Source organism: Triticum urartu, chromosome 2A (genome assembly GCF_056163025.1).
Source record: "Triticum urartu cultivar PI428250 chromosome 2A, HENAU_Tu73, whole genome shotgun sequence".
NCBI lineage: Eukaryota > Viridiplantae > Streptophyta > Magnoliopsida > Poales > Poaceae > Triticum > Triticum urartu.
The window spans coordinates 45,686,458-45,757,173 of NC_141874.1; the positions used below are offsets into that span (position 1 = coordinate 45,686,458).

At 43.7% G+C, this 70,716-nt stretch overlaps 5 protein-coding genes across 6 annotated transcripts; 4 read left to right on the forward strand and 1 right to left on the reverse strand.

Annotated features, from left to right (window-relative positions):
- Nucleotides 1–7,194: 7,194 nt before the first annotated feature.
- On the forward strand, nt 7,195–10,849 carry LOC125540837 (F-box/FBD/LRR-repeat protein At1g13570-like). The gene is made up of 3 exons (XM_048704381.2): nt 7,195–8,315; nt 8,420–8,560; nt 10,289–10,849. The coding sequence occupies exons 1-3, from the start codon at nt 7,296–7,298 to the stop codon at nt 10,679–10,681; spliced, it is 1,554 nt and encodes a 517-aa protein (XP_048560338.2). The 5' UTR covers nt 7,195–7,295; the 3' UTR covers nt 10,682–10,849.
- A 2,166-nt stretch (nt 10,850–13,015) lies between these two features.
- On the forward strand, nt 13,016–15,777 carry LOC125540838 (putative FBD-associated F-box protein At3g50710). The gene is made up of 3 exons (XM_048704382.2): nt 13,016–14,103; nt 14,205–14,345; nt 15,182–15,777. The coding sequence occupies exons 1-3, from the start codon at nt 13,090–13,092 to the stop codon at nt 15,572–15,574; spliced, it is 1,548 nt and encodes a 515-aa protein (XP_048560339.2). The 5' UTR covers nt 13,016–13,089; the 3' UTR covers nt 15,575–15,777.
- A 2,785-nt stretch (nt 15,778–18,562) lies between these two features.
- Nucleotides 18,563–23,122, reverse strand: LOC125540840 (5'-3' exoribonuclease 3-like). Its single transcript, XM_087539523.1, has 14 exons — nt 22,820–23,122; nt 22,114–22,216; nt 21,624–21,700; nt 21,300–21,491; nt 21,030–21,152; nt 20,871–20,933; nt 20,519–20,665; nt 20,246–20,410; nt 20,056–20,133; nt 19,852–19,938; nt 19,415–19,684; nt 19,229–19,324; nt 18,838–18,933; nt 18,563–18,637 (listed from the first exon to the last, which is right to left on the reverse strand). Exons 1-14 carry the CDS (start codon nt 23,021–23,023, stop codon nt 18,563–18,565), a joined length of 1,776 nt encoding a protein of 591 aa, XP_087395649.1. The 5' UTR covers nt 23,024–23,122.
- Nucleotides 23,123–31,333: 8,211 nt separating this feature from the next.
- Nucleotides 31,334–36,251, forward strand: LOC125540841 (OVARIAN TUMOR DOMAIN-containing deubiquitinating enzyme 1-like). The gene is made up of 10 exons (XM_048704384.2): nt 31,334–31,572; nt 32,074–32,151; nt 32,421–32,675; nt 33,313–33,375; nt 33,454–33,537; nt 33,621–33,767; nt 34,930–34,964; nt 35,092–35,147; nt 35,219–35,313; nt 35,606–36,251. The coding sequence occupies exons 1-10, from the start codon at nt 31,408–31,410 to the stop codon at nt 35,930–35,932; spliced, it is 1,305 nt and encodes a 434-aa protein (XP_048560341.2). The 5' UTR covers nt 31,334–31,407; the 3' UTR covers nt 35,933–36,251.
- Nucleotides 36,252–60,865: 24,614 nt separating this feature from the next.
- LOC125540842 (OVARIAN TUMOR DOMAIN-containing deubiquitinating enzyme 1-like) lies at nt 60,866–65,928 on the forward strand. 2 transcript variants are annotated; one of them, XM_048704385.2, is made up of 11 exons: nt 60,866–61,102; nt 61,713–61,760; nt 61,977–62,024; nt 62,422–62,544; nt 63,318–63,377; nt 63,461–63,544; nt 63,627–63,773; nt 64,565–64,599; nt 64,725–64,780; nt 64,851–64,945; nt 65,187–65,928. In XM_048704385.2, exons 1-11 carry the CDS (start codon nt 60,905–60,907, stop codon nt 65,517–65,519), a joined length of 1,227 nt encoding a protein of 408 aa, XP_048560342.2. In that variant the 5' UTR covers nt 60,866–60,904; the 3' UTR covers nt 65,520–65,928. The 2 variants fall into 2 exon arrangements, with proteins under 2 accessions (XP_048560342.2, XP_087399126.1); XM_087543000.1 differs by lacking the exon at nt 61,713–61,760.
- Nucleotides 65,929–70,716: the final 4,788 nt, after the last annotated feature.

Genomic DNA, 70,716 nt, shown 5'->3' on the forward strand with positions numbered 1-70,716 from the left:
ACAAATAATCTACAAGCGATAAAATCTGCTGCATGAAAGAACAATTATTACATGTAATATCTAGAGGAAATTGGTAGGAATGTAAGTAAAACATGAATTAGCTCCTCAGATACATTGGTCCACAGTTGCTATTAGCTGTTTCAGAAGGAGAAGAAGAAATTATAATTATAAGGTAACAGTATTACAAAAGTGCGTCTTTTGGTGAACAAGGGAGATTTACTTTTGGCAGTTCAGGTTCATAAATTACATGAGAATGCTCAACTCTAAAAACAGTATGTCACATACATGACTAAATGCTTTCATGTGCATGATGGAACTAGCAGAAAGTGCCAACAACCAAGTAGCAGCTAGCAGTGCAGAGATAAAAAAAATACAAAAACTAAGATGGTGCGTGCGTTATTCGGCCTCTCATGATTATCGTCCATGCATAAAAGAAGAATGAAATGAGGCTGCAAACTTTCAATATTAAAAAATCGGATATACATTCTTGAACTGATGCAACTAGTATTATGCAGAGATTAAAGTCGCCCGCGAAAGTGCAGCTATTGCGGCGCAATCGCTGCCTGGGATGCTTCCCGCCACGCTATGGCCAAAATTACCTGATCTGCCGCGAGGCCCGTGATCGCGTTTAAGTTTTCATTTGGAACCAGAACATGACAGGCTCTTGGTTCCCATGTTTGTGAACTAGTGATGCTTGTTTGTAAGTTGTAGTTGGTGATGCTTGTTTCAGTTTATGTCCAAGTATATACTGCAATCCTCTGTTTTCCTGCTGAAAATACCCTGTTCTCTGCTGAAAATGACCATGTACTAGCTGCCGCTAAATGGCTAGCGTTACGGACAATCTGCTGTGAAATGGAATTGCCCGCGATTTAAAACTTTGGTATTATATTATATCATATATACCACTAAGAAACTGTAGACAGCAATGTGCACATATGTATCTGTCATCAGTGTGAAATAAGCATAGCAGGATTGCTATGTTGCTACTAGCTTGCAACAGCTCAAATGCATCCGTGTGAAATAAGCAAACGAACATTTAGAAACAAAAACGGGTAAAATAGCATAAGAAGATGAGCATGCAATACCCAAAATTATAGTTGTGTACTCTAGTCAACGTATAAAGAAGACATGATCGCTGACAATGAATGGCACCTTAACATGTGGTAAAATTGCATAATCATCACATTCACCATAAAGAGCTGTGATGCATAAATGACTTGAAAGACCTATGCATTCAATCAGAACACACGCCATTTACAAGTAATAACATGTTAAACTAAAACTTGAATTGGTGGAAATTACCATGAAATGCAGTCGCACGACATTGGGAAAGCATTTAAGGAGCATAGGAACCATCCTTGCCTCATTGGGGAGTCCAAAACGCACATTTAAGCTCAGGATCTTAACGCTTGCGACAATGGTGGCTGCACTCTCCTTTATCCCAGCCTGAAATTCAACCAATTTAAGAACAAAGATGGCACATTTAACTCATGGACCTCCCACAGTGACAACTGCACAAATGGATTTTGTTTTTTTTTTGAGAATCTCACAAAGCTTTATTACTGAATCATAATGTTCATAGGTACAAAAAGAAGATCGCCGGGTTCTCCTAGCCAAGTGTGTCGGTCAAACCCTAAAGATAAAGCATGCTTTGCGAGATTATGGGCCTCCGTATTGGAGGTTCTATACTCATGAGTAAACGAACATGAAATAAAGGTAGTTGCTCTAGCTTTGATTTCTTCAACAATGGCTCCGAAGTCTGCTGCGCTTCCTTGCCTGATTGCATCTACCACCACCTTACAATCTGAAGCCACCAGTAGTTGGTTGATATAGAGATCTTCTGAAAGAGCTAATGCCTCCCAAACAGCTAGTGCTTCTAGCACCTGGGGGTTGCGCAGTCCATTGAGAACGAGAGCTGACGCTCCCATGAACAAACCCCTTTCATCCCTGCAAACCACACCAACTGCGCCAAACGTGCCCGAGCGTGACACGGCCGCGTCCCCATTGAGCTTGTAGTGATCTGTTGGTGGCGGAATCCACGTATGAACTCGTGGTACTGCTATCCCATGTGCTTTCTCCTTCTTATTCAGAAACTCCATATCTGATAAGTAAGCTTTGATAAAGTTGTCAGTGGCAAACGGAGTGTGGTATATATCTTCATGTATAGCTTTCCGCCGTGCACTCCAAATAGCCCACATAGTAACAATCATCAACTAAAATTGCTCAGGTGGGAGAGACTCACTCATAGCAAAGAGCCATAATCGTGCGTCAGGCTCCGAAGTTGCCAGCATGTGCTCGACCATCGCGGCTTCTGAAAGTGCCCATACACATCTAGACGCATTACACTCCAGCAAAGAATGTCGCCAGCTATCCTGTCCACCACAGAGGGAGCATGCACTCGTAGTGGCCATATGACGATGGTTTAGGACATCTCCCGTAGGAAGCCCTGTTCAAGAATTCATCCGATTAACCAGTTAACTTGCCGATTAATCCCTACTCGTAGAGTCACCGAGTAGTCGATTAATTGATTAATCACCTGAGTAATTGATTAAATGGCCGATTAACTTGCCGATTAGCCTATTAATCCCCTACTCCCCAGCCAACCGAGCAGCTACCAGTTAACGATTTCCTCAACAATGGTAGGAAGTGAGTGTCGCGCCAATCGCCAAGTGAAAAAACGCAGTTTCGGTGGCACTGGCATGTTCCATACCGAGTTCCACCCCCTCTTCTCAAGTTCAGAGTTGGAAGGATCCTCCCTTTCCTCCAGCCATGCCTCCCGCCCAATCTTGTGTAGGGTTTCGTAGTAATTTCAAAAAATTTCCTACGCACACGCAAGATCATGTGATGCATAGCAACGAGAAGGGGGGAGTGTGATCTACATACCTAGTAGATCGACAACGGAAGCGTTTGGTTGATGTAGTCGTACGTCTTCACGATCCGACCAATCAAGCACCGAAACTACGGCACCTCCGAGTTCGAGCACACGTTCAGCTCGATGACGATCCCCGGACTCCGATCCAGCAAAGTGTCGGGGAAGAGTTCCGTCAGCACGACGGCGTGGTGACGATCTTGATGCACTACAGCAGCAGGGCTTCGCCTAAACTCCGCTACAGTATTATCGAGGACTATGGTGGCTGGGGGCGCCGCACACAGCTAAGGAATAGATCACGTGGATCAACTTGTGTGTCTCTGGGGTGCCCCTGCTTCCGTATATAAAGGACCAAAGGGGGGCAAGCTGGCCGGCCACATAGGGCGCGCCAGGAGAGTCCTACTCCCTCTGGGAGTAGGATTCCCCCCCCCCCCCAATCCTAGTTGGAATAGGATTCGCGGAGGGGGAAAAGAGAGAGGGGGGCCGGCCACCTCTCCTTGTCCTAATAGGACTAGGGGAGGGGGGAGGCGCGCGGCCCATCTTGGGCTGCCCCTTCTCTTTTCCACTAAAGCCCACTAAGGCCCATATAGCTCCCGGGGGGTTCCGGTAACCTCCCGGTACTCCGGTAAAATCCCGATTTCACCCGGAACACTTCCGATATCCAAACATAGGCTTCCAATATATCAATCTTTATGTATCGACCATTTCGAGACTCCTCGTCATGTCCGTGATCACATCCGGGACTCCGAACAACCTTCGGTACATCAAAATGCATAAACTCATAATATAACTGTCATCGTAACCTTAAGCGTGCGGACCCTACGGGTTCGAGAACAATGTAGACATGACCAAGACACGTCTCCGGTCAATAACCAATAGCGGGACCTGGATGCCCATATTGGCTCCTACATATTCTACGAAGATCTTTATCGGTTAGACCGCATAACAACATACGTCGTTCCCTTTGTCATCGGTATGTTACTTGCCCGAGATTTGATCGTCGGTATTCCAATACCTAGTTCAATCTCGTTGCCGGCAAGTCTCTTTACCCGTTCCGTAATACATCATCCCGCAACTAACTTATTAGTTGCAATGCTTGCAAGGCTTAAGTGATGTGCATTACCGAGAGGGCCCGGAGATACCTCTCCGACAATCGGAGTGACAAATCCTAATCTCAAAATACGCCAACCCAACATGTACCTTTGGAGACACCTGTAGTACTCCTTTATAATCACCCAGTTACGTTGTGACGTTTGGCAGCACCCAAAGTGTTCCTCCGGCAAACGGGAGTTGCATAATCTCATAGTTATAGGAACATGTATAAGTCATGAAGAAAGCAATAGCAACATACTAAACGATCGGGTGCTAAGCTAATGGAATGGGTCATGTCAATCAGATCATTCACTTAATGATGTGATCCCGTTAATCAAATAACAACTCATTGTTCATGGTCAGGAAACATAACCATCTTTGATTAACGAGCTAGTCAAGTAGAGGCATACTAGTGACACTTTGTTTGTCTATGTATTCACACATGTATTATGTTTCCGGTTAATACAATTCTAGCATGAATAATAAACATTTATCATGATATAAGGAAATAAATAATAACTTTATTATTGCCTCTAGGGCATATTTCCTTCATCTTGATCTTGACAATCATCTTGTAAGCTGAGCGAACGGAAAAACGCCCCCTTGGGTCAGCATTCCACGCCCAGAAATCGTCCACAAGCCGTGTACAGAGCGGGATTTGCAAGATGGCCTCCACGTCAATAGGAATGAACACCTGTCTGAGCAGGTCCTCTCGCCACGCAGCTCTAGTATGATCAATTAGATCTGAAACCAGTTGCGGTGGGTCAGCAACTAAAGAGGCTACCGACTTCATCATTCCGTCCCTTGGGATCCAACTATGTTGCCATATGTTCGTGGTAGTTCCATCACCAATACGCCGGATAGCTCCTTGGGTGATAATATCTCTCCCATCAAGGATAGATCGCCACACCTGAGAAGGATGTGGACCTAGTTGAGCTTCCAGGACTGAACATTGTGGGAAATATGATGCTTTAAGGATTTGTGCACTAAGAGAGGAAGGATCATTCAATAATCTCCAAACTTGCCGAGACAAAAGGGCCAAGTTGAAGATCTCTATATCCCGAAAGCCAAGTCCTCCCAAACTTTTCGGTCGGGTCATCAAATCCCAAGCTACCCAATATGGTTTCCTCTTGCCTCTTTTACTTCCCCACCAAAATTGGCGAATGAGTGACGTAATGCTTTCGCAAAGGCCTCGAGGTAATCTGAAGCAAGACATCGAAAAAACTGGTAAAGCTTGAGCCACAGATTTTATGAGAACCTCCTTTCCTGCCACTGATAAAAGTTTCTCCATCCATCCCTTTATCCTTTCCCAAACTCTGTCTCGTAGGTATTTGAAGGTGCCATTTTTGGTGTTTCCCAGCGAGCGGTGAGTGAAATGGAGGCTCGTAGCTTAGTTGGGACAAATCCAGGGCCCATGAGTTTGTGACTGTGTGACTAGTACTAATTTGTTCTTTTTAACTCTCCTGAATTAATTAATCATTACTCCATAATTTATTTATTTTTTTAGGAAACTTCAGTTCTATTCAGCTTCAATCATAGGAGTAAAACAAACATCATAAATTATAAAATTTACATCCAGATCCATAGACTACCTAGCTACGACTATAAACACCGAAGCGAAACTAAGACGTGTCATCATCATCATCCCTCTCTCACCAGAGCAGGCAAAACTTCTTATAGAAGGCAGTCGAGAAGTCATCATGCTAAGCCCCCAATGCACCAGAGCAGCAACCGATGCCGATGAAAACAAGCGTAGATTAGAAGGATCCAACCGAAAGACACATGAACGTAGACAAACGAAGACCATATCCGAGTAGATCCACCAAAGATAACCACCGATCGAACCCTGCGAGATCAGTCAGAGACACACCTCCACGTGCCCTTTAACGATGGTAGACGCACCACCGGGCAGGGCTAGATGAGGAGAACCTTATTCCATCTTTAGAGTCGTCAGACACAAACCCTAACAAAACTCAAAAAAATATCTAGAACAAAGCCGTGTGATCCTTCTTATCTTTGCTTCTCATTGTCGGCGATGGGTCATGTTCTTCTTATGTGTTGGCAGATTGGGGCCGTAGCTCGAAGACTCCATGATTATCAACTACAACAATGTTTACATGCCTCCAATGAGGGATGGGGATGGGCAATGTCAGTGGCCCACCTTCAGCCCGTTCTGGTGCTAATAGTTGTCGTTGAGTGGTCTAAAAAGACATCTATGCGGCTCTTGGAACGGTTACTTACTCATTATTATTGTGATATTATCTTATGTGATGCCTAAGTATAATTGTTCGCAAATAGGCAATGTTTTTCACGAAGAGAAAATTCAAATATAACTCTACAGAGCAAGTAAATACCCAATAACTTAACAACTTAGTAAGTAGAAAGTAACCCATAAACAAATTTTCGGCTCATAAATTGGAAATAAAATAGTAGTTCATTAATAAATAGTGATTCAGAAAAATCAGACGAGAGAATTCTAAAAGTCGGAGAAACCACTACAACTATAGCAAAATTTTCATTTACTATCAAATTTACCGGTCAGACCATTGGTTCACCGGTTAGACCGAACCGGTGATTGAAACGACACCGCCGGTTCACCGGTTAATTTTCTATCCTTTGGCAGCTAAGTTGGATGGGCAACTTGGTTGTTTGACCAAACTGACGACTTAGGCCTATTTCCTACCGCCCCACGGATCGCCCCCAGGGGACACAATTATTCTTCATCGTTTGTAATGATTCTAGCGCAAACTATCGTTTTTTAGTTTTTCTTCCGGTTTGAGCAAACAAACCGCCCGGTTCAGTCGGTTTTGGCCGGCCCGTTTTGCAAAACGGTCTGATTAGCTTACACAACCGTCAACGTTGTCGATCTCGGTTTATCCCGGTCTGGTCTTTAAAACTATGTTCGGGAGCTAGGGTGTTTCAGAACATGCCGTTAGTTTCCTCTTCCCGCCAAAAAAAAAGAAACAAGTTAATGTTTGAAAGCAGAACATTCGAAGCACAAGATCTCAAACAGGCAAAACAAGTTATTATTAAAAACGCTCTTATATCATGGAACGGAGGGAGCAGTAACTAAGACGGCTCAACAGAAGGATCAAATGAGTGGCCGATTGGTGGGTCCATACTCATGGGCCGCCCGTTAGCAACCTGTGTCGGAATTCGGCCCAACCAAAGAACCAAACCCTAGGGCCACCACACAGCCCAGCCGAGCACTATATAAGGAACAGCCGACGACGGCCGACCATTTTGCTTACACACTCCTCTTTCTACTGTAGCTCACCACTCCGTCCAAAGCCGCAGCCAGATCCACAACCTCTCGCCGGCCGGCGCCGCGGCCATGGCCGAGCAGGCACGGTTCTTCAACATGGACCCAGCGACGGCGGCCGACGCACGGCGCAAGGGCTGCGACCCGCACACGCTGGACCAAGCCGCGGAGAGCATGCTGTGCTACATCTACGCCAACCTCCCCAGCCTCCCCGTCTACGAGGGCACGCGGCTCGCCGCCCTCGCCTCCTCCGCCTCCCCCGACGGCGTCGACCGCATCAGCCGCCTCCCGCCCGAGCTCCTCAGCAACATCGTCTCCCGCCTCCCGTCCGTCAAGGACGCCGCGCGCACCGCCGTCCTCTCCTCCCACTGGCGCCGGGTCTGGCTCTCCACGCCCCTCGTGCTGGCCGACGCCCACCTCCACCCCGAAGCCTGCGGCTGGCCGCCCACGCCCGCCACCTCGCCGGCCGTCACCGCCGCCGTCTCCCGCATCCTCGACGCGCACCCGGGGCCCTTCCGCTGCGTCCACCTCGTCTGCAGCCACATGAGCGCGCACCGTGCCCGGCTCGCGCGCTGGCTCCAGCTCCTCGCCGCCAAGGGCGTCCAGGACCTCGCCCTCGTCAACCGCCCCTGGCCGCGCGACGTGCCCCTCCCGGCCACGCTCTTCGCCGTCACCACCCTCACCCGCCTCTACGTCGGCATGTGGACGTTGCCCGGCACGGCCGCCCTGCGTGGCGCCTCCTTTCCCCACCTCGGCGAGCTCGGCCTGGGCTGCGTCGAAATGGAGCAGGGCGTGGTCGACTCCCTCGTCGCCAGGAGCCCCGTCCTCGAGGTCCTCAACATCCTGGGATGCAAGGCGGTGCGTCTCCGCCTCGTCAGCCAGAGCCTGCGGTGCGTGCAGATCAGCTGGTCGAGAATGGAGGACGTCGCCGTGGTAAAGGCTCCCCTCCTCGAGCGGCTCATCCTGTTTAGACCTTGCAAAATCGCTGGTGGCATGTCCACGAGACTCAGGATTGGCGATGCCCCCAAGCTGCACGCATTTGGGTACTTGGAGCCAGGACAGGTCCTCAAGGTCCGAGATACCATCATCATGGTAAATGTCTGGTCTCCATTTTGTTCAGTTAGCAAATATGTTCAGCTGGTGGAGGTCCATGACTCAATTGTGGCATCTTCCTTTTTGAACTGGGCAAATTTCAGCCAGGAATAGCAAGCGCAAGTACCGTCGTGACAAGCGTGAAGATTCTGAGCTTGAATGTGTGTTTCGGAGTTCGCAGTGATGTCCAGATGGTGCCCACCTTCCTCAGATGCTTTCCCAACGCCAAGAGACTGCATATCATGGTAATTCCTCCAATACATGTTCTGCTCTTTACGAATATGTGGTAGTTGCGGGGAGACTGCTTCATATTATGATTGACTGCATACATCAAGTCAGTCGTTGTGAACTTGTGATAGCTCTTTACATGGTCTTTTTTGGTTTCCTGCACTGTAATTCGGAGTAAGAAATGTGTTATAAGTTAAATTCCATGCCTTGCCATTTCTTCTCAACCATCATCATCAGGTCTTCTCGACAACCTATAGACTATAATACACAGTTAGAATTATGGAGGGTTTCATGCTGATCTGTTTATGTTATTGACATTTGGTAATAATTTTTTCCTGTGGCATAATGATTATCATTGCTGTATCTTGATTTATAGTGCTTTACTTCTTTACATATATCCAGATTTTCTCGTCCTAGTGTTTCTCACTGTGTTCTTACGAGCTACTAGTATTTGTGCTAACTTTTTTATTTAGAGAAGGAGTGTTTATTTGTGCTAACTTCTTATTTGAGACTTGTTAAAGTTACACATAGTAAATTAGCACACTGATGTTGACAGTTTGCTTTTAGGGTATTGGTATACCAACATTGCACAAAATTTCTGTATGACTAAAGTCATTCATTGTGGACTGAAGTTTGCAGCCTCACATATACCTTAATTTGCTGTGTATGAATTATGCTATCAGATCTTGTTTAGCGCAGCCACATACACCATTCTCTCTCTCTCCACGACTAGGCTCTCTAGTAATTAGTAGTACATTCTGCTACTTTCCTCCATTAAAATTTAAAGTATAGAGTTGTCCGTAAGGGTCCTTGTAGTCACATCTCCTACAAATCGGTCATGGACCAGTATAATTTGCAGTACTTTAGTGTTGAGTTGTTTGCACTGCATGTGGTGTAGGTTCTGAACTTGGCAGCAAAAATGCTCTATTTGCTCACAGAAAAAAAGACATTCATAATACCATTCCCTTTTCTTGTTTTCTTACCTCCCCTTTCCATACAGCTAATGGAAAGTAAGGACCAATTTATTTCACCTTATTCTTGCTCTGCTTAATAAATTTCTGTGCACACGTCACTTTTTTTTTGTTTCATGTTGGAGCAGATGTTGTTGCTTGTAGCATTCTCTCTTGTTTACATAGATCTGTCAAGTTAGAGTTCTTTATGATCTTTTTAGTTTTTTCGACTGTGAAATGTGAGTCATGTATGTAGTTATGCATGCTAGGCGAAATAGTTTGCCCACGAATAACAGAATAAGATGATGAGCACATCATCAACATGAGTAGGCATAATTGACCAATGACCATATTCATTCTTGACTAATATAGCTAAAAAGCAAAGCATTGGCGCATTGCCATTTATTCTCAACCATCAGGCCGTTTCTACTACTCATGCAGACTAGAGTATGCAATTGTAATTATTGGGGTTGCATGTTCATTTTTTTATGTTAAAGACATTTGTTACCTTTGTTTTGTTGTGCAACAGTTGATTTGTATTGCTTTGCTTCTTGATCTGCCGGTATACCCAGGTTTATAAAAAAAAAATTCACTGTGTTCATACTAGTTAGCAGTGTGTTGTGGAGTGTGGATGATGCAAATGGCATGTAATGCTTATTTCGAACTGACCAAACTACACATAATAAACCAGCACATTTGATGCATTGTAGTATTAAATTGTCATTTCTCCAACACCATAATTAATTTGAGGCTTCCCTGATATGCTTTCCTAACTGATTCTACCATTTTTTGCAGAGTAAAAGATGCACTGAACCCACTGGCAACTACCTCACACTCCAGTTCTGGGAAGAGTCTGACCCCGAAGAAAACCTCGTCTCGCGCATCACCGTGATGAGTTTCCGTGAGTTCACGGGGGACCCCGGCGAGGTCGGCTTCCTCGAGTTCTTCTTCCGGAGCGCGCGGGCGCTGGAGACCGCGTCCGTTTCCATGGCCAACCCAAGCTTCACGCCGTTCTCGATGCAGGAGGCGTATGCCAAAGTGAAACGAAGCTCGAGGATCATTGCAAGTGAGTCCAACATGGTTGTCCTTGGGAGCACCGGCCCTGCAGGTGGTAAGATGTGGAGCTTGAAAGACGGGGCCGATTTTTCGTTCCATGACCCCTTCTCCGAAGTGGAGGTGGTCGGCTGAGCTTCAGTTTCTGTGGAAAAGTGGTGTGACTGTTTTCTGATGCAAAACTATGTGTGTTGCTAGTCGTGCCCTTTGTGACGGTCTGACAAATTTGAGGCTTGATGTAAACTAGTATGCAGCAAGACTGATGAGCTGATACTTTGCTTGACCTGTGTTGCCAGTTTCCCAGTCTACATGTTTTCATTCCTTGCAATAGCTGTTCTTTTTTCTTTTAGACAAAGTTCAAAAAAAATGCTAGGTGTTAATTATGCGTTTGGCCACCTACTTGCACTTTTCTAGCTTAGGCGCAATTAGGCATTACTACTGTAGCATGAAGAAGTAAGCTAGATGGGCTGGCCTAGCCCATTAAACCCATAGTTTTAAATAGCCGGCTATAGCTTGCTATAGCTATAGCCTTTTCAGCAGGGTGCCGCTAAATGGTCGCCTTCATAAATAGCCCGCTTTAGCCCGTTATAGCTCCACTATAGCTGATTTGAAGGTTCACCGCTATTTTCCATAGTCTGCTATTTAAAACATTAATTAAACCCCATGCCCACCTTCTTATTCCCTTACTAAAGCACCTTATGTGCACCGTGGGCAAAAAATCTAGGTATCCTCCTCACGCCGCCTCTCTCCCTTGCTGCATGATTTTGCCTCTCTCCCTTGCTACACTGATGGGGAACCAACTAGTGAAGCTTAATTTCTCGCTGGAGAAGCTTAGTCCCTTGCCGGAATCAGTCCATTTGACGTCAGAAGTGGTTGAATCCTCGTCGGCGAATACTTGCTGGAGTGATCAAATCCTCGCGTGGGAGATTGATTTCTCACCTGAGAAACATGATTCCTGGCCGGAGGACTTCGACGGCCGCTTATTTGAGCACCTAGGTCCAAAAGGAGGCGTTAGTCCAACGCCCAGAGCTTAAGCACGCCTAGGCGCGCCTTTTTGAACTATGCTTTTAGATCGACAGGAAGCCGAAAACACCCCCCCCCCCCCCCCCCCCAATCCTTGCCATTACTCCCACGGTAGGTAAGCATTGCGTTTCAGGCAGGAGAACCAACAGAACCATCCTCACACTATCTTACATTACATATAGGTGTTGAGCGTTGAGGCGTCTTGCATGGGCGTTATAGATCATGCCCAGTGACTTCTTTTCTGTTCAAGAAAAGGCCATCATGGCTAACTTTATTTTTATCGTATAAAATAGTTACATTATCCACAAGTTTGTCGAGAATAAAGCTAGGGGGGCTCATCGACCCAAATACAAGTGAATTTCAAGTCATGCCAAAATTTGGCTACATCAAAAGCCTGGCCATTCGCCTGTGGTCAGTGGATGCCCAGCCGCTCCTTTCACCTCTATATTTGGCTGCATCAAGAGCCAGACCATTCTGCACGTGCCTTAGTGTAGAGCTTGGGAAGATCGTCTAGAGACGGCAAGGAGCAGCAGCTTGCAAGCTACTCCCTTAATCCGATAATATAAGATGTTATTATAACCAATGTAGAAGTAATGTCCATCGCCACCATTGTCGTGCAAACCTCCAGAGGTTCACATTTATCTCCACGCGCAATGTGAGATGAAGACACATAAGTCGTTGATCTTCTCCACCATGAACCATGTGTAAAACAATTTGCACCTCCTCTCATGATAGTATTCAACGCTAGCCACCCCAACCTGCTTGGCAGAGAGCCATGGTTGTTAAAAATCGTATCGGTTTAGAAAAATATATTAAAATTGACAACATGGGATTTCCCCCCCTTATATATGATGTGTGGACAGTTGTGTGGTCGTCAATCTTTTTGATCTGTTAGTCAAAAAAATATATATTGAAATTGATACTGCCAAGTATATATATACCAAGAAACGAACTTTCAATATTTAGTAATTTCCTTTTTGGTAGAAACTAATGCTAGAAACATCACATTGAAGACTGTATCGGTATACTGATAAAAGAATTTAATAAAAAAACTTCAGAAAAAATGTTAACAAAATAAAGATAACTGTAATAACTAATTCAGATGCATTAAGATATCTACCCATCCATCCAAAAATACCAAGGTGAAAATGGTTCCATGCACACCCACCTTAATAGTAAATTTGGAAAAGAAAATACTAGGAAAACTTTAAAAATTATGAAAGTTTGGGTTATCAAACTTGGTATGCCATTATACCCACGTGTGAAGTTTTTCGACCACAGCTCAAAAAGAAATAAAAAAATAAGTGGCTGACCACAGCTCAAAAAGAAATTAAAAAAAATAAGTGGCTGACCAGTGGGTTCCCTACTGATGGGCCCGTTAATTTTGGCCCAACCAACATCGAAACCTCCCTCCTATAGGAGGACGAGCAGTCGCCTCCACACACACACACACAGCCGACACTCAGAAACCCCAAATCCACAAACCCTCGCCGGCGCCGGCGCCGACGCCGCCGACGGCCATGGCCGAGCGGGAGTTCGCCAACGTCGACCCAGCGACGGCGGCCGATGCGCGGCGCAAGGGATGCGACCCCCGCAAGCTCGACCAGGCCGCGGAGAACGTTCTAGCCTACATCTACGCCACCCTCCCCAGCTTCCCCGTCTACCCCGGCACGCGGCTCCCGGCCCTCGCCGCCTCCTCCGACGGCGTCGACCGCATCAGCCGCCTCCCCGACGAGCCCCTGCGCAACATCGTCGCCCGCCTCCCCGTCAAGGACGCCGCGCGCACCGCCGTGCTCTCCTCCCGCTGGCGCGCGCTCTGGCCCTCCACGCCCCTCGTCCTCGTCGACTCCTTCCTCCTCCCCAAAGGCCAGGGCTTCCGCCCCACCCCGGCCAGCTCGCCGGCCGTCACGGCCGCCGTCTCCGACATCCTCGAGGCGCACCCGGGGCCCTTCCGCTGCATCCACCTCGTCTGCACTCAGAGCGCGTACCGGAACCAGAACCAGCTCGCGCGCTGGCTCCAGCTCCTCGCCGCCAAGGCCGTCCAGGACCTCGTCCTCGTCAACCGCCCGTGGCCGCGCGACGTGCCCCTCCCGCCCACGATCTTCGCCATCACCACCCTCACCCGCCTCTACGTCGGCCTGTGGAAGCTGCCGGACACGGCCGCCCTGCGCGGCGCCTCCTTCCCCCACCTCCGCGAGCTCGGCCTCTGCTGCGTCGAAATGGAGCAGGGCGTGGTGGACTCCCTCGTCGCCAGGAGCCCCGTCCTGGAGGTCCTCAACATCCTGGGATGCATCAATGGGCTGCGCCTCCGCCTCCTCAGCCAGAGCCTACGCTGCCTGCAGATCAGCTGCTCGAAAATGGAGCACATCGCCGTGGTGAAGGCTCCGTGCCTCGAGCGGCTCATCCTTTTTGGATCTGGCAAAATCGATGGCGGCTTGTGCAGCAGACTCAAGATTGGCGATGTCCCCAAGCTGCACGCTTTTGGATACTTGGATCCAGGCCAGGTCCTGCAGATCCGAGACACCATCATCATGGTACATCTCTCATCTCCGGTCTCACCATTTGTTCAGTTAGCAAATATATATGTCCATGACTCAATTGTGTGATACTCCCTCTTGAATTGGGGGAATTTCAGCCCGGGATAGCAAGCACAAGTACCATGATGAGAAGCGTCAAGATTTTGAGCTTGAATGTGCGTTTCGGAGTTCGCAATGAGGTCAAGATGGTGCCCAACTTTCTGAGATGCTTTCCCAACGCGGAGAGACTCCATATTCTGGTATTTGTCATCAATCCATGTTCTGCTTGCATTTGTACCGATTTCTTGCTTCTTGTTGCCGGCTGTGATAGACTGGAGTATGCAATTAGAATGGTTGGGCTTGCATGTTCATCTGTTTATGTATGACATTTGTGAAGTTTTGTCGTGCCACAGTTTATAATGCCATTGTTTTGATCTCTTTTTCTTTGCTTCTTGATTTCCTGGTTTTTCCAGATTTCCTTGTTTTAGTTTTTCGCGGTCTGTTCATGCTAGCTAGTAGTATTTGTGATGTGGAATGTGGATGATGCAAATGGCATGCAATGCTTATTTCAAACTGTTTAAACTACACACATAAATGTCTTGGCACTCGTATGTATGTGGTATGGATAACACATTTGCTGCTCCTAACAAATGCTACTCATACCATGTAATGCTTATTTGGCACGAATGCTATATGGTACAGACCTACTGGAATGCACATTTGCTGTCTAAAGTTTCTTGGAGGTCTGTACATTATACCACTCATTTCAAATTGATGCTACTACACTGATGCCACAGTATGCGGCACTTATCTCTGATTAAGTGATAGATTATTAACTGGTTGTCATGGCTCATGTCTGGAAGTTTGTGTTGGAGAGTACTTCTGGCATATTTTCACCTGACCTCGACGGTAGACTGAAACACTGCTGCCTCACTTTCTAAATTTGTTATAGGCGAGAAGCTGCATATATAGACTACTTTGTGTTAGTTTTCTCTAACAACATATAATTTGAGGCTTCCCTTATTCACCGTGTCGTGAGCCCACCTTCCTTGGATGGTTTCCCAACTGTTCACTGATTTAATCTATTTTTTTGCAGAGTGAGAAATGTGATAAACCCACTGGCAACCACCTGGGCCTCAAGTTCTGGGAAGAGTCTGGTCCCATCGAGAATGTCCTCTCGCGCATCAACGTGACGAGTATCCGTGAGTTCAGAGGGGACCCAGGTGAGGTTGGCTTCCTGGAGTTCATCTTCCGGAACGCGCTGGCACTGAAGACCGTGTCTGTTTCCATGGCCAATCCAAGCTTCACACCGTTCTCGACGGAGGAGGCATACGCCAAGGTGAAATATTGCTACAGGAACAAGGCGAGCAAGTCCTGCCAGATGGCTGTCATTGGGAGCACCGGCCCTTCAGGAGGTGAAGTTTGGAGGTTCAAAGACGGGGCAGATTTTTCTTTCCATGACCCCTTCTCCCAAGTGGAGGTCAGGTGAGCTTAGTTTCTGTGGAGAAGTGGACTGGCTGTTTTCTGATGCAAACTATGAAGTAAGTATGGTGTCTGTCTCTTGCTAGCCGTGCCCAGTGCCCTTGTGATGGTCCGTCGAATTTTGACGCTTGATGAGCTGATATTTTGCTTGCCCTATATGTAACCTGTGTTACCGGTTTCCCGGTCTATCTATGTATGTTCCATGAACCATTTCATTTGTGGCGGCGACATGTTCAATTGCTTGCAGTTGCTGGGTTTCCCTGTCAGATAACTGAACTCTGAACCAAAGTGTCGCTTAAATTCAGTTAACTGTAGCGCATAGGTTTGGCTACAGTTAACTGACATCTGACGGCCGAGACGACGCGGATGCTGATCAACGGCTGGGAAGAAGACACTGCGTGTTTAATTGCTAATAGTTACTTTTTCCGCCGTGATTCACTGTTTACCTTCATCCGCCTGCGTGCACGTGAGTGGCAACAACCATTGTATCAAAAGCTAAACCCTAGCTCTTATCTGTAGACTCTACTGTAGCCAATTCCCCAATTGATAGAAGGGTCTCCATATCGGGAGCTTATCGTTATCGTTGTCCTGTGTGATCTGTGATTTGGTTGTTTGATCCGTAGCGAGATCTGACATTCACCCTCTTAGATCAGCAGAAAGCCGCCATTCTAGGTTTCTGGTGTAGTTTGTTTGAGAGCCATTTGTGGTTGTAAAAAGTCGTATCAGTTCTCAAAAAAGAGTTTAAATTGACAACATAAGATTTGTTTTTCTTTTCTTATGACGTGTGGACAGCTGTGGTCATCAATCTTTCTTATCTATTCCCCCCTCTGTTCCAAAATAATTAGAAACTTCTCTGAATTTAAAAGTTAACTTTACTGCTTTTTATTTATATATTTTTCTACCAGCCATTTCAGAATGTGAAGTGCATTTGAGTGAATAGTTGTGAAGTTGAGCTTGAGGATGATTGCTTCACTCCCCCCTAGAGTGAATATCATGAATAATCTCATAGAGGGTTAGGATCCCATCCAAAATTAAGGCGGTTTGTGCATTACTAATCACACGATGGGCCACCAGGAAAAGCCGAGTGGCAAAGCATTTTACATGGAACTTAGATAAATTATTAATTAAGGGAATAGATCTAAATAAACAAATATTATCAGCTCCCTTAACTTTAGAAATAAGGGATTAATTCAGACATTTGATGTCGACCGTGCTAATACAAAAACCTAAAATGACTTTGTAGACAAGGGGGTTTAAGGATGTTCCAAATTTTTTTGAAGAACGTAACCAAAAACCAGTCCAGGCCAGGAGCCGAATTAGATTTTGATGAGGAAACAGCCTTGTCAATTTCTTTCTCGGAAGGAGTCGAATCTCTTCTTTGTCAAAAAATGGCAATAAATTGCCTAGTATACAACACTTCCCCCTGGTAATTTTTATACCATGAGAAAGAAGCTTGAAGATCACCAGACTTTGCAAACACCGTGCCTATTCCTATGCCTGATCTAAGTCGAAGTAAGTTCTAGTAACAGCAAAACCTGGGCTAGCTAGAATCAAAGAGGAAAACCCTGGCCTGGTGGTCTCCTGCTTGAAGTCCTATCTAAGCTGCCGTAGGAGTTCTGTGACTGCTGCGGTCGTGAATTAGGTCTTGCAGGAAGCGCCCCGCCTCCAGAATAGGAACTACGAGGTTGTTGCTGCTGCTGCCACTGTTGGGTTGCTGTATACGGCGCAGGCTGGTAGCCGCCAGCATGCGACGGGGGTTGCCCGTATCGTCCAAAACCCGATGACGGAGGAGCAGGGTATGATGAATATGCGTTGCTACTATTATTCTGATGGTATCGAGATGGATGCCGGCCCGCTCCTCTTGAATCGCTGTGGCTGTCTCTTGCACATGGATGGTGCCTTCCGCGATTATCTCTTGTGTACTGATGACCTGATCCTGATGGAACTACTACAGTTTAACGAGAAAATACTATCTGCAGTCAATCAAGAATCCTGGTAGGGTTAGCTAACCTGGCAGAAGGCTTCAGTGGCTCTTTAATTTCATTTCGCTCATTATCGGGCAGATGTCTGAATTTGCTGCTGAGAGAGTAGATATAAGGCGCAACTGGGTGCAAGCTATTCACAAAAAGCATATTGTACATTGTACTGTTTCGTCTTGCTTCTTCAGGCTACACAAAATATGAGGAAAATATGGAAATCTTAGAAGTTAAAACAAGATCCTCTACTACATGTATGCCATAAAAACAAAACACACGAGACACTGTTCCATACCGTCAAAGTATGCTCGACTTTTTCAATCTCAGACAGCAACCTAGCTTCATCAATGAAGGGCAGTTTGGCTATCCCCTGTAAAGTACAAATTTTAGTTAAATTAAACATGGAAGAAGTATGATATACATAATTATGCTTACTAAGATAAATGTACCTGCCAAGAAAATCTCGTTCCATTCATATCTACTTCAAAATCTGCAGCATATGTACAAAGGTTCACCCGGATTAGAATTGGATTAAGGTTGTAGCTAGGAGAATCAGATACTATTTGTGATTATATCTTTGAAAAATAAGCATACCAATCGGATAAAAATCAATTATCGGCGAACTTGGATCAGTCATCAACTGCCGATACCGTAGAGGGAGTGCATGTGAGCTGAAATGCAATGAAACAAACTATCAAATAATCCACCACATGAAGGTACTAAGATCGAAGAAAAATATTAGCATATTCACCTTGCCGCTGGGAATACTCCCAGAAGCTGATCGAAAGGTTTGAATGGTGACCCAAGTTCAAAAGTTATATTAAGCCGGCCTAAACCTTTTAAATCGGAAGCAAAAGGGGCATAGTGATGAGGGTAAAACCTACACATAATGAGAATAAATTAGAACGAAACAGGTATTGGTGGGATGGGTAGAGGAATTAATTAAAAATAGCAGCAATCGTGCTACAAATAAAACTGTGTAGCATATAATTGGCCATTTAAAACAGGCTAAAATTAAATTACCATTGCCATGAGCAGACACCTTCATAATAGTAGTGCATTACCCAACACAGACCTTCAGTATATTTGAGAACCTGAAGGAGCATAGAGCAGATCATATAAGAAGAAAATAGAGAATTAGGGAAAAAATATTTTTAAAATAATGATCAAGTCAAAATTTCTATCATGAATTCAGTAATAATGGCAACAGGGTATGGTGTCGATAATGAATCATGAATGCAGTTTGCTTTTATTTATGAATGCAGTATATTAAAGACACTTCCACGATACTTACAACATCTCTACGTATTTCTTCAATTTTCTCAGGTGTTCTTGCACCAAACTTGTCTTCATAATACCTTTCCCTCCATCCTGGTTCTCCAAGCTTTATCTGAATATTAACAAATAATGTTATCACTTGAGTAAAATATAAAAAATAGAGATTCAGAAGGTCCAAAAAAATAGAAGTGTACTTTCAATTCCCAAAGCCCCAAATATCTTCGATAATTTAGTTTTGTGTGCAACATATTAGAAGTTCCGAAGACAAAGGATGGGGCACTAGCTCCCACAGCAGGGAATAGTCTCTGAGAACTTATATTAGGACAAACTTGAATTTACAACTGCAACCAACTGATACAGTAGCAGAAGAAGACTTGTGCACAGATGACCAAAGATACAAGACATACCTTGTCCTCCTCTGGATTTTCAGAATTAAAAAGATCTGATTTATCACGAAGTGCGACTTTAAGCATTGACTTCAGTTCTTCTTTGTTTTCACGTGCCTATAAGAGATTCAGCAAGATTCAGATGAAACCATAAAAATATCTTCAAAACAAATATAATACCTTCTCAAACAAGATCAAATTAAGTACCTGTTCTTCGACACTAATTTCAGCTTCAACAAGAGCAGCAGAAAGGCTGGAATCTGAAGATGATACACGTGCTTTCTTAGCTCGACTGCCCTTTTCCGTGCTATCTTTATGAGCTCCATTCTGTTCATATGGTGAAGCCACAGCCCCAGAGGCAAGGCGAAACCCTTGGAAACGCGCAACAGGTACAATAAGATTGCCACTGACATGGGGATCCAGATCATCGCCTCGCTTTGCTTGGGCTTTATCACGTTTTATTCTTTCAGCTTGACGCTACAAAGGACAACATCGTTGTATGTAAACTGTTAACAGCTGAGCATCAAATGTATATAAGTAAGAAATGTTACATAGGCATATTGCTCTTCACAATATACACGCCAGGTATAGCTGAAGTTAAGCAAGATTGACAAGCAAAATCAAGATAGTCATCATTTTTATACCTGGTGCAAACGTGCTCTTTTCTGAAATATTTTATCCTCGTATGAACCAACTGCTTGAATGAAGTGTTCAACTCTATTCAGATCCGGCTACAACAATCGAGATAAAATGTGTTATTAACTTATTGCTGATGTACCCATGAGGATCATTTCAAATAAAATAAATTTCAGACGAAGAAACCACATGGGTCAGATGATGTACAATACCGTGCAAGTGTCGGTTAAATAGCCACCCATATTAGGAAATTCCTTCTTGTATACAGCAATTAGCAAATTAATAGCTCCCTGCAGACAGATAACCATTGTGTCAGTGTGACAACAATCTAAGAAAGTGAACTACAAACAGAGGAACGTTTCAAACTTTGAAAGAAAAAAAAGTAACACTACAAAAACTAACCTCACGAATCTCTAGTGTCGGCATGTGTGGAAGAAAATCATTGCCAACAAAAAAGCACATGAAGATGAAATCATCAATGATGCGTTCAAGATCAATCTTGAAAGGTGGATTTGGCATTCTGAACTCGTATTCTAGGTACTCTCGTAGGGTCCATATATTCAAGAACTGTGAAAGCACGAAAGTGGAGCAGTACAAATGAGAATAAGTCTGTTGGTAATTCCACTGAATAGCGCCACACCACAAGCTGCAACTAAAGAAATTGATCATTATTACCTGGTAAGGTTTCTTTGGTACTATTTCATCACCCTTCTCATCAAACTCCCCAGCTTTCCGTTTTGCCTTTCCTTCACACTTTGCTGCTAGATGTCCAACTTGACCACACAGGAAGCATTTGTCCTGCTGTCCAGGTGTAAACACCACCTGCAAACACAAAGTGTATGCAAATAAGGTTTCATGGCATAATGTCAAACAAAATGTTCAAGGAAAAGGAGTATCAACATTAAAGCAGAGTAGAAACAGAGACAACAGTATAAAATTTAAAAGATGTATCATTTTGATTAACACAAGGCTGTGATGTGTATGTATATGGTCAAAAGGTGTAAATTCTGTATTTTGAGAAGAGAACCTCTCTCAGTATGGAGAAGTGTACTTCATGTGTTGCTAGAGCTAACATGATTAGATCTGCATCCTGCATTCATGAGATTAATTTTATGCATTAGCGAAACTAACAGATAAAATAGTCCAACAAGAAATAGAACATTAAGCATACAGAAACAGAACTTACCAGGCCATACAGGCAATGTCGGGTATTTGCATTGAGTTCATTACAGAGGTTCCTATTGCCACGAATGTAGGACATGATTTTGTGTTCCCCTTCACCAGGAACATTGGCATCAGAAAGAATAACCTTCAAAAGATTGTAAATCAGGACACATATTATTTCTACATACTTCCTAATAACAATCCATAGAGTTTGTGAACCCCAAGAAAATATGACTAAGCATATTAACAAATGTATTTAAAAGCCAGATTAGTAAAAAAAAATCATGCTTACTTTAATTTTTTTCCATCCAAGATCATAATTCAACCTGAGGTGGATGTAGTACTGCAAAGCAACTGATAGAACAGCCATGAACTCTGTCCCGGGGGTAATAACATTAGAATCACAGGTTTGTGATTGCTGTTTTGGAGGAAGCTTTCTTCCTTCCCTCTCAAACTCTTGACGCAGTTTTTCTTCTTCTTCAGCCTGGATGGACATAGGACGCAAGTGGCCAGTGAGTGCAAATCATAAATGGTTGCAACTGTCCACAAATGACAATAGATACGGCTGTACAATTATACACTGAATATGAGAAGATGATTCCATTAGAATACTGACCGCATCAGCAGCATCTTTTGCAGCTCTGAATCGTCTAGAGCGCTGCTGGTTCATCTTAGCACGAGGAGCCACACCATCTGTAAACCATTGTAGTATAATACAAAATGGAGAAACAAATTGTTTAATGTAGGTACATAGATACAATAGTAACTAGTAAGTTGTTCAAAGGAAAGCTTAACAAGTGAAGAAATATGTCGCCATTGTTCAGAGAAGAGGATGCCTATTCATTCTAAAGGAAGAGTAGTATGACTATGATGTGAGCGTATACACATATATAGTTGCATTATGGCAAGATGCTGTGCACGATAATACCTAGCGAGTAACATAGTTTAATTATACTGAGCACTCCTAATTATTTCTACCATTGATCAGTATAAATAACCATACGAACGAAATCAGTTCAAGCGACATTAGAGCATGCAGCTAGCCAAACAGAAAAAATGAGCGAGAGAATTCCCTCCATAGCCAGACAAAGAGATGAAACACGTACCAATGGCCATGTAGAGAAGCTTTCGAGGGCGAACCATGACAAAGAGCCTGTCTATGTAATCGAACATGCACTGGAAGACCTCAGCAAATGTCGTCGGCGAGGGCTGTGGCAGAAAATGCAATAGAAGTGAGAAGCACGGTCAACGCAGTGGTTGAATATCGGGTGTGGCTAGCTCTCATCTAGATGTGGGTACTAACTAAGATCCACAATTAATCCGCAGGACTGTTGGTAAATAACTGGGGAAATAAAATGTTTCCGGTAGGACTGTTGCTGATACTACATGCAGTAGCAGTGTGCAATCCACTGCAGGGTGTCCTAAGTCCTAACTAAAATAGAATTGAATCTTGTGCAGATTCACTTGTCCAGATCGAAATTAGTTTTGCAGTGTGAATAGTTTGATGAAAAACAGAAGAATCGGATTGAATCCTGGAACTGCATATCAAATTCAGTTTTGCTAAAGCACATCTAGATGTGCCATAAGTATTGCACATCTAAGTCCTGTATCATTGATCTTATGCGGAGATTCCATCAATTTTGTATACTTGAACTATAGTAACATGCTCCTGCAACCTCAAGATGATTTGGGGACGGACAGTATTGAAGCTCTCCCTCCCTTTGAATTGCAAAAAACAAGTATGATTCTACAAGTAATTAAGTAAGACCCAACTGCGGATCGAACAGCTAGCTAGCCAAATCAAGCACGTACCCTGTCCTCGGGGTGGAAGCAGGGGTGTATGATCCCGTTCATGTCGAGGTAGAGGTTGTCGAACTCGAGGCCGTTGGGGTTGGGCTTGGAGGTGTCGATGGGCACCTTCACGCCGTCGATCTCGACGGCCTCCTCCTCCACCACGTCCACCACCACCATCGGGTACTTCTCCGCCAGCCACCGGTAGAACGCCGGGACGCCCATCCTGTCTCCCTCCGCCGCCGGCGAGAGGCGGATCGAGCGAGCTCTTTCGCGGTCTGGTCTGGACCTCGTGACTCGTGACTTCCTGAGGCGGTGGGGGCGGGCCGGGCCAAATAGAGAGGGAGTCCGTCGCAAGCCACGAACCGGTTTTGTTTGCCTCGATACTAACACCTTTCGGTGTTTTTTGGGGCGGTTCAAGCACCTTGCCATAGAACCGGGGTTTTTCTCGGGTTCTTTTTGCCAGCTTTCTTTATTTTTTATATGGGGTTTTCTTTTGTTTTCTTCATTTTTTTATTTTTCCCTTCTACTTTTCCTTTTTTTCATTTTATATATCCATGAACAGTTTTTGAAATTTGTGAAAAAATGGTATATTTTGCGGAGTTTTTTCTAATTCCAAAAATTTTATATATTGCGGAAAAAATGACGGATCACCTCTATAGCCGAAAAGACAAACCGGAAGGTGCGCAGTGACACGTGGATTCCTATAGCCGAAAAGACACAGCTTCTTTGGTGTAGACTTTATTTTGTGCTCCCTCCGTTTCATAATGCAATGCATATAGGTTTTTTGAAAAATTAAAACTTACAAACTTTGACAAACTTTGTGAAGAAAAATATTTACATCTGAAATGTCAAACATATATCATTAGATTCATCATCATATGTATCCCTCCGTGTCCTGATTCACTATAGTCTCCTCGTATTCTGGGTCATATTTTGACCAAGAAAAATGTAAGTTGTACGTAGCAAAAATAGCATCATTAGAAACTACATTCATATAAGAATCCAACAAATACAAGTCATCCGGGTCTTACTGCCGCCTAGGCACCTCTCGGCTCAAGGACCGACTACTCTCCGATGTCAGCGTCTGCTTTAGTTGAATGCTCTCTTATCAATTGATGTACTGGTAAGGTATGTATTTGATTGATAAATACACAAGAATAATCTTATGCATTAATTAATTCACACTTATTTCCCATGAAAAATAGAATAAGTTCGCATTTTAGGTGAAGGAGAGCTCTGCAAATTAATGAGCGACATGACTCCTCCCTGGCATTGTATCTCTACTCTTGAAAGGGGGACAACAGTGATAGTAGTGCGCGGGGGCCAACGCAAAATCAGGCTCCAGAGCGTCGGGGCATCACTGGAGGAACTATGGATCACAGAATTCAGGGAATGATCTAACAGACAATGGTTATGGATCTTCTCCATTGGAGGAATTCATGATCAATAAGACCCTATATCTATTGAGCTCGTAGATATTGTGGAATGTGATCGAGTTCACGTTTCCTGGTTTCTTCTTCGGATTGCTACGTCTCTTGTACTAGACTTTTCTGGGTTTGATAAGGAAACACTCGGTCATTAGTTGTTGCATTTGTTGGTACAAAGAAGCGAACAGAATAATTTTTGGTTACATGATATCATTGTGTTCTGTGTAAACTGAGCAACTCTATTCAGAAATTGTGTGCTATGTAAACTGAGCAACTATATTCAGAATGATTCAAGATTATTGTAGCATGGAGGCTTGTTCCATGTGGTATCTGTCTTTTTATGATTCTTTCATTTGTTATGACTTATGACTATCCTTTCTTTTAATTCTTGTTATTTCATATTTGTTTGCAGGAATCCACATGGTGTATCTTGCCCAATACTTCCCAAATGTGACTATTCTGATCAAGCACCTTTGGTGAGTTTCTCTTTAGATTTTAGAAGGTATATATTGATGCAAAGTTAGTAAAAGATCATTCTGTCTGTAGCAAGAATTGATAGACGCTGTACTTTTTTAGATGCTCCGTATAAACTGTGTAAGATAGCAGCGGGGAGTTTACATCAATATATTGGTACAATTATTATGGCGGGTGTTCTATGTCCCTTCGCTTAGGTGCTAGGCCTTAGAATTTCAGAGAGATTCAAGGAAGATAATGGACAAGTACATTGGTATGAATAGGTCATCGACTTTGACAGAAAATGCATACAGATTATCAGTTTTCCTGCTGAGTTGTACTATTATGCTATAGAATACGCATAATTAGTTACATATCAGTGGGCTACTCATCTGGTTAGTTTTCTCAAGCCATTTTCTCTGTGTGTGTATATGTTATTTTCCTTTTTACACTAACAAGAGTTTCATACTATTTGTACATTGGTATGAATAGGTCGTCGACTTTGACATAAAATGCATACAGATTATCAGTTTTCCTGCTGAGTTGTACTATTATGGTACAGAATACGCATAATTAGTTACAGATCAGTGGGCTACTCATCTGGTTAGTTTTCTCAAGCCATTTTTTTCTGTGTGTGTATATGTTATTTTCCTTTTTACACTAACAAGAGTTTTGTGCTTCAGGTATGGTGTGGTGCCCCCCCCCCCCCCCCCCCTCATTACCAGCAATTTTTGGTAGGGAATGAAGAAGAAAAGATGGGCAGCATATATCCTAAACACGATATACATAATCTTATAATACATGGCTTCACTTAGTGAACATTAATTCTCTCCAGTGATAGGCTTTTGCATTGTTTTGCTGAACCAATGTATATTCACTTTTGCCAATTTAAATGTATACAGTTTCAATTTCAAATCTATACACTCTATTTGTTTTTCTCCACCTTTTTGCGGTGATGAAAGAATTGTATTGTTTTAGCACGACAATGATGTGTATTTCACTTATTGCAAATGTTACATCCGTAATGATTCCTTGTTTTACCACCAGAAAAGAAAAATCAAAGCATTCCAATGTAACAGTAATCTGATGCAAAAGAACAGTAGTTTAGTGTTGAACCCTTGATTAACTGTCAACGATATTTTCATAAACAAAATAATCATTTTTTTTCTTATATGGGCTAAGTTGGGCTATATACGTGGTCATTAATCAAGTTCACTTTTTGTGCAGTGTAAGCATAGACAGTAGGACAAGAAAGAGAAGAACGACAATTATCCCTTGTAGCAATGAATGGTACGTGGGCGCTGGAGGTGGAGCATACTGATGACTAGGAATATGTTCACATTTCAACTCGCCTCTGACGTCAGTGTGCATTTGCAAAGTTGAATGGACCTTTGAGAATGATTTCTATAGTTACTTGTTGTTTTGTGTCAATAGTATGTGTTAGGTTAACCCACTCTATTATATTATAAACATGAAAATTTCCATCCCTATTGCAATGCATGACGAAGATGAGATGGACGTTATCTGCTTTTAAAGAAAGTGGCTCCAGTGAGAAATGTCCCGCTACAACGGTAAACCGAGCGGGAAGGGAAGGTTCCAACAGAAAAAAGGGAAGATGCATCGAGGGATGAGGTTTTTGTGTTGGACCCGGATGTTGAAGATAACATGGTGGATAGCCCGTAGCAACGCACGGGCATTCTGCTAGTAGGACCAATAATCCAGTACAGTACTCATTTAATGACTTATACTTGATATTGTCAGGGAAGAAAAGGAGTATTTAATCGATTACAGATCAGACCATCAGTGTTTGACTCAATATGATGTGTGCCCTTACTTTTTTTTTTAACTAAACAGAAGCTAAAAATGAGATTTTGGCTGATAGTTAACTTATTTACTTTGGTAAGGCATATGTCGATTTTACTACATTCTTTGATCGGCTATAGTCAATTTGCTTTAGGACCCATGCTCTCTGTAGCCTTGATTTAATTCATGCTAGACATTGTTTCAGAAAACAAGCGATCTGTTCCATAATGCCTATCTTCTTTCTAAACCCAGAGAAACATGATGGTGATATTGTTATGCATGTATGAGTTGGACATCAGCTATTTATTTTGTACATAAAACATCCAATACCATCATTTTATTCACTCCATATTTTACACTTACTTTCTAAACATCATGTAATACAAAGTTCCCGCTGCAACACGCGGGGCATCATCTAGTTTAATTAGGAGTATGGTGCTATAGATGCTACTACTATGCTTACGTGTACTAATATTTCGCAGTCGTGCTTCTGCCAACGATTGCATGCGCTGACTTGGTTGGTTGTCCTTTGTGCCAAAGAAAGAAAAATGCATTTGTGCTAATTTGCCAATGTGTGCGTTGGTGCATATGTGTAATAAGTTGTATAGGCTTATGTGAAGTCACACAAGAGCAGAACCTTTGCTGATTATAAGTTGTTTGATGAAAGATTGTATGTTCATTTGCCTAAGGGGTTGGTGTGAAAATCATCACGACAAACCCTGAATGGCCTACTTCATAGTGCTCAGCTGGAACCCATGACCAGTTCGCCACCAACCCTGAATACCCTATTTTAATTAGGAGTATGGTGAGTCTATGAAAAAGTTTACTATTTACGTATTGTTCTGATCCAATTTGTTTTTTTGCTGAGAGCTACTTATATGTTTAATGGTCTGAAATTTGGAGCGCGCCTCACGCATCAGATTATCTTCCATGCAAAAAAAACCCAGATTTTTTTGAATTTTTCTAGTTTTTTTTTGAATTTTCTGTTCATCGTAGGTGCAGCTGAGCCTCGGCACGGAATCACCTCGTTCGCTATAGATGCTACTATTATGCTTACGTGTTCTAATATTTAGCCAATGTTTACTAAGTTGTCCTTGCGCCAAAGAAAGAAATGCATTTGTACTCAGTAAGTTGTGCTAATTTGCCAATGTGTGCTTAGGTGCATGTGTGCAATAAGTTGTATATGCTTTCTGTGCAAGTCATGAGAGCTTTGTGGCATTGGCATTGTGTAGATTCTCCTGCGTCAGGCTATGTGTACCGAGCTGGTGATCTACAAAAGGTCGACGGATCAGCGGGAGCAACAATGAAATTACATGCGGGGTGGACCATTGATGATGAGGAACCTGAAAGACAGTGCAAGATCTTGATGTTAAGATGTGGAAAGGATCAGGCAGGCAATGACAAGATTGGGTGGACGACGATAGGAACGGGCCAATCAATGATCGATGTGGTCATGTCGGTCATATAACTGCATTTCACTGATACATTGCTTTTTCGAGAAAAGTCACTTATAAGGCATCTTATATTTGATAATTATTAAAAAAAGACAATAGTTCATACAATGAAAAGACAACAAGATATGAAATGGCGAGCAAAAAAATAGACTACAAACAAAACCCGTCTTCTTACTTTGATTGCACATCACCCGTCAAAGTTTGAAACTTACACTGAATCACCGGTAAGGAAAAGGGACACTTGCAAACTCCTTCGCTAAACTAAGCTTTGAAGACTGTGACAACCGTTCACTGCTAGAAACAATGTCTAGTAAACATTAAAAGAACATCAGTTGGGGCATCATCCCACGTAATGTAGGCTTATAATGCTTCACCACCAGTCTAGATGGGGTGGAGAAACCGAACCATGCCGCAAAAAAAAATTGATAGAAAAATGTCAAAATCACCACACCAAGTGCCAGCCCACTACTTAACTTGATTGATACACCAACTACTAAGATCCACTAAGATCCGAAAACAGTCAACAAATCTAGCAACATGTACCCTCACAGCCCTACGACGCTGCCAGATCGATCATCGTCGAAGTACCAACATGGCGGCGTGAAGGAGAGAGCTTGAGTGGCGGCTAGGGTTGGGACAATTTTCCGAATACACTCTACTAAGGGCGAAAGTGGTTAGATAATTTCGATGCAACCAAATAGAGTCACCACCTCACCCTCCTCCCCCCGGTACCAGAAAAGCCCATGTATGAACAAGGGTTGATTTTACTTCCACACTTAGCTACTCTAGGTTGGGGAGTAGGGCCAGGGGGGAAGTTCTAGATACTTTTCCGTACTTTGTATCTGGCGTACTTCACCTAATTTCCTCCGCAGTCTTAGGCTTCGGTGGCATTTATCACGCGCTTCTGGGACCCGAGACTCTTGAGGAATCTTTTCCATTCTTTGGTTATATGTCTGGAAAGATAGAAATAAAATGACTACAATTTTGGGTATTCACTTAATTTTGTTAGGTCTAGGTGCTTTTCTTCTAGTATTCAAGGCTCTTTATTTTGGCGGTGTATATGATACCTGGGCCCCTGGGGGGAGATGTAAGAAAAATTACCAATTTGACCCTTAGCCCCAGTGTTATATTTGGTTATTTACTAAAATCTCCTTTTGGTGGAGAAGGGTGGATTGTTAGTGTAGATGATTTAGAAGATATAATTGGTGGGCATGTATGGTTGGGTTTTATTTGTGTATTTGGCGGAATTTGGCATATTTTAACCAAACCCTTCGCATGGGCTCGCCGTGCATTTGTATGGTCTGGAGAAGCTTACTTGTCTTATAGTTTAGCTGCTTTATCTGTCTTTGGTTTTATCGCTTGTTGCTTTGTATGGTTCAATAATACAGCTTATCCGAGTGAGTTTTATGGACCCACCGGGCCAGAAGCTTCTCAAGCTCAAGCATTTACTTTTCTAGTTAGAGACCAGCGTCTTGGAGCTAATGTGGGATCCTCTCAAGGACCCACAGGTTTAGGTAAATATCTAATGCGTTCCCCAACCGGGGAGGTTATCTTTGGAGGGGAAACAATGCGTTTTTGGGACCTTCGTGCTCCATGGTTAGAACCTCTAAGGGGCCCCAACTGTTTGGACTTGAGTAGGTTGAAAAAAAGACATACAAGCTTGGCAAGAACGACGCTCAGCCGAATATATGACCCACGCTCCTTTAGGCTCTTTAAATTCCGTGGGTGGCGTAGCTACCGAGATCAATGCAGTTAATTATCTCTCTCCTAGAAGTTGGTTATCAACTTCTCATTTTGTTCTAGGATTCTTCTTTTTTGTGGGCCATTTATGGCATGCAGGAAGAGCCCGAGCTGCCGCAGCAGGTTTTGAAAAGGGAATCGATCGTGATTTGGAACCTGTTCTTTACATGAACCCTCTTAACTAAGATTTTCTTATTTATACATGTTCTACTTTTTTTCTGTTCTGGCTTGGTTATTCCATCTAGCCGAGCCATTCATTCCTTTTTATGAAAGAAAGATAAGGGACAGAAAAAAATGAAGGAAACAAACGTATTCAATAAGCAAAAGGAGAGAGAGGGATTCGAACCCTCGATAGTTCCTAGAACTATACCGGTTTTCAAGACCGGAGCTATCAACCACTCAGCCATCTCTCTACAGCCTAATCCTTATTTTACTCCTACAAATAGAACATAGCCATATAAAAAATAAAAAGATTTGTTAGCCTCTAGAAAGATGTCAGATACAAGTTCCTTTTCGATATATCTCTGTGTACTGTATACATGGATACATGATCCACTATACCCGCTTGTGAAATAAAGAGTAAATAATCTCTTCTCACCCCATATCCAAATAAAAAGCGGTTTAATTAATAAATTTGAATTAAAGAGAAGAATCAATGGATTCATGATTAAACCCCTCCTACTTCTTGTATTTTTTTTACAATTTTGGTTTAAGTGAGGGATCAAATATGTATAGTCAACTTTATTTGATGGTAGCTTGGAGGATTAGAAATATGACTATTGCTTTCCAATTAGCTGTTTTTGCATTAATTACGACTTCCTCAATCTTAATAATTAATGTACCCTTTGTATTTGCTTCTCCTCATGGTTGGTCAAATAATAAAAATGTTGTATTTTCCGGTACATCATTATGAATTGGACTAGTCTTTTCTCGTAGCTATTCTGAATTCTCTCATTTCTTAAATTAAATTTGGTTAATATTTATTAACCCCATAAAAAAGAAATAATAAAGGCCATTTCTTCTAAAAAATTAGAATAGTGAGACGTATTAAAACGCATTTTGCGTTCCGAATTGCTAGCTCTTCTCTTTCAGTATTATGAAATTCCATTCCCATCAGAATATTCATTGACAGATAATAAAAAAAGGAAAACTCTAATATAATAGAAAATGAAATGAAACGGTCGACCCAGACATAGAAGGCCGACCCAGTCGGATATACACTATAAAATATATACCGTAGCGAGCGTAGTTCAATGGTAAAATATCTCCTTGCCGAGGAGAAAATACAGGTTCGATTCCCGCCGCTCGCCCACTTAATTTATGAAAGTACTATGATAAAAAGTTTAGTCTAGTTAACTGTTTAACTACTTATATTAAATTAAGTATTAATTTAATAAATCTAGCGACATGTACCCTCATAGCCCTACGACGCCGCCAGATCGAACATCGTCAAAGTACCGACATGGCGGCGTGAAGGAGAGAGCTTGAGTGGCGGCTAGGGTTGGGACAATTTTCCCGATACACTCTACTAAGGGCGAAAGTGGTTAGATAATTTCGTTGCAACCAAATAGAGTCACCACCTCACCCCCCGGATGCTAGTATATAAGACATCTACCACTTCGTCCCTGGCAAAAGGCCGCTACCGAATTCTGCAGGAACCGAGGGGCGAGGCCGGAAGAAGGCAGTGTTTCTCGGCGGGGCAGAAAAGGAATCTCCCGGAGCGAAAGAAATGGGGATAAAATTCAAGGTCAAGCTATACAAGGACAGGGCGGGAAGCAGCGGAGACGCCGCCGCCGCCGGCGGACCCGCGCCGTCGCCCTCCCCCGACCCCGCGGCGCTTCCCACCTCGCCGCACCCGCGTCAGCCGCCGCCGACCGCCATCTTCAGTTACACGGTGAGTTTCTTGCTTCCTCCTGCTGTCTCCCGGGTGAGCGGCGAGGCGATGGTTGCTTGGCGACCGTTTCGCCGGTATCTCGTTCGTGCAGCGCGATTCGGTGGTGCGTCCGGGTGGCCTCGGCTTCGTTCTTGGCCCGCTTTCGGGCATTTCCTGCGCCCAGTTCGTGGGGGGACGCTTTCTTGGCTGCTGCGGGATCGGGCGTCGTCGTCGTAGTTTGGTTATCAATCTCTTGGCTACGTTCTTCGAATTGGTGCGGTTGTTCGATTCTGATTCCGATCCCTCCAACCAATTCGTCGGGGCTTCTATCCAGAAATTGCGTTCCTTTGATTGCTGCGAGTTCTTGGTCCAACCGCGCGCGTGACTTGGAAACTGAAGGCTGTTGGATTTCCCTCTGTTGTCCGGGCCGGGAGTTCTGGGTCTCACCGCACTTTTTTACACCGTTCTCTGCACTTGTGCTGCAAACTTTTCTTTTCTTACAATGTCATGCCATTTTTCTAGTATGAAGGACAGGATGATGATGACGATGATTGGCCCGAAGACGATGGGACGGATTTGGATGCGGTGCAGGAGGATGAGGTGAGAATTTGTGTTCCTTTGCTGCTACTTCCTAGTTCAATTCCATGACTTGGTGACTTGAGTTATTTGTCCAGTTGTTTCTGAACACAGAAAAGGATGCCTCACAGTGCTGGAATTATAGTTGTCTAGTTGTTGAATGTTGATTGCATTAGTTGGAGTCTGAATCTGTTGCTGTAGTTGTTGCTACACTTGTTTCTTTTCGGGTAATTATGGGCCTTATCTGTGCTGGAAAGTATCCTTTACAACTCCCTGTCTGCAATTGTTTATAGGATGAATTACCAGATGATCAGAAATTCTACATTCCATTGTTCATGAGTGGTCAAAAGAAGAATCTCCCGCATGGTATTGTTCGGCATGACTCGGTGCTGCTCAACAAAAATGAATACTTTTCTCTGTGGAAAAACTGGAATCAGCTGCTGGACGGCAAGAGAACATACCTCCGGCCACCGAGGGGCCGCCGTGTTCTCAGTGTCAGTGGTGTTTTCCGGCGGCCCTTAGCTCGTCCATGGGCATTAGAATTCCAGGTGAGAAAATCATAGCTCCTCTGTTCACAACAATGCAGTGAATAAACTTTCACTAGATTTTAAAGAGTTAGATCTTGAAATATTTCCAGTGAGCTTCTTCACTGTCCCAGTTATTCCTTGTCGGAGAGTAACATTGTTATCTTGAAATTTGTCAGCTTAACATGCTAATTTTATTAGCATTCGCCTTGTTTGAGTGTTTGTTACATGTAACCTTAAAATGTTCAAACTGCAATCACTCCCCTAGAGAACTATGACTGTTAATTTTCATAGATGTTATTCTGCGCAATTACAAGTGGAAACTGGAACCTACTCTTGACATGGTCAATATGTGTCTTAACCAATAATGTGAGTTAGGGTACAGGAGAAGTTCTTATGTGACTTAAAATAAGTTTTAGTTTTGCACATTGTGATCGATGATCCTTATCTAATGTTATACATAGGTTTTCTCCATGAAGGCCTCGTGTCATTTTCCTCCTAAATAAGTGGATGATTGGTGCATGAAAACCATAATAGAATTTCTTAGGCTTACAATTTTGCGCCTTGTGCTTCAGCATTACTTATTCGAATCCATTATTAATTCAGATGAATCTACTAAATAGTTAGTCCTTTTTTGCCGTACTTACTTGTTCTATGGCAGGAACCACTCTTGGATTTGGTTGAGGATTATCCAGATAATGACACTGTCCAGGAAATGATCAAGGTAAGTTTGCATGGCACTACAGGAGCATTCTCATTATTTAATTGTTTTATGCTAATGTGCAAAACTAGTTTTGTGCAGATTCTTTGTCAGCGCTATGTGCATTTCAAACGAACTCGTGGAGATGGCAGCTGTTTCTACAGAGCTTTCTTTTTCTCCTACTTGGTAACCATCTAAGTTACTAGGTTTTTTGTGCTGTTGCTTTTTTGTTTTGCATCGAAGTTTGATATGACTATGCTTGTAAACAGGAAAATCTTGGACAAATACAAGATAGTCAAGCTGAAGTTACTCGTCTAATGGAACATGTGGCAGTGTCCAGAGAGAATTTCTGTCGTCTGAAATGGGACAAAGCATACTTCTTAAATCCTGAAGAATACTTTTCAAGTGTTGCTTCTGTATGTATTCTCATAGCTCACAGAAGCTTTTTTTTCTGATGTCGTAACCCTAATTCTTCTGGAATAAGTTTTGGCATTTACTGAAAATCAAACTATCTATGATTTATAATACTTGCCAAAATAACTTGATGTCCCTTATGTGGCCTGAATTATCCAGTGCCCTTGCTGAATCTGTTCTGAAAGTTATCTGACCCCTTCCACATCATCAGAAAATATCTTTAATGAAGAACAAGCCTCACATTGAAAAAGCCATGCTACTCTTGCTTTTTTACGGTAGTACACATCTTTGTTTACTGTTCCGAGTATGAAATATATGCAGTGAGAATGTGAGATGTATAATAGAAGATAGATTTTGCATTTGGTCATATCTATGACTGAACTAAGGCGAAATTTGGCCCAGCCTGAGCATTCTATTACTTATCGAAAGAACAGCACAAAGTTCCGGCAAATACAAAACTCCTTGGTCTTAGCGAATTCCAAAATACGCCCACTAAACAGGCAAGGACGGTTATGCAGAGTGAGAAGAGACTAAACCTATAAGCGCTCAGGGAGCTGCCATACATGTAAAATTTAAGGAAAGACTGGGAAAGTTCTCTAAATGTTTATTTTCTAGTATCTGAATTACTTAATCTTCAGGATAGTATGTATGGGATCTAAGAAGAGTATAGAGAAGAAATGTTTACAAGTTCAAGTAGTTTTGTCGCATGTAGCATAGAGGAACTGTACCTGCTGCATGAACAGTGGACATATCAGTTTTAGGCTTATTAGCTCTGATCATGGAAATTATTTAATAGCTCAGCATTTCATGCTGTAAATGCAACAACAGGCTATTTATAAAATTTTAAACATTGCGTAGATGACATGGTGGAGAGTACTGGTCTACTGGACCACACCAACTTAAGAGCTCCTTAATAATACTATGGCCTGTCATCATATTCCACTTGACTAAAAACTCCACTTTTCATTCTTGCTACAGTATGGATGCTGTTCAGCTCAAGCATTCACTGCAAAAATAGTGGAGCATTAGGAGCAGTTGGCGTGATATTTCGCTGAGATGTTTGTTTGTTGCACCTGCTGTATGCAGTATGCTAAGCGAATATGATTTTGTCGACATAATATAGCTTTGATCATATACTTAACCGGTTTTCTGCATTTATTTCAGGAGTTGAATCATTTGGTCAATTCTGTTGCAAATGGGTATGAGCTTTGAACTTGATATTTTCTATTGATTTTCTTTGACAAGACATGACATTAAGTTTCAAGATCCCTTTGCTTCTTTGTAGTTACGTTTGGGATTAAAAATAATTGCTTTTATCATTTGCAGTCTTAGTTCTGACGAGTTGCAGAAGAGAAGTCTACAGGAGATGATGCCACTCAGGGGTAAGGATACTACATGCTTGCCAAGATGTTTTGTTTGTCCACTTCTCTCTCGCTTAACACTTTTTTTCCAGTTATTTCCTTCCTAAGATTGCTGGCAGAGACTGAGATCCGTACGCGAATAGATGATTACAACCCATTTATCCCCGGAAAGATGAATGTCAATCAGGTTAGAATTTCTTACCCCTAGTACTTTTCTCGAATAGTCAACTAGTATTATCAACGTTGAGAATTTTCTCTGCATAAGCATGTAAAGTCCCGGAAACAATTATCCCTGAGTTGTAATAAGATAATCATGACCAAAATAAGTTGAGAATTTTCTCTGCATAAGCATGTAAAATCCCGGAAACAATTATCCCTGAGTTGTAATAAGATAATCATGACCAAAATAAGTTAACCAATACTGAATTTACCATTTACATACTGAGCTCACCGTTGCACATATTATGGTTTTGTAACAGTATTGCTGGAAAGAGGTGCGTCCCCTGGACGTTAAAGCATCGGCACTAGCAATGAGGGCTCTAACGTATGCACTTGGCATCCCGCTGCGACTCGAAACTCTAGGCGAAGGCTTGACGGCTGGAGGTTTGCAAGTAAAGCGCCTTGATTTCTTCCCTCGATCAGAATCAGGGAAGGGTGCTTTCCATATAGTTCGAAGCTATTGGTCGTCAACCACAACCCCTGAACCACTGGAGATTGGAAGTGGCAACCTGATATCATCTGATGGCACACCTTTGCTGACCTTGCTGTGTAGGCCTGACAACTGCGATATTTTGTATCGCAAGTAAACAAACGGTGCAAGTATTACTTGACGTACAAAATTCTTGGATGACGATACAAAAACCTAAGGGATTTTTTGTGGCATCTCATCTTAATCTACTTGTAAAGTTGAGATTACTCAATTGAGCAAAAAGCCACAAGCTGTTCTATTCGCTTGGGCATGTTTAGTGTAGTAGTTTTAACTAGGCATCAATTATATATTTAGGAATACTTGCATTGGGAAATGGGAATATATATTGCATTCTTACTGATGTGTTGCTCCTTGGCTTCTGTATTCGGAGGATGAGAATATATGAAGAATTAGTTTTTTTTTAATATATATGCTGCAAGGTGATATTGCAGATGTTCTTTTCTCCAAAATTTAAGTATATAATTAGAATGTGACTGCAGATTTGAATCTTCACACTTGCTGAGCTTTTTGGGATAAACGGTTAGGTTCTTGCATGTTTCTGCCTCATGCAGCTTCCCAAGCTTTCTTGTATTAGGGTGAAACTGTAATCTTGGCATACTATTACTGAGAAGTAGTGTCTGGACTTAAAGTAGAATAATATTCAATAAAATCATCTCCTCCAAATGTATTCTGCGGTCAAACTTATCTAGCTTTGAACACAGAATATAAAATATTTTTAGCCCGATAATGTGAAAGTATCATCATCAGTTTGACCACGTAACATTTCATAATTTCTGACTCAACACAGATACAAAAATAGTACTACCTCGGCTACAAAAACGTCTTATATTTTCGGATGGAGGTAGCCTCTCCTCTCTCCTTTAACTAGAGAAAAATATATGATGTGACATTTCTTACAACCCGCCTATGTCACAATATTATGCCGTTCAAAGTCTGTAAAAAATGTTTAAACCATCATCTATTATAATAAACAAAAAGAACAAATGGTCATAGCAACTGTCTAGCTAGCTTCACAAATTCTACCTGAAGCCACAATCACCGCCATGTCACACACGCGGCATGTTGACCAGTTTGCGTACTCCCGCAGGACTGCATAAATTTCAAGGTGGATCCAGTAAACCAAAACTTGATCATTTTTTAGAGAGATGGCAAAACCATAAACATGGGACAACGATGAGAAAATTCCATTTTTTTGTAGAGATGGCCCACACATTCATATCACCCATATTATGCTTTCGTTCTCTTTTTACATAATTAAACAGCAGATCTGAATGTGTCATGAGGCAATACAGTCCAACTCAATCTGAAATTTTAATGTGGGAGTAATCACATCACAAAACTATAGTTGGCCCACACGGGAACTCCAAGGCGGACCCGCAAACCGCCCGTATCCGTCCGGACCGCGCTGTCCGGACCACGGGAGCCATCCAACATGGACCTGTATCGGTTCGCGGCACGGTCCGGACGCGTTTTCTCCCGCAAACCGGAAACAAACAAGGGGAAGGTTTGAGGGAACCCGGACAACTCCCAATCCAGCTTCTGACCATACTGGTCCAACAAAACCTCCCACCTGCCCATTCTTTCCATCCCACTCCTTGCGCCGCTTGCCGCGCGGCATTCATATCGGCCCAGAGCATGGACCGGCCGACATTGATGCCGTGATTTGACCGGACGGGAAAGCGGCACAGACAGACGCGACCTCTTGGACCGTTGGAGATGCCCTAAGGAAAAAAATAAAACTATCAATCTAGAGGAAGGAGAGCGAGTGAGGCGTTTTGGCTTCCAGGAGCATCTGCATCTGCGCTGAATAAAAAAATCAAAATAAATACTAGAAAAATTCAAAAAAATCTAATTTTTTTGGCATGGTAGATAATTTGGTGCGTGGTGTCCAGTCCAAATTTCAAATCATTTGGACATCTGAGTAGCTCTCGGCAAAAAAGACAAATTTGGGGTCTGTTAAATAGTGTACTTTTTGACTCAATTTGTTTTTTTTCTGAGAGCTACTCAAATGTCCAAATACTCTGAAATTTGGAGCGCACCTCACGCACGAAATTATCTACCATGCACAAATTTTTTGAATTTTTTATGAATTATTTCTTGACCGGGTGCAGACGAGCCCGGGCTCAGAATTGGATATTCGAAGGAGAGCAACCTTTTTTCTCTCTCCCTGTCATCCATAATAGAGGAAAAGTGATATTATGAAATGTCGCCTGGAATGTGTTTGCACCAAATGTTTTATCTCTCCAGACTTTTGATGTGTTTTGTCTTACGATAAACATTGTAGGTTGTCGCGGCAAACTGAAAATATCAACTCATATCAGAAAGGAAAAAATGTTAAGTATATTGTGATCAGATTAATATTAACACTCAGCTCGTTGTCCCTACAAAGCATTCAACTTTGTTTTTTTTTTCAGTTTTTCATGCTTCTTCTGAACATAAGACCTTCTTCATTACACCTTTTCTTTTTATCAAGCAAGTATTTCAGCGGGTACCGACAATCCAAGGGGGCAGTGCCCCCCCCCCCCCCCCCCCCCCGCGTCCCCAAAATATCTTTTATGGATGTTCACAGTTCCGTCACGCCTAATAGTCCAATGATGTTGTTGGTAAGAGTTGTATGTTTATTGTACTAGTTGCATGTTGCTCACGGGCAGGTCACATATGACATGGGTAATAGATCGTGGCCCTCTCGGGTGACCTCATACGCACGGGGCGTCCAAGGTGGCAATTGTCACTTTGGAGGGTGAAGGGTTATTTATACTCACCTTTGTTCCTCCTCCAACCCTAACCAACACATTTGAGCTCCTCCTTCATTGGTACACCTCAAAAGCTTGATTATTCTCAATACTACCATCCAAATACCACCAAACTTTGGCCCAATTTACACTTTCACCAAACCAGTTCATGGTCTCCACTCTTGTTCATCGCCAAACTTGTTACTCTTGAAGATTTGGGGCTCCAAGGCGGTAGGAGTCAATTCCCGGGGCTCCAAGGTGGTAGGTGTAGTCTCTGCCCAGGAGAAACACACACGGACAGGAGGTAGAAGAGACACTCACGAACTTGGCACCATGCACTCTTGTGCCTTTTTCTGTATTTCTTCTCACTCTGAATGAACTGGATTACAAGGGATAAAATAGAGCAGCCAACACACGCACTAGCTAGCATACAAACACACCGGTCAAGCCACTAACGGCTTGACCCACTAATCTCTCCACTAACTGCTCACACGTACAGACTTTGAGTCACTCCCAAGTTTCTGTAGATGGATAAGCCCTCACTTGGTGCATGCCGCAACTGCCTGCGCCCGCTTCTTTCTCATCTCTGGTCTGCTACACAACTCGGCCGGCCGGACTCCTCACAGACTGACACATGCAGCTAACTAATCACAACCCATTTAGCTTTGCATTGTGCACGTGAACACAACTCTATGTGCACACACTGCCGCAGCTTCAATTACATGGATGGACTGGAAATAAACATGACATAATCTTAAATGCTTAATACTAATAACAAGATTAGTTCCAACAGTAGGAGTCAAGTCCCGGGGCTCCCAGTAGGTAGGGGTCAAGTCCCGAAAGCTTCCTTGCGTTGGTGTGTTTGAAATATGCCCTAGATGCAATAATATTGTACTATCTATTTCCACATTTATAATTAATAGTTTATATTCTATGCTATAACTGCTATGATAAATGTCTTATATTTTTGTATGGTTACTATCCTAAATAGCAGTAACATGGAGTGTCTTTTGACCATAGCCAGCATCTAGTAAGTTGTTACATGCGCAAAACAATATTTCTCTAAATGTATGTGATGTTAATGCAGTCAGGAAATGAGCGTGTTGAAATTAAAATAAGCATGGGAGCTGTGCTTGCTGAGATAATGAGGTCTTTGGGCTGGAGTGCTCCTGTGTTTAGTGTAAGCTCTCGGTGCAATTAGATGTATCTTTCTAAGGTTGAAATATCGAAAGTGGAGGTTGTTGTAGTGAGACAAATCATTAGTATTTTTGGTACAAATATGGGCACTGAAGATGGTGCGTCTAAGAGTGCAGCTCTAGCTCTATCCTGTCATTAGAGACAGATAGGGACATTTATGTGGTGGATTTGAACTACAACCGCAAGGCACACGACGGTCATTATGTGTGTGAAGTGAAAATGCCGCACAGGCTATTTCATCATTAGTGACTGACATCTTTCAAGGCTGGCATCTTATGGTGGATGGGCTACGCCAGTGGGATAGGGAGTGTCGAACGTAGCTTGCACAACATGCCATTCAAGGTCCGTGTGACTAGATGTACAATGCGAAATGAGAGTTTGCTAAGAAAGGGGCTGCACTATATGCAACGTGTATTACTGCTCTAGTTTTTGCAAGACGTCGATTGAAGGTTGCTGCGACATGGATAGAAGAGGACTGGGCTGAATGCATTGCTAGGTGAACTAAGATGCAGTTTGTGTTATATATCTGCAAGTGACATAGACTGTTGCTGGATAGAAGAGGACTGAGCTGAATGCATTGCTAGGTGAACTAAGATGCAGTTTGTGTTATATATGTGTAAGTGACATAGACTGTTGTTGTTTGTGCTATGAACCGGATCTGTGGTTTTTTTTTGCTAGTGACTTTCTATTACAGTATGTATATCTCTCTCTATGTTGAACAACTAATGTTACTAATCATGTAGCCTTGAGCTTAATGTATGTTATCACTTATGAAAATTGTAAGTATGCTCAATTTGCGTATTATTACCAACAAAATGGTGAATGTCTTCAAATCAAATGAAAAGAGAGCTCACGTGATTCAGAAGCTACAACCAGATATAAAACAGTTACGATTAGATATAAAACACAGGTCTTTAATTCACATATATAGTTCCAGCCAAATAGGCAGTATAATTCAAGTCTCGTAAGATCATACTACATACAATATATTCACATTGGACATTATGCTCAAGCAATTTCATACGAATAGGTTTGGGTGCATTGGTATTTGTTGTGATTGGCCACATATTACAAAATATAAATGGGGAAGAACGCAGAGGCTCTTGCTATCCAGGAAAGCAACCATATTATATGCATCACAATGTGGAATTGGAAGTATATTAATTACATTTATGAAAATTAATGTGCTAATCAACCTAGTCAACATCAGTGTTTAGTTTCATTCACCTTTCATTGTAGTTCCTTTCCCTTTGACCTGCCGGTGCCCTTTCTTGTGGTTTGCGGCAGATAGAGTCTTGGAAAGTACATACCCAGAGGGGGTATCCGCAGTGACCTTGCTGCTTATGTAATGGAAACATATGTCAGGTCAATTATAAAGAGAAAATGTTTGTTAGACGTGGGTATATTCTGTTGGAAATATGCCCTAGAGGCAATAATAAAAGGATTATTATTATATTTCCTTGTTCATGATGATTGTCTTTTATTCATGCTATAATTGTGTTATCCGGAAATCGTAATACACGTGTGAATACATAGACACCAACATGTCCCTAGTAAGCCTCTAGTTGACTAGCTCGTTGATCAACAGATAGTCATGGTTTCCTGACTATGGACATTGGATGTCATTGATAACGAGATCACATCATTAGGAGAATGATATGATGGACAAGACCCAATCCTAAACATAGCACAAGATCGTATAGTTCGTTTGCTAGAGTTTTTCCAATGTCAAGTATCTTTTCCTTAGACCATGAGATCGTGTAACTCCCGGATACCGTAGGAGTGCTTTGGGTGTACCAAACGTCACAACGTAACTGGGTGACTATAAAGGGACATTACAGGTATCTCCAAAAGTGTCTGTTGGGTTGGCACGAATCGAGACTGGGATTTGTCACTCCGTATGACGGAGAGGTATCTCTGGGCCCACTCGGTAATGCATCATCACAATGAGCTCAAAGTGATCAAGTGGTTGATCACGGGATCATGCATTATGGTACGAGTAAAGTGACTTGCCGGTAACGAGACTGAACGAGGTATTGGGATACCGACGATCGAGTCTCGAGCAAGTAACGTACCGATTGACAAAGGGAATTGTATACGGATTGATTGAATCCTCGACATCGTGGTTCATCCGATGAGATCATCGAGGAGTATGTGGGAGCCAACATGGGTATCCAGATCCCGCTGTTGGTTATTGGCCGGAGAGACGTCTCGGTCATGTCTGCATGTCTCCCGAACCCGTAGGGTCTACACACTTAAGGTTCGGTGACGCTAGGGTTGTAGAGATATGAGTATGCAGTGATCCGAAAGTTGTTCGGAGTCCCGGATGAGATCTCGGACGTCACGAGGAGTTCCGGAATGATCCGGAGGTGAAGAATTATATATAGGAAGTGCAGTTTCGGCCATCGGGAAGGATTCGGGGCTCACCGGTATTGTACCGGGACCACCGGATGGGTCCCGGGGGTCCACCAGGTGGGGCCACCCATCCCGGAGGGCCCCATGGGCTGAAGTGGGGAGGGGAAACAGCCCATAGTGGGCTGGTGCGCCCCCCTTGGCCCACCCCCTGCGCCTAGGGTTGGAAACCCTAGGGTGGGGGGGGGGCACTTGCCTTGGGGGGTACTCCACCCCCTGTCCGCCGCCCCCCTTGGGAGATTCAATCTCCAGGGTCGGCGCCCCCCAGGGGGCCTATATAAAGGGGGGGGGAGGGAGGGGCAGCCGCACCCTGAAGCCTTGGCGCCTGCCTCTCCCCTGCTACACCTCTCCCTCTCGCAGAAGCTCGGCGAAGCCCTGCTGCGGTGACTGCTGCATCCACCACCACGCCGTCGTGCTGCTGGATCTTCATCAACCTCTCCTTCCCCCTTGCTGGATCAAGAAGGAGGAGACGTCACGCTGACCGTACGTGTGTTGAACACGGAGGTGCCGTTCGTTCGGCGCTAGGATCTCCGGTGATTTGGATCACGACGAGTATGACTCCTTCATCCCCGTTCTCTTGAACGCTTTCGCTCGCGATCTACAAGGGTATGTAGATGCACTCCCCTCTCGTTGCTAGATGACTCCATAGATAGATCTTGGTGAAACGTAGAGAAATTTTTTTGTTTTCTGCAACGTTCCCCAACAGTGGCATCATGAGTTAGGTCTATGCGTAGTTCTCTTTGCACGAGTAGAACACAATTTGTTGTGGACGTAGATGTTGTCAACTTTCTTGCCGCTACTAGTCTTATTTTGCTTCAGCGGTATTGTGGGATGAAGTGGCCCGGACCAACCTTACACGTACGCTTACGTGAGACCGGTTCCACCGACTGACATGCACTAGTTGCATAAGGTGGCTGGCGGGTGTCTGTCTCTCCCACTTTAGTTGGAGCGGATTCGACGAAAAGGGTCCTTATGAAGGGTAAATAGAAGTTGACAAATCACGTTGTGGCTTTAACGTAGGTAAGAAAACGTTCTTGCTAGAACCCTCTTGCAGCCACGTAAAACTTGCAACAACAATTAGAGGACGTCTAACTTGTTTTTGCAGCAAGTGTTTTGTGATGTGATATGGCCAAAGTTGTGATGAATGATATATGTGATGTATGAGATCATGTTCTTGTAATAGGAATCATGACTTGCATGTCGATGAGTATGACAACCGGCAGGAGCCATAGGAGTTGTCTTTATTTTTTTGTATGACCTGCGTGTCATTGAGAAACGCCATGTAAATTACTTTACTTTATTGCTAAACGTGTTAGCCATAGTAGTAGAAGTAATAGTTGGCGAGCAACTTCATGGAGACACGATGATGGAGATCATGGTGTCATGCCGGTGACAAGATGATCATGGAGCCCCAAGATGGAGGTCACAGGAGCTATATGATATTGGCCATATCATGTCACTATTATTTGATTGCATGTGATGTTTATCATGTTTTTGCATCTTGTTTACTTAGAACGACGGTATTAAATAAGATGATCCCTCATAATAATTTCAAGAAAATGTTTCCCCTAACTGTGCGCCGTTGCGACAATTCGTTGTTTCGAAGCACCACATGATGATCGGGTGTGATAGATTCCAACGTTCACATACAACGGGTGTAAGACAGATTTACACATGCAAACACTTAGGTTGACTTGACGAGCCTAGCATGTACAGACATGGCCTCGGAACACAGAAGACCGAAAGGTCGAGCATGAGTTGTATAGAAGATACGATCAACATGAAGATGTTCACCGACGTTGACTAGTCCGTCTCACGTGATGATCGGATACGGCCTAGTTAACTCGGATCATGTTATACTTAGATGACTGGAGGGATGTCTATCTGAGTGGGAGTTCATTGAATAATTTAGATGAACTTAATTATCATGAACTTAGTCTAAAATCTTTACAACATGTCTTGTAGATCAAATGGCCAACGTTGTCCTAAACTTCAACGCGTTCCTAGAGAAAACTAAGCTGAAAGACAATGGCAGCAACTATACGGACTGGGTCCGGAACCTGAGGATCATCCTCATAGCTGCCAAGAAAGATTATGTCCTACAAGCACCGCTAGGTGAAGCACCTGCTCTCCCTGCAGAACAAGACGTTATGAACGCTTGGTAGCCACGTACTGATGATTACTCCCTCGTTCAGTGCGGCATGCTTTACAGCTTAGAACCGGGGCTCCAAAAGCGTTTTGAGAGACACGGAGCATATGAGATGTTCGAAGAGCTGAAAATGGTTTTTCAAGCTCATGCCCGGGTCGAGAGATACGAAGTCTCCGACAAGTTCTTTAGCTGTAAGATGGAGGAAAACAGTTCTGTCAGTGAGCACATACTCACTATGTCTGGGTTACATAACCGCTTGACTCAGCTGGGAGTTAATCTCCCGGATGACGCGGTCATTGACAGAATCCTTCAGTCGCTTCCACCGAGCTACAAGAGCTTTGTGATGAACTTCAATATGCAGGGGATGGAAAAGACCATTCCTGAAGTATTTGCAATGCTAAAATCAGCAGAGGTAGAAGTCAAAAAGGAACATCAAGTGTTGATGGTGAATAAAACCACTAAGTTCAAGAAAGGCAAGGGTAAGAAGAACTTCAAGAAGGACGGCAAGGGAGTTGCCGCGCCCGGTAAGCAAGCTGCCGGGAAGAAGCCAAAGAATGGACCCAAGCCCGAGACTGAGTGCTTTTATTGCAAGGGAAGTGGTCACTGGAAGCGGAACTGCCCCAAATACTTAGCGGACAAGAAGGCCGGCATCACGAAAGGTATATGTGATATACATGTAATTGATGTGTACCTTACCAGTACTCGTAGTAGCTCCTGGGTATTTGATACCGGTGCAGTTGCTCACATTTGTAACTCAAAGCAGGAGTTGTGGAATAAGCGGAGACCGGCGAAGGACGAGGTGACCATGCGCGTCGGGAATGGTTCCAAGGTCGATGTGATCGCCGTCGGCACGCTACCTCTACATTTACCTACGAGATTAGTTTTAAACCTCAATAATTGTTATTTAGTGCCAGCTTTGAGCATGAACATTGTATCAAGATCTCGTTTAATTCGAGATGGCTACTCATTTAAATCCGAGAATAATGGTTGTTCTATTTATATGAGAGATATGTTTTATGGTCATGCTCCGATGGTGAATGGTTTATTCTTGATGAATCTCGAGCATAATGCTACACATATTCATAGTGTGAATACCAAAAGATGTAAGGTTGATAATGATAGTCCCACATACTTGTGGCACTGCCGCCTTGGTCACATAGGTGTCAAACGCATGAATAAGCTCCATGCAGATGGCCTTTTAGAGTCTCTTGATTATGAATCATTTGACACGTGCGAACCATGCCTCATGGGTAAAATGACCAAGACTCCGTTCTCAGGAACAATGGAGCGAGCAACCAACTTATTGGAAATCATACATACTGATGTGTGCGGTCCAATGAGTGTTGAGGCTCGCGGTGGCTATCGTTATGTTCTCACCCTCATTGATGACTTGAGTAGATATGGTTATGTCTATTTAATGAAACACAAGTCTGAGACCTTTGAAAAGTTCAAGGAATTTTAGAGTGAGGTTGAGAATCAACGTGACAGGAAAATCAAGTTCTTGCGATCAGATCGTGGGGGAGAATACTTGAGTCACGAATTTGGCACACACTTAAGAAAATGTGGAATAGTTTCACAACTCACGCCGCCTGGAACACCTCAGCGTAATGGTGTGTCCGAACGTTGTAATCGCACTCTATTAGATATGGTGCGATCTATGATGCCTCTTACCAATTTACTGTTGGAAATATGCCCTAGAGGCAATAATAAAAGCATTATTATTATATTTCCTTGTTCATGATAATTGTCTTTATTCATGCTATAATTGTGTTATCCGGAAATCGTAATACATGTGTGAATAACAGACACCAACATGTCCCTAGTAAGCCTCTAGTTGACTAGCTCGTTGATCAACAGATAGTCATGGTTTCCTGAGTATGGACATTGGATGTCATTGATAACGAGATCACATCATTAGGAGAATGATGTGATGGACAAGACCCAATCCTAAACATAGCACAAGATCGTATAGTTTGTTTGCTAGAGTTTTCCAATGTCAAGTATCTTTTCCTTAGACCATGAGATCGTGTAACTCCCGGATACCGTAGGAGTGCTTTGGGTATACCAAACGTCACAACGTAACTGGGTGACTATAAAGGTAGACTACGGGTATCTTCAAAAGTGTCTGTTGGGTGACATGGATCAAGACTGGGATTTGTCACTCCGTATGACGGAGAGGTATCACTAGGCCCACTCGGTAATGCATCATCATAATGAGCTCAAAGTGACCAAGTGTCTGGTCACGGGATCATGCATTACGGTACGAGTAAAGTGACTTGCCGGTAACGAGATTGAACGAGGTATTGGGATACCGACGATCGAATCTCGGGCAAGTAACATATCGATTGACAAAGGGAATTGCATACGGGGTTGATTGAATCCTTGACATCGTGGTTCATCCGATGAGATCATCGCGGAGCATGTGGGAGCCAACATGGGTATCCAGATCCCGCTGTTGGTTATTGACCGGAGAGTCGTCTTGGTCATGTCTGCTTGTCTCCCGAACCCGTAGGGTCTACACACTTAAGGTTCGGTGACGCTAGGGTTGTGAAGATATGTATATGCAGTAACCCGAATGTTGTTTAGAGTCCCGGATGAGATCCCGGACGTCACGAGGAGTTCCGGAATGGTCCGGAGGTAAAGAATTATATATAGGAAGTGCTGTTTCGGCCATCGGGACAAGTTTCGGGGTCATCGGTATTGTACCGGGACCACCGGAGGGGTCCCGTGGGCCCACCGGGTGGGGCCACCTGTCCCGGGGGGCCACATGGGCTGTAGGGGGTGCGCCTTGGCCTACATGGGCCAAGGGCACCAGCCCTACTAGGCCCATGCGCCTAGGGTTTCCACCAAGGAAGAGTCCAAGTGGTGGAAGGCACCCCTAGGTGCCTTGGGGGGGAGGGAAACCTCCCCTTGGCCGCCGGCCATAGGAGATTGGATCTCCTAGGCTGCGCACCAACCCCCCTTGGCACCCCTATATATAGTGGGGGAGAGGAGGGACTTCATAGACCAGCTCCTGGCGCCTCCCTCTCTCCCCGTTACGTCTCTCCCTCGTAGTATAGGCGAAGCCCTGCTACTGTGACGCCCTGCATCCACCACCACGCCGTCGTGCTGCTGGATCTTCGTCAACCTCTCCTTCCCCCTTGCTGGATCAAGAAGGAGGAGACGTCTCCCGTTCCGTACGTGTGTTGAACGCGGAGGTGCCGTCCGTTCGGCGCTTGGTCATCGGTGATTTGGATCACGTCGAGTATGACTACATCATCACCGTTCTTTGAACGCTTCCGTGCGCGATCTACAAAGGTATGTAGATGCATCCGATGACTCGTTACTAGATGAACTCCTAGATGATCTTGGTGAAACGAGTAGGAAAATTTTTGTTTTCTGCAACGTTCCCCAACAGTGGCATCATGAGCTAGGTCTATGCGTAGTTCTTCTTGCGCGAGTAGAACACAATTTGTTGTGGGCGTAGATTTGTCAACTTTCTTGCCGTTACTAGTCTTTTCTTGCTTCAGCGGTATTGTGGGATGAAGCGGCCCGGACCAACCTTACACGTACGCTTACGTGAGACCGGTTCCACCGACTAACATGCACTAGTTGCATAAGGTGGCTGGCGGGTGTCTGTCTCTCCCACTTTAGTTGGAGCGGATTCGATGAACAGGGTCCTTATGAAGGGTAAATAGAAGTTGACAAATCACGTTGTGGCTTTAACGTAGGTAAGAAGACGTTCTTGCTAGAACCGTAATTCAGCCACGTAAAACTTGCAACAACAATTAGAGGACGTCTAACTTGTTTTTGCAGCAAGTGGTTTGTGATATGATATGGCCAAAGTTGTGATGAATGATGAATGATCTATATGTGATGTATGAGATGTTCATGCTATTGTAATAGGAATCACGACTTGCATGTCGATGAGTATGACAACCGGCAGGAGCCATAGGAGTTGTCTTTTATTCTTTTATATGACCTGCGTGTCATTGAGAAACGCCATGTAAATTACTTTACTTTATTGCTAAACGCGTTAGCCATAGTAGTAGAAGTAATAGTTGGCGAGCAACTTCATGGAGACACGATGATGGAGATCATGATGATGGAGATCATGGTGTCAAGCCGGTGACAAGATGATCATGGAGCCCCAAGATGGAGATCAAAGGAGCTATGTGATATTGGCCATATCATGTCACGTTTATTATTTGATTGCATGTGATGTTTATCATGTTTTGCATCTTGTTTACTTAGAACGACGGTAGTAAATAAGATGATCCCTCACAATAATTTCAAGAAGTGTTCCCCCTAACTGTGCACCGCTGCGACAGTTCGCTGTTTCAAAACACCACGTGATGATCGGGTGTTTTATTCAGACGTTCACATACAACGGGTGTAAGACAGATTTACACATGCAAACACTTAGGTTGACTTGACGAGCCTAGCATGTACAGACATGGCCTCAGAACACAGAAGACCGAAAGGTCGAGCATGAGTCGTATAGAAGATACGATCAACATGAAGATGTTCACCGACGTTGACTAGTCCGTCTCACGTGATGATCGGACACGGTCTAGTTAACTCGGATCATGTAATACTTAGATGACTAGAGGGATGTCTAATCTAAGTGGGAGTTCATTAATAATTTGATTAGATGAACTTAATTATCATGAACTTAGTCTAAAATCTTTGCAATATGTCTTGTAGATCAAATGGCCAACGTAGTCCTCAACTTCAACGCGTTCCTAGAGAAAACCAAGCTGAAAGACGATGGCAGCAACTATATGGACTGGGTCCGGAACCTGAGGATCATCCTCATAGCTGCCAAGAAAGATTATGTCCTACAAGCACCGCTAGGTGATCCTCCCGTCCCACAGAACCAAGACGTTATGAACGCTTGGCAGACACGTGTTGACGACTACTCCCTCGTTCAGTGCGGCATGCTTTACAGCTTAGAGCCGGGGCTCCAAAAACGTTTTGAGAGACATGGAGCATACGAGATGTTCGAAGAGCTGAAAATGGTTTTTCAAGCTCATGCCCGGATCGAGAGATATGAAGTCTCCGATAAGTTCTTCAGCTGTAAGATGGAGGAAAATAGTTCTGTCAGTGAGCACATACTCACTATGTCTGGGTTGCATAACCGCTTGTCTCAGCTGGGAGTTAATCTCCCGGATGATGCGGTCATTGACAGAATCCTCCAGTCGCTTCCACCAAGCTACAAGAGCTTCGTGATGAACTTCAACATGCAGGGGATGCAAAAGACCATTCCTGAGTTGTTCTCAATGCTGAAATCAGCGGAGGTAGAAGTCAAGAAGGAACATCAAGTGTTGATGGTCAATAAAACCACTAAGTTCAAGAAAGGCAAGGGTAAAAAGAACTTCAAGAAGGACGGCAAGGAGGTTGCCGCGCCCGGCAAGCAAGCTGCCGGGAAGAAGCCAAAGAATGGACCCAAGCCCGAGACTGAGTGCTTTTATTGCAAGGGAAGCGGTCACTGGAAGCGGAACTGCCCTAAGTACTTAGCGGATAAGAAGGCCGGCAAAACAAAAGGTATATGTGATATACATGTAATTGATGTGTACCTTACTAGTGCCCGTAGTAGCTCCTGGGTATTTGATACCGGTGCAGTTTCTCACATTTATAACTCAAAGCAGGGGCTGCGGAATAAGCGGAAACTGGCAAAGGACGAGGTGACGATGCGCGTCGGGAATGGTTCCAAGGTCAATGTGATCGCCGTCGGCACGCTACCTCTGCATCTCCCTTCGGGATTAGTTTTAAACCTTAATAATTGTTATTTAGTGCCAGCTTTGAGCATGAACATTGTATCGGGATCTCGTTTAATTCGAGATGGCTACTCATTTAAATCCGAGAATAATGGTTGTTCTATTTATATGAGAGATATGTTTTATGGTCATGCTCCTATGGTGAATGGTTTATTCTTTATGAATCTCGAACGTGATGCTACACATGTTCACAATGTGAGTACCAAAAGAAGTAAGGTTGATAATGATAGTCCCACATACTTGTGGCACTGCCGCCTTGGTCACATAGGTGTCAAACGCATGAAGAAGCTCCATGCAGATGGACTTTTAGAGTCTATTGATTATGAATCATTTGACACGTGCGAACCATGCCTTATGGGTAAAATGACCAAGACTCCGTTCTCAGGAACAATGGAGCGAGCAACCGACTTATTGGAAATCATACATACTGATGTGTGCGGTCCAATGAGTGTTGAGGCTCGCGGTGGCTATCGTTATGTTCTCACCCTCACCGATGATTTAAGTAGGTATGGGTATATCTACTTAATGAAACACAAGTCTGAAACCTTTGAAAAGTTCAAGGAATTTCAGAGTGAGGTTGAAAATCAACGTGACAGGAAAATCAAGTTTCTACGATCAGATCGTGGAGGAGAATACTTGAGTCACGAGTTTGGCACACACTTAAGAAAATGTGGAATAGTTTCACAACTCACGCCGCCTGGAACACCTCAGCGTAACGGTGTGTCCGAACGTCGTAATCGCACTCTATTAGATATGGTGCGATCTATGATGTCTCTTACCGATTTACCGCTATCTTTTTGGGGCTATGCTTTAGAGACTGCTGCATTCACTTTAAATAGGGCTCCGTCGAAATCCGTTGAGACGACACCGTATAAATTATGGTTTGGGAAGAAACCTAAGCTATCGTTTCTAAAAGTTTGGGGATGCGATGCTTATGTCAAGAAACTTCAACCTGAGAAGCTCGAACCCAAGTCGGAAAAATGCGTCTTCATAGGATACCCTAAAGAAACTATTGGGTATACCTTCTACCTAAGATCCGAAGACAAGATCTTTGTTGCCAAGAATGGGTCCTTTCTAGAGAAAGAGTTTCTCTCGAAAGAAGTAAGTGGGACGAAAGTAGAGCTTGATGAAGTATTACCTCTTGAACTGGAAAGTGGCGCAACTCAAGAAAATGTTCCTGAGGTGCCTGCACCGACTAGAGAGGAAGTTAATGATAATGATCAAGATACTTCTGATCAAGCTCCTACTGAAATTCGAAGGTCCACAAGGACACGTTCCGCACCAGAGTGGTACGGCAACCCTGTCTTGGAAATCATGTTGTTAGACAACGGTGAACCTTCGAACTATGAAGAAGCGATGGCGGGCCCGGATTCCGACAAATGGCTAGAAGCCATGAAATCCGAGATAGGATCCATGTATGAAAACGAAGTATGGACTTTGACTGACTTGCCCGTTGAACGGCGAGCCATAGAAAATAAATGGATCTTTAAGAAGAAGACAGACGCGGATGGTAATGTGACCATCTATAAAGCTCGACTTGTCGCTAAGGGTTATCGACAAGTTCAAGGGGTTGACTACGATGAGACTTTCTCACCGGTAGCGAAGCTAAAGTCCGTCCGAATCATGTTAGCAATTGCCGCATTCTACGATTATGAGATATGGCAAATGGACGTCAAAACGGCATTCCTTAATGGTTTCCTTAAGGAGGAATTGTATATGATGCAGCCGGAAGGTTTTGTCGATCCTAAGAATGCTGACAAGGTGTGCAAGCTCCAACGCTCGATTTATGGGCTGGTGCAAGCATCTCGGAGTTGGAACATTCGCTTTGATGAGATGATCAAAGCGTTTGGGTTCACGCAAACTTATGGAGAAGCCTGCGTTTACAAGAAAGTGAGTGGGAGCTCTGTAGCATTTCTCATATTATATGTAGATGACATACTTTTGATGGGAAATGATATAGAACTCTTGGACAGCATCAAGGCCTACTTGAATAAAAGTTTTTCAATGAAGGACCTTGGAGAAGCTGCTTATATATTAGGCATCAAAATCTATAGAGATAGATCGAGACGCCTCATAGGTCTTTCACAAAGCACATACCTTGATAACATATTGAAGAAGTTCAATATGGATCAGTCTAAGAAGGGGTTCTTGCCTGTGTTGCAAGGTATGAAATTGAGCTCAGCTCAATGTCTGACCACGGCAGAAGATATAGAAGAGATGAGCGTCATCCCCTATGCATCAGCCATAGGTTCTATTATGTATGCCATGCTGTGTACCAGACCTGATGTAAACCTTGCCGTAAGTTTGGTAGGAAGGTACCAAAGTAATCCCGGCAAGGAACACTGGACAGCGGTCAAGAATATCCAGAAGTACCTGAAAAGGACTAAGGAAATGTTTCTCGTTTATGGAGGTGACGAAGAGCTCGTCGTAAAGGGTTACGTCGACGCTAGCTTCGACACAGATCTGGATGACTCTAAGTCACAGACCGGATACGTGTATATTTTGAATGGTGGGGCAGTAAGCTGGTGCAGTTGCAAGCAAAGCGTCGTGGCGGGATCTACATGTGAAGCGGAGTACATGGCAGCCTCGGAGGCAGCACATGAAGCAATATGGGTGAAGGAGTTCATCACCGACCTAGGAGTCATACCCAATGCGTCGGGGCCGATCAAGCTCTTCTGTGACAACACTGGAGCCATCGCTCTTGCCAAGGAGCCCAGGTTTCACAAGAAGACAAGGCACATCAAGCGTCGCTTCAACTCCATTCGTGAAAATATTCAAGATGGAGACATAGAGATTTGTAAAGTACATACGGACCTGAATGTAGCGGATCCGTTGACTAAACCTCTCCCTAGAGCAAAACATGATCAACATCAGAATTCCATGGGTGTTCGATTCATCACAATGTAACTAGATTATTGACTCTAGTGCAAGTGGGAGACTGTTGGAAATATGCCCTAGAGGCAATAATAAAAGCATTATTATTATATTTCCTTGTTCATGATAATTGTCTTTATTCATGCTATAATTGTGTTATCCGGAAATCGTAATACATGTGTGAATAACAGACACCAACATGTCCCTAGTAAGCCTCTAGTTGACTAGCTCGTTGATCAACAGATAGTCATGGTTTCCTGACTATGGACATTGGATGTCATTGATAACGAGATCACATCATTAGGAGAATGATGTGATGGACAAGACCCAAACCTAAACATAGCACAAGATCGTATAGTTCGTTTGCTAGAGTTTTCCAATGTCAAGTATCTTTTCCTTAGACCATGAGATCGTGTAACTCCCGGATACCGTAGGAGTGCTTTGGGTATACCAAACATCACAACATAACTGGGTGACTATAAAGGTAGACTACGGGTATCTCCGAAAGTGTCTGTTGGGTGACATGGATCAAGACTGGGATTTGTCACTCCATATGACGGAGAGGTATCACTGGGCCCACTCGGTAATGCATCATCATAATGAGCTCAAAGTGACCAAGTGTCTGGTCACGGGATCATGCATTACGGTACGAGTAAAGTGACTTGCCGGTAACGAGATTGAACGAGGTATTGGGATACCGACGATCGAATCTCGGGCAAGTAACATATCGATTGACAAAGGGAATTGCATACGGGGTTGATTGAATCCTCGACATCGTGGTTCATCCGATGAGATCATCGTGGAGCATGTGGGAGCCAACATGGGTATCCAGATCCCGCTGTTGGTTATTGACCGGAGAGTCGTCTCGGTCATGTCCGCTTGTCTCCCGAACCCGTAGGGTCTACACACTTAAGGTTCGGTGACGCTAGGGTTGTGAAGATATGTATATGCAGTAACCCGAATGTTGTTCAGAGTCCCGGATGAGATCCCGGACGTCACGAGGAGTTCCGGAATGGTCCGGAGGTAAAGAATTATATATAGGAAGTGCTGTTTCGGCCATCGGGACAAGTTTCGGGGTCATCGGTATTGTACCGGGACCACCGGAGGGGTCCCGTGGGCCCACCGGGTGGGGCCACCTGTCCCGGGGGGCCACATGGGCTGTAGGGGGTGTGCCTTGGCCTACATGGGCCAAGGGCACCAGCCCTACTAGGCCCATGCGCCTAGGGTTTCCACCAAGGAAGAGTCCAAGTGGTGGAAGGCACCCCTAGGTGCCTTGGGGGGGAGGGAAACCTCCCCTTGGCCGCCGGCCATAGGAGATTGGATCTCCTAGGCTGCGCACCAACCCCCCTTGGCACCCCTATATATAGTGGGGGAGAGGAGGGACTTCATAGACCAGCCCCTGGCGCCTCCCTCTCTCCCCGTTACGTCTCTCCCTCGTAGTATAGGCGAAGCCCTGCTACTGTGACGCCCTGCATCCACCACCACGCCGTCGTGCTGCTGGATCTTCGTCAACCTCTCCTCCCCCCTTGCTGGATCAAGAAGGAGGAGACGTCTCCCGTCCCGTACGTGTGTTGAACGCGGAGGTGCCGTCCGTTCGGCGCTTGGTCATCGGTGATTTGGATCACGTCGAGTACGACTACATCATCACCGTTCTTTGAACGCTTCCGTGCGCGATCTACAAAGGTATGTAGATGCATCCGATGACTCGTTGCTAGATGAACTCCTAGATAATCTTGGTGAAACGAGTAGGAAAATTTTTGTTTTCTGCAACGTTCCCCAACATTTACCGCTATCATTTTGGGGCTATGCTTTAGAGACTGCCGCATTCACTTTAAATAGGGCTCCGTCAAAATCCGTTGAGACGACACTGTATGAATTATGGTCTGGGAAGAAACCTAAGCTGTCGTTTCTAAAAGTTTGGGGATGCGATGCTTATGTCAAGAAACTTCAACCTGAAAAGCTTGAACCAAGCCGGAAAAATGCGTCTTCATAGGATACCCTAAAGAAACTATTGGGTATACCTTCTACCTCAGATCTGAAGGCAAGATCTTTGTTGCCAAGAATGGATCCTTTCTAGAGAAAGAGTTTCTCTCGAAAGAAGTAAGTGGGAGGAAAGTAGAACTTTATGAAGTATTACCTCTTGAACCGGAAAGTGGTGCAACTCAAGAAAATGTTCTTGAGGTGCCTGCACTGACTAGAGAGGAAGTTAATGATGATGATCATGAAACTTCAGATCAAGTTGCTACTGAAGTTCGTAGGTCCACAAGGACACGTTCCGCACCAGAGTGGTATGGCAACCCTGTCTTGGAAATCATGTTGTTAGACAACGGTGAACCTTCGAACTATGAAGAAGCGATGGCGGGCACGGATTCCGACAAATGGCTGGAAGCCATGAAATCCGAGATAGGATCCATGTATGAAAATGAAGTATGGACTTTGACTGACTTGCCCGACGGTCGGCGAGCCATAGAAAATAAATGGATCTTTAAGAAGAAGACAGACGCGGATGGTAATGTGACCATCTATAAAGCTCGGCTTGTCGCTAAGGGTTATCGACAAGTTCAAGGGGTTGACTACGATGGGACTTTCTCACCTGTAGCGAAGCTGAAGTCCGTCCGAATCATGTTAGCAATTGCCGCATTCTATGATTATGAGATATGGCAAATGGACGTCAAAACGGCATTCCTTAATGGTTTCCTTAAGGAAGAATTGTATATGATGCAGCCGGAAGGTTTTGTCGATCCTAAGAATGCTGACAAGGTGTGCAAGCTCCAACGCTCGATTTATGGGCTGGTGCAAGCATCTCGGAGTTGGAACATTTGCTTTGATGAGATGATCAAAGCGTTCGGGTTTATGCAGACTTATGGAGAAGCCTGCGTTTACAAGAAAGTGAGTGGGAGCTCTGTAGCATTTCTCATATTATATGTAGATGACATACTTTTGATGGGAAATGATATAGAACTCTTGGACAGCATCAAGGCCTACTTGAATAAAAGTTTTTCAATGAAGGACCTTGGAGAAGCTGCTTATATATTAGGCATCAAAATCTATAGAGATAGATCGAGACGCCTCATAGGTCTTTCACAAAGCACATACCTTGATAACATATTGAAGAAGTTCAATATGGATCAGTCTAAGAAGGGGTTCTTGCCTGTGTTGCAAGGTATGAAATTGAGCTCAGCTCAATGTCCGACCACGGCAGAAGATATAGAAGAGATGAGCGTCATCCCCTATGCATCAGCCATAGGGTCTATTATGTATGCCATGCTGTGTACCAGACCTGATGTAAACCTTGCCGTAAGTTTGGTAGGAAGGTACCAAAGTAATCCCGGCAAGGAACACTGGACAGCGGTCAAGAATATCCAGAAGTACCTGAAAAGGACTAAGGAAATGTTTCTCGTTTATGGAGGTGACGAAGAGCTCGTCGTAAAGGGTTACGTCGACGCTAGCTTCGACACAGATCTGGATGACTCTAAGTCACAGACCGGATACATGTATATTTTGAATGGTGGGGCAGTAAGCTGGTGCAGTTGCAAGCAAAGCGTCGTGGCGGGATCTACATGTGAAGCGGAGTACATGGCAGCCTCGGAGGCAGCACATGAAGCAATTTGGGTGCAGGAGTTCATCACTGACCTAGGAGTCATACCCAATGCGTCGTAGCCGATCAAACTCTTCTGTGACAACACTGGAGCTATTGCACTTGCCAAGGAGCCTAGATTTCACAAGAAGACCAGGCACATCAAGCGTCGCTTCAACTCCATTCGTGAAAATGTTCAAGATGGAGACATAGATATTTGTAAAGTACATACGGATCTGAATGTCACGGATCCGTTGACTAAACCTCTCCCTAGGGCAAAACATGATCAACACCAGAACTCTATGGGTGTTCGATTCATCATAATGTAACTAGATTATTGACTCTAGTGCAAGTGGGAGACTGTTGGAAATATGCCCTAGAGGCAATAATAAAAGGATTATTATTATATTTCCTTGTTCATGATGATTGTCTTTTATTCATGCTATAATTGTGTTATCCGGAAATCGTAATACATGTGTGAATACATAGACACCAACATGTCCCTAGTAAGCCTCTAGTTGACTAGCTCGTTGATCAACAGATAGTCATGGTTTCCTGACTATGGACATTGGATGTCATTGATAACGAGATCACATCATTAGGAGAATGATGTGATGGACAAGACCCAATCCTAAACATAGCACAAGATCGTATAGTTCGTTTGCTAGAGTTTTTCCAATTTCAAGTATCTTTTCCTTAGACCATGAGATCGTGTAACTCCCGGATACCGTAGGAGTGCTTGGGGTGTACCAAACGTCACAACGTAACTGGGTGACTATAAAGGGACATTACAGGTATCTCCAAAAGTGTCTGTTGGGTTGGCACGAATCGAGACTGGGATTTGTCACTCCGTATGACGGAGAGGTATCTCTGGGCCCACTCGGTAATGCATCATCACAATGAGCTCAAAGTGATTAAGTGGTTGATCACGGGATCATGCATTACGGTACGAGTAAAGTGACTTGCCGGTAACGAGACTGAACGAGGTATTGGGATACCGACGATCGAGTCTCGGGCAAGTAACGTACCGATTGACAAAGGGAATTGTATACGGATTGATTGAATCCTCGACATCGTGGTTCATCTGATGAGATCATCGAGGAGCATGTGGGAGCCAACATGGGTATCCAGATCCCGCTGTTGGTTATTGGCCGGAGAGACGTCTCGGTCATGTCTGCATGTCTCCCGAACCCGTAGGGTCTACACACTTAAGGTTCGGTGACGCTAGGGTTGTAGAGATATGAGTATGCAGTGATCCGAAAGTTGTTCGGAGTCCCGGATGAGATCTCGGACGTCACGAGGAGTTCCGGAATGGTCCGGAGGTGAAGAATTACATATAGGAAGTGCAGTTTCGGCCATCGGGAAGGATTCGGGGGTCACCGGTATTGTACCGGGATCACCGGATGGGTCCCGGGGGGTCCAGCGGGTGGGGCCACCCATCCCGGAGGGCCCCATGGGCTGAAGTGGGGAGGGGAACCAGCCCATAGTGGGCTGGTGCGCCCCCCTTGGCCCACCCCCTGCGCCTAGGGTTGGAAACCCTAGGGTGGGGGGGGGGGCGCCCCACTTGCCTTGGGGGGTACTCCACCCCCCTGGCCGCCGTCCCCCTTGGGAGATTCAATCTCCAGGGCCGGCGCCCCCCCAGGGGGCCTATATAAAGGGGGGGGGGAGGGAGGGGCAGCCGCACCCTAAAGCCTTGGCGCCTCCCTCTCCCCTGCTACACCTCCCCTCTCGCAGAAGCTCGACGAAGCCCTGCTGCGGTGACTGCTGCATCCACCACCACGCCGTCGTGCTGCTGGACCTTCATCAACCTCTCCTTCCCCTTTGCTGGATCAAGAAGGAGGAGACGTCACGCTGACCGTACATGTGTTGAACACGGAGGTGCCGTCCGTTCGGCGCTAGGATCTCCGGTGATTTGGATCACGACGAGTACGACTCCTTCATCCCCGTTCTCTTGAATGCTTCCGCTCGCGATCTACAAGGGTATGTAGATTCACTCCCCTCTCGTTGCTAGATGACTCCATAGATAGATCTTGGTGAAACGTAGAGAAATTTTTTTGTTTTCTGCAACGTTCCCCAACATATTCTTCATATGCAGTGTCAGCACCCATGTTGCTGCTTATAGAGTTCAGATGCATTTTCAATAATTTTGCTGAAAGCTAAAGAAGAATATAAAGCAACAAGTGTTACCTTTTTTTTTAGTATTGAGAGCATCTACTTCAGTACCCACTGTTTCCTTTAGGGCTCCAAGATTCATGCTCTCTTTGTAATGCCCGGTTATGTAACATATCACATTCAGTAAGCTCAAATGAGTAGGCATGCAATAAATGTAATCTCATTTTTTTTGAAATTTTTGAACTGTTATAATGGGCTCATACCAAATTGAAAAGATACGTCCATCAAAGTGAGACCTTGCCAAATTGAAAAGATATGTCCAAATTGAAAATAATTACCTTAGGCTTAGGGGGTCATCTTCCTGGATCTTGACGCCGCCCGAGTACTTAAATAAATTACAAAAAGCAAATCGATTTGCAGAACAGAAAAACAGCATGTGCAGGGGGGCATATGCCCCCCTCCTTGGCGCACTTCACCATGTTGTATGTATTCACTAGTTAGTTGTAGTTGAGTACATTATAATCATATTATTTGCATCATATAATCACATATAGATGATGTATCGAGACTTTATTTTCCAACTAAAATTATGTTTTTATCTTAATGCCTTTATTTTTTCATGATGTACGATATATATTGTTGAAAGTATATATGTTAATATGTTAATATTCATTGTGCCTCAATCGCACTAGGATCTCCATAATGCTAGGTCGGCCCTGGCAGGGCACTTCGGGTGAAGGTGGTGGCGAGGGGCTGCCGCTACGAGATGGCGGCAATATGCCCAGCAGCCAAGGCCGATCGCCGCCGTGATCAGGGCAGATGACTACAATGATGACAACATCTCCTTGAGGCAGGCTCTCGGAAGAACCCATGGTCCTCGGTGTGGTTGGAGCTACACTAGAGAGGAGAAGGTGAGTGGCCGGAGAAGCAAGAACCAAGAACTCTTTGGGTGTGTGCTGCGAGGAACAAAGTGCTCTGGAGGAGCGTGACTGGGACTTTGCACTAGGTGGGTTGTGCATCTTGACATGGACATCGTCATCTCTCGTCATCATAGGCACCCGGAGGGCCCCGCACTACGTGTCACCACATCACATACATATTGGATTCATATAGTATGACGGAACAAATAGGCAGCTCAAGTAGCGGCCCGTTCATCCTGCTAAACTCCTCTATTAGTTCGCCATTGACTGTAAAATTAATACATTACGATTGTTTTGTGGTAATATTGGTCAGGAACCCGCCCTTTCCCCTAGTATGTAGTAATGTGAGTGGCTGGTCTTGGCTGCCAGATAGGCTACTAGCATGAGGTGATGTGTTAGACTGGCTTGTTGGGCATACGGAGTGGCTATGTACCCCAAGCACGGTCTATCTATACTTCCCTACTCCATCTCATGTTCCTTCCCTTTTCTTCCTCTTGATTATCCAACTGCTTCATGTTCTCATATGTCTTTTCATCGACACCTTAATGGTAACATTATGTATCAAGCATCGACCTGGAACCCCACCTTGAGAAGGCATGCTATCGCACCAGTAAGGCAGTAACCAGAAGTAATGATGCAACTATGCGCAATTCTTTGTGAGCTGCAATAAGTAATAGGGCATCATGAAAACTATGAAAAATGCAATGGAAGCTTTGCAGTTCTTGCTAAACATTATAATCTAAAATGAATTTTTGAATCGACGATGACGACGATGACGACGACGACGACATGTCGCATCTATTGCAAGCACCCCTTTCTCGTGGATTTAACGAAATAAATAGAATGCCGGTGCAAATATGTGTAGTTGGTAAGTAAATCCGCATCCAACCTTGAGATTCATAGGACTGAGTAAATTTATGTCCGACACATTTTACATTTCGGGAACATGGCAAGTTCTGCTGGGACAAATACATGGATTAATCAAAAAGGGAACATTTGTAGCCTGATTGTGGCATTTTGCCCAACAAAATTTCGCTGTGCAAAATGTTTTTGGTTTCCATTGGATAGAAAAAATATATTTTCACCGCGTAAGTTTGTCACATGGGAAATTTTGTACTGCACAAGTTTGAACAAATATTGTGTCCTTCCAGGGTAAAAATGTCTCCAGCTTTCCGTGACTTCCCACAGCATACCCTCGGGACAACACAGCAGTATAAATAAATATGCAGCAGTTGGGTCCCTGGAGAGGAGCGGTACACAAATTCCACACGAGACGAGGGGAGAAGCGAGAAAATCCAAGGTCGGAGGGGCAGAAAAGGCAGTTCGGAGGGGAAGAAATGGGGTTCAAGATAAAATTCAAGAACCTACTGCGCGCCACGGGAAGCAGCCGATACGGCGGCGCCGCCGCCGCCGCCGCCGAGGCTGCACCGACGACGCCACCACGGGTTCCGCTCGCACCACCGGCCGCGTCGCCCACCTCGCCGGCCCCGCTTCAGGCGCCACGAGCCCCTCCGCGACCCGCCGGCAAGGACACGGTGAGTTCCAGCGACCTTTTCGCCGAGATCTCATTTGTCTGGTGAAATTCGGTGCTTCTGGATGTTCTTTATGTTTCCGCGTCTTTCTTGTGCACAGTTCGCGGTGGACATGTGCTCTTGGCTGTCGCATGTCGGATCGGGCGTGGTGCCCAGTTCGTGGGGATGCTTTCTTGGCTGTAGCATCGGCCGCGGTCGTAGGTTCCTATAATAATTAGTTTAATTCTTGGATGGATAGGTTTGGTACTCGCGGGCCCTTCTGCTAGTCAGTGTTGTGCTAGTTCTTGTGCCTCATGTAGTTCTGGCGCGGTTCTTTGAATTCTTGGATGGATTGCTGCATACTCGCGGACCCTTCTGCAAGTTCTTTCTTCCTGCCTTGTGTAGTTTCTGAATTTCTTGCCGTTGCCGAGGGAAAAATGGTCGGATTTTCTAATTTACCCAAAATTGTGTCCTGCCAGTTCTTCTTGGTATAGTCGCTCGACATGGCAAGACAACCTAAGGATTTCCCTCTGTAGTTCTGGTTTTGGCTGAACATTTCTCTTGTTTCCCTGTTCACCCCATTTGTGCTGGAAAGAACATTTTACAAGTGAAGCAATGCTCTGCCATTTTGTAGGATGAAGGAGCGGACGATGAGGATTGGCAGGAGGTGGCAGATGATGAGGTGAAAATTTGTGTTCACTTGCTGCTAGTTCTTCTTGCTATAATTGGTTGACTTGGCAACCTAAGGATATTTATAGCAAGAGAACCTAAGGATTTTTCTCTGTAGTCCGGACGGCATGTTCTGGTTTTGGCTGAACATTTTTCCTGTTTCCCTGTTCACCCCATTTGTGCTGAAAAGAACATTTTACAAGTGAAGTAATGCTCTGCCATTTTCTAGGATGAAGGACCGGACGATGAGAATTCGCAGGAGGTGGCAGATGATGAGGTGAAAATTTGTGTTCCCTTGCTGCTAGTTCTTAGTTCAATTCCATGACTTCACTACCCAAATTTGTGTTACACTTGAGTTGTTTGTCCAATTGTTCTGAATCTGAACCTAGAGAAGGATGTCTCGTCAGTCATAACAGTGTGCGATTCCTTTTGTACTTGTTGATTGTATTCACTGGAGTCCGAATCAGTAACCACTCTTGTTTTGTGTAATATCATAGCATACTATCGGCCTTATTTGTGCTAGAATAATGGATCAGCAATTATTTAGGATGAAGTACCAGATGATGAGAAAATCTACACTTTGTTGTTCATGAGCGGTCAAAGCAAAAACCTCCTACATGATATTCTTCGGCATGATTCAGTGCCGCTCAACCAAAATGAATATTTTTTCACAGCGCAAAAACTGGAAGCAACTTCTGGATGGGAAGCGAACATACCTCCGACCACCAAGGGGGCACCATGTTCTCAGTGATGTTTTCAAGTGTCCGGATACTCGTAAAGCTGCATTAGGACGCCAGGTGTGAATATCGTTTCTCCTCTGTTTTTCAAGCTCATCAGTCATAGATTGCATGTTCACCCCAATGCAGTGCATTCTTTTATTGTGCTGATGTTCATACCATCTGACCTCCTGAACCTCCTAGCGATACACTTCAGTAGATAACTAGATATTCAACAATTAAATCTATAACATTTCTAGTGAGCTTTTTCAGTATCACAGTCTCTGTTTCTTGTCTAAGACAAATATTACTATCCTAAAATTGTCACTTTTTTTGCGGCAATAAAATGTGTCATTTTATCCTGCTATACCATCTGGGGAAGACATTGGATACTTTCTGAAATTCTTTGATATTCGTTTCTTCTTCTTCTGGAAAAATCATTTTGTTAGACATTAGTCGTTATACTGTGCAATTAGAATGGAAACTGGAACTTTCTCTTCGCATTCAGATGTAGATAAGGTCGTAATGTGTCTTGCGAACAATGAGAGTTTGGGTACAGAAGTTCTTAACTTCTTATAAGTTCTTACTGCAGGCATATTTCATCTATCTAGTCTGTTTGCACGTTATGATCGATGACCCTTGAATGTTGAAACATAGCTTTTTCCCATGAAGTCCTCAAATCATTTTTCCACCCAATTTAGTGGCTGATTCGTTTCTGAAAACTATAAAATATTCTGTTAGGCTTACCGGTTCTATGCCTCATGCTTCAGCATTACTTATTTGAATCCATTTTAAATTTAAAATCACACAAATCATTTACGCCATTTTTGTGATACTGGTTTTTGCTATGGTAGAAACGACTCTCGCGTTTGGTTGAGAAACATTCAAAGAATTTCTTCAAGGAAAAGATCAAGGTTTGTTTGCAGGCAACTAATTTCATGGTAGAAGGCTAGAAACATTATTTAGTTTATTGTGCACATCTAACTTCCTTTTATAGATTCTCTGTCAGCATTATGCGCACTTCAGAAGAACTCGTGGAGATGGCAACTGTTTCTACAGGGCATTCTTATTCTCCTACTTGGTAACTATCTCATTTACTTGTTTTTGATGATGTCGCTGTTTTATTTTGCACAGAAGTTTAATACCTGGAGGCTTTTAAACAGGAAAACCTTGGATTAATGCAAGATAGTCAAGCTGAAGTTACTCGTCTAATAGAACATGTGGCTATGTCCAGAGAGAATTTCTGTCGTCTGAAATGGGATAAAGCATACTTCTTAAATCCTGAAGAATACTTTTCAAGTGTTGTTTCTGTACGTATTCTCCCAGCTTACATTATCTTACTTCCTTTATGATCTGTAACCCCTATTTTTTTGTAATACTTCAGACATTTACAGACAAACGAACTCTGCATGAAAAAATACTTGCCAAATTAACTTGCAGTTATCTTACCCCATGCTGCATCACCAGAAAATATCTTTGATAAAGAACAACACCACCACAATGTTTTCAGCACATATTTATTATTTGATTGAACTACAGTGAGCCTTGCCTGAACCAATCTATTGGATAGCATATGTAATATGTAAGAAGAGTATAGAGGAAACAATACTTATGAGTTCGATGGTTTTTGGCACATGTATAACGGAGTTATTGCTGCTACTAGAATAGCTGCCATAGCTGTGATCACATAATTTAGTCAATACCATAGGGTTTCATGTTTGTAAAGAATTAGCCGGCTATTTGAAGCATAGAGTATGTAGACAAAACAGACTTCAGAGATCAAAATAGTACATGTGTGATATATCATCATTTTCCATTTGACTAAAGCCTCCACTTTCTGGAACGTTTTTTTTTGCCTTGATAAATGTTGGAGTAAATTGGTTCATTATGGGTACAGTAAATTGGTTCATTTGACTAAAGCCTCCACTGTCTCGCAGCTTAAGTACCAAGTCCTGAAATAACATCCACTACAAATAGTACTGACTACAAAAATAGTGCCGGATTATGAGCAGTTACAACAGCATTTTGCTAAATTATAGATTTTCATTTCATGATATAGCTTAAATTATATGCCTAACAAACTGTCTTCATGTTCTTTCAGGAGTTCAGTCATTTGGTCAACTCAGTTGCAAATGGGTATGAGTTCTTAACTCAATCTTCTGTAGTGATATTCCTTGAAAGACATGGCAATAAATTTCAAAATCCTGTTGTTTCTTTGTTGTTACATTTAGTTTTAACACAAGTGCTTTTATATTTTGTAGTCTGAGTTCTAATGAGCTGTACAATAGAAGTATACAAGAGTTCGTGCCACTCAGGAGTGAGTATACATACTTGCTGAGATATGTTCTTTGTCTACTTGTTCTCTGTATAACACATTTTTTTGTTAGTTATTTCTTTGCTAAGATTGCTGGCAGAGACTGAGATCCGATCACGAGAAGACGATTACAAATCACTTCTCCCAAAAGAAATGGATTCCCTTACGGTTAGAGTTTCCTACACTATATATTCTTGACTCAACTAATAGATTATCTGTCCTTTATGTTGTAATATTTTAATTCAATATCAACGTTGAGTATTTTCTGTGCATAAACGTGTAAACCTCAGTGTTAAAATTGTGCCACTCTGGACAATTTTACTTTGAACTGAAATGAGATAATCATGACGAAATAAGTCAACCAATACAGATTACGCTCACTGTTGCATATTATTGGTTTTGGTAACAGTATTGCTGCAAGGAGCTGCGTCCTCTGGATGTTGAAGCCGAGGTGCTACCAATGAGGGCTCTAACATATGCACTTGGCATTCCGTTGCGTGTCGAAACTGTGGACGATGGTTTGAATCGTGGAATTCAAGTGAAGCGCCTTGATTTATTCCCCCGATCAGTATCGGGGAAGGGCCCTCTTCATTTGGTTGAAAGCTACTGGTCATCCATCACAACCCCTGAACCACAGGAGATTGGAAGTGGCAACTTGTTATCATCTGACGACACACCTTTGCTGACATTGATGTGTAGGCCTAGGCACTGTGATATTCTTTATCGCAGTGAACAAAACTAAGTGTAGAAATATCACTTCCTGTAGCCTACCTCGCAAGAAAAATCCTGAATGATGGTGTAGAAATCTAGTGATACTATGGGCTTTCTTTTATTGGCATCTGCTCTCACAGTACTTGTGATTAATCTTTGAGCAAAAGCCAAAAGCTGCTTCATTGGTCTGCATATGTCCGGGGTGTAGCTTTAAATAGGCACAAAAAACGAGGGAATATACTTTCTTGCACTGGGAATACATGGTGTGTTTTTCTTGATGTTGTCCCCAACTGCTTCTGTATTTGGTGGTATGCTAGTCGTTTTTTGTTTCTCTGAGATATTCGCTTTTTCTAATATGATGCAAGTTGATACTCTGAGGAGTTATTCGTTTTTTCTAATATGATGCAAGTTGATATTAATTTACATCATCGGACCACAAGGGAAACTATGAACGATCCAGTGGCAGCAGCCAATATGTCGATCCAGCACTTGTCAGCTCATTCTAAAATGAGATTTTGAGTCGATGATGATGATGAGTTGCATCTGTTGCAGATTGTCTGTTTCTCCTAGGCTCAAGGATACAGTTAATTAGAAGTATTGAACCTTTTGGGACGAACTGTTAATGAATCATGAATACTGCTGAAGCTTGTAGAGTGGAAGTGGATTATGCTGGAAAGTTTTCCAGTTTGGTCATATTCGGTGAGATTGTAATCTCGAAGCACTATAATGCCGCAATAGCAACAAAAACTATTCCTTGGTTTATGAATGGTATCAGAGTCACCATTTTGATCGCAAACTGTGCTCAAACAACAATCAATGCATGTTTGTCACTTCTTCAATCTGGAAATTTGTTGTCTTTCATAGCTTTTTGAATGACACAATTGTCATGGTGTGGATCTGTTTTCTTGAGATTTGACCATTCTTCATAGAAAATGTGTAGAAGTCATCATTTTGCTTGCAACATGTGCTCAAACAACAATCATTGCATGTTTGTCATTTCTTCAATCTGGAAATTTGTTGTCCTTCATAGCTTTTTGAATGACACAATTGTCATGGTGGGGATTTGTTTCCCCGAGATTTGACTATTCTTCGTAGAAAATGTGGAGAAGTACTCTGCAAACTTAGTCGTTATGAGCAATACGTATTTAAACTTGTGAAGCAACGGTTGGGTGATAAAATGGAAGCAGGCCAAAAGTCAGTCCTCGTGGATGATCATCTTGTTTCGATGAGGATATAATGGTTCAAAGTAAGCAGTAAGTACAAAAGGGTGAATAACCTCTCTTAAGCATAGATAATAAGAAATTAGGGAATAGCCAATTAGATCCAGAGATGAGATAAAGGAAGCAACCAATGGTTTCCCCTCCGGTGCCGTTGTGGGCCCCCTTCCCTAGATGGGCCACTTTAGCAGCAGGAGGGCGGCTGAACCTTGGAACTATGCGTCCGGTGTTTACGAAATACGATTAGAGACTCGTTTGCCGCTGGTGTAGTTGGGGTGTGGCAGTGGTGGTGCGAATAAGGTTTCACCGACTGTTCTCGAATCGATGCGTCCCTCGGAGTGACATCGAGGAGCTAGAGGCCAGTTTCCATGTCGGCAAGTCGGATTGGTGAGTTTAGGTATTGGTCTTGCATGTGTTTCTTAACGATGTTGTCCTGTGAAGGGTGGTGGTGAAGTGACGAGTTTAGTTATCGGCTATGTCTCCGACCAATAAAGCCCGACCAGTTTTGGCTTCGTCGCGGTGCTAGTGAGGTATTTGCCCCTAGCTTTGTTTGGCTAGATCTGGGGTGTTTTTTTGACCCTGTTTGTTGCTTTCTTCTCCGTTGCGGCGGTGTGTTCGCTAAACCGTGGTCACCGACGTCTTCTATCTTACACCGATGTCTTCCTGGCTACTTCAACAATGTGTTCATGGCTCCGATGGTGATCCTTCCGAGGATCCACTTCACCTGCTGAGTGGACTGATCACAAGAGTTTGGGCCGTGAAATTCAATGAAGTGATCCATATGTTGATTCAACAAGCCAAGCATATTCAAAGTTTCTTGAATAACCTACATGGAGGGTCATATTGCAGATTTCCTATATGTATATATTTCCCAACAACACCAAATAAGAGAGTAAAATACAAATCTGCTTTGTTACTTATGTAATGGAGGGTCCAACTCCAACATCTTCTTTGATTCATGAAGCTAGTATGGTCACTACTCACGTTTTCATGATAGAAAGGTGCTACCCTTTATTTTGTGGCAACCACTGGAATATCACAGAATGATCTAATGAGCGGCATAACTTATCCAACTTGCAGTCAATTAGACTGCATGGTCTTTCCTTGTGGCATGTCTTACTATTCCATTAGCGTCTTTCACTTGATGAGTCATGCATTTTTCAAAGCATTAGTATGGAGGGCTATAGTTTTCGGCATGGTGTAAAGTGAAGATTGGAAGGAAGGTATAGAGCGAAATCCCTGTCCGGAGTATTCCAAAGGTGTAACCTATCTAGGCAATGAAAAAGGGGCATGTACTTCAATTAAAGGAGAGACCTGTTGGTTTACCAAACCCCGACTCAGTGTCAGATGTTCCCTAGGTCTGAAGGGATCCAGTACCCAACTGCGGGAATCTCCCGGACTTGCGTAGTTGGAGGTCCAGAGGCGGCATCGAGCATCACTCATGGTGCATCAGCAGGTGCAGGAGGAAGACGATGGAATTCCTCGGGTACTCGTATGTACATTTGTTTTTGGGAATGCCCAGGGCACATCTAGATGTATTCTAGTTATTGCACATCTAAGTGACTCAATTAAGCATCAAAAGGAAAAGAAAAAAAATAAAGTACCCACACGAATCTGTATGTAAGATCAGTGACATAGGACTTAGATGTGCAATACTTATGGCACATCTAGATGTGCTTTAGCAAAACTGTTTTTATTTTCTTAAAAACAATGTCTTTATCATGGTGTTTTTTTTGACATATGACCTTCAAACTTTGCGCAAAGAAAAAAGGAACCATCTTGCTCTCAACTATCGGATAGATTTTCCTTTTTAGAATTTTCCTATTACTGGATAGATTTTCTTAAGGGTATTATCAAGTTTTATTACTCAAAATCCACATGGAGTGGGATTACAAAAGGATCATGTGGATCAGTGGACCATCCAAACATGCCGTCCCTGATCAAGATAATTTGAAAACTTGGCTAACCTATCAGCGTCACTATTTACTCGGCCTTCAAAGGTAAAAATACAATTAAACATAGATGTACTTCTGACCTTGGTGATGATACTGCTATATGACCCATTGCTTCCATTCTAAAGATCACTCACCACTTGCTTCTAATCCGATGCTACGACGAAGTCATGTACCTTCAAGTCATCTGTCAATGAGAGAGCCTCTCTCGGCATGCCATGTATTCCATCGTGGCCACATCAATTATGCCATGTTGGGGCATGACAGGTACATGATCGAGTTCTGTGTTAAAAAAAAAGTACATGATCGAGTTGAGACAGGAGATGTGATCTTTTTTTTTGAGGATCAGACAGGAGATGTTCTTTTTTTTGAGACACTCTTACAAAGCTTTTATTGAACCGTCACAATGTTTACAGGGACGAAATTAAGTTCACTAGGATGGCCTAACTAGACATGGCGACCAACTCCTAGTTGTAAAGTATGCTTCGCGAAATTGTGAGCCTCGAAATTCGAGCTCCTAAACTCATGAAAAAAATTACAAGTAGTAAAACTACTGGAGTATTCTATGATCTCATGTATTATTGCTCCATAAGCTGCTCCACTCCTCTGCTTGATATCATCAACCACTATCTTGCAATCCGACGCCACATGGATGGAGTGTAAGCCCAGATCATCTGCTAGTGCCATCGCTTCTCGGACTGCCAGCGCCTCCAATGTAGTAGGATCATTGACGCCCTTAACCACCAGAGCTGAAGCCCTCAGAAACAAGCCTTCTTTGTTCCTGCTTATCGCGACGGCAGAGCCTGCCCTTGCCGTTGCTCTGGTTGCAGCATCTACGTTCACCTTGGCACAGTCACCCGCCGGTGGAAGCCATTGAGTAGAAACCGGCACAAGGAAGCATATGTCCAAAAGCTCAGAGACAGGACATGTGATCGATACGTGATCGAGTTGGAACGACACCGATAAATGATCTCCAGTTCACCTTGACACAGATAAATGATCTCCAGTTTTTAAAGAAACCGGCACAAGGAAGCATCGAACATACAAAGGATGAAAGGGGTGCTTGGCAGGACCACTGCGTCCACGTAGCGCTATGAATAGTGCCGGCGAGCGAGTGGGCAGCGAGAGAAAACAAAAAGAGGAAAAACGAGCGAGCAGCGAGAGAAAAGCAGCCAGAAGAAAAGACCTAGCCTGCGTCACTCCCCGCAACCCCCGCCGCCGCCTCCTCTCCTGCCGCCGCCGCCTCGGCCTCGTCGTCTCCACTGCGCCGCCTCTTCCTCTCCACTTCTCTCCCCCACCGCATGGCTGCCGTCGCCGCCGCCGCTCATCTCGTTTTCCCCGCAGCTCCTGCAGGACGACGCCTCCCCATCCTCCATCAGCCGCTGTTGTGCGCCCTGGTTCTCGATTCAACTACACATAGGAGTTTTTGGTGCTCTGGTGTTTTTGGTGCAAATTGATCAGGGAGGGCATAGGAGTTTGTCAAGTTTGACATGTATGCTGAATATAATTTTCTTAAATTGCTTGTATGATTGTGATCCCAGTAGGTCAAGATTACATATGTGTAGTTGAATCCAGATTTGCTAAGCTTGGGAGAGAGTATAGCTATTTTCATGTAGTACATCCTTTAATTCTCGATACATTTCAGTCATGCTTCATGGTCTCTCACATGAATAGGAAAAATCTATCATGCTTCATGACAACCTCGCTTTTCAGTTACACTATATCCCTTTCTTACTGTTACAAATATGAACAAATATGAAATATATTAACTGCGATTTATATTGTAACAACTTAACACCCCCCCCCCCCCCCCCCCCCACACACACACACACCTATGCACATATTTTCAACACTTCGGGACTCCGTAGACATGTCCTCTACTGAGGTGGGGTTGGAGGTATTGTCGACCGTCCTCTGTTCCTATTCAAGTAGGTGCTAGCTTGGTCCGCCTAAACATGTCTTCACTATGGTAAGTATGTGCTTTGTTTCGAGCCAGACCCTCGTTGAATAGAAAGAGAGCACAGGAGTGGAAGAGTAGAGCAGAATGTGACTATCTCTT

Excerpts from the sequence above, each read along its gene's own strand:
- LOC125540837 (XM_048704381.2), top strand. The coding sequence starts at position 7,296 with ATGGCCGAGCAGGCACGGTTCTTCAACATGGACCCAGCGACGGCGGCC. Across the intron at positions 8,316-8,419 it reads TCCGAGATACCATCATCATG|CCAGGAATAGCAAGCGCAAG; the intron begins GTAAATGTCTGG and ends GGCAAATTTCAG. Across the intron at positions 8,561-10,288 it reads CCAAGAGACTGCATATCATG|AGTAAAAGATGCACTGAACC; the intron begins GTAATTCCTCCA and ends CATTTTTTGCAG.
- LOC125540838 (XM_048704382.2), top strand. The coding sequence starts at position 13,090 with ATGGCCGAGCGGGAGTTCGCCAACGTCGACCCAGCGACGGCGGCCGAT. Across the intron at positions 14,104-14,204 it reads TCCGAGACACCATCATCATG|CCCGGGATAGCAAGCACAAG; the intron begins GTACATCTCTCA and ends GGGGAATTTCAG. Across the intron at positions 14,346-15,181 it reads CGGAGAGACTCCATATTCTG|AGTGAGAAATGTGATAAACC; the intron begins GTATTTGTCATC and ends ATTTTTTTGCAG.
- LOC125540840 (XM_087539523.1), bottom strand. The coding sequence starts at position 23,023 with ATGGGCGTCCCGGCGTTCTACCGGTGGCTGGCGGAGAAGTACCCGATG. Across the intron at positions 21,492-21,623 it reads CAAAAGATGCTGCTGATGCG|GCTGAAGAAGAAGAAAAACT; the intron begins GTCAGTATTCTA and ends ATGTCCATCCAG. Across the intron at positions 20,666-20,870 it reads ACTTCTCCATACTGAGAGAG|GTGGTGTTTACACCTGGACA; the intron begins GTTCTCTTCTCA and ends TTGTGTTTGCAG.
- LOC125540841 (XM_048704384.2), top strand. The coding sequence starts at position 31,408 with ATGGGGATAAAATTCAAGGTCAAGCTATACAAGGACAGGGCGGGAAGC. Across the intron at positions 32,676-33,312 it reads CATGGGCATTAGAATTCCAG|GAACCACTCTTGGATTTGGT; the intron begins GTGAGAAAATCA and ends GTTCTATGGCAG. Across the intron at positions 34,965-35,091 it reads GTCAATTCTGTTGCAAATGG|TCTTAGTTCTGACGAGTTGC; the intron begins GTATGAGCTTTG and ends TATCATTTGCAG.
- LOC125540842 (XM_048704385.2), top strand. The coding sequence starts at position 60,905 with ATGGGGTTCAAGATAAAATTCAAGAACCTACTGCGCGCCACGGGAAGC. Across the intron at positions 62,025-62,421 it reads AGGAGGTGGCAGATGATGAG|CGCAAAAACTGGAAGCAACT; the intron begins GTGAAAATTTGT and ends ATTTTTTCACAG. Across the intron at positions 63,774-64,564 it reads ACTTTTCAAGTGTTGTTTCT|GAGTTCAGTCATTTGGTCAA; the intron begins GTACGTATTCTC and ends ATGTTCTTTCAG.